Consider the following 72,089-nt stretch of genomic DNA (forward strand, 5'->3'; position numbering starts at 1 on the left):
CATAATTTAATATGTCATATGTTGGATTTCATGTGTATAGTGTAGTAGACCCTAGAAGCTTGTGAAATTTATCTTTCCAAAATATGTGAGTTTCAGGGTGCAGATTGATAAAATTGGAATTCATTAAATGAATCAAAATGGGGGTAGATTGAAGAGGAAAAGTAAGGTGGTAATATTAGTGGGTAATGAGGGGATTACGAGTTAGTAGGAGATAAGTTGTCATTAGCGAATGCATATATTGCATGAGGGTTCAACTGTAGAAATTGTCCCACCTGTTGCATCATTAGTGAGGTGGGGCTTTCATGTGGTTGTGTGTACATTAGGGCAAGGATTTGTAATTTGGACAGGGTATATCGGCAATACAACACTTAATCTTCATAAAAAACCACCATGATATCTTTAACATCAACAAGGTAATCTAAGAAGTTGGCCTGGCCAGCTGTACCGCGACAGGTTGCTAAGCAACCACAGACGTCATCTGAAGCGCTTAATTTAAGTAGGGTCCAGCGTCCAAATCCCACTTTACCTTCCCAGCAAATTAAACACTCCAGGTGGGAAACTGTGCTTCCAACGCACCACCGTGATCAATATCCTACGAGCATTACCATAGGTGGATGCATTGGCTACTGGCTACCCATAACGGAGCAGCGGAGGAGAACTCCCTGTTTTGCAACACACTATGTTTAAGCAATATAATCTGACAACCGGACAGTTTGGAAACGGTTGTTATTATCCAAAGGGCACGTTGTTATTATCCGCATGTACAGTACAAAGAAAACCTTGTTCTAAGCAGATAAACCCCTTACTCAGTCAACTTATCACAGATACATGGGCGCCACTTTCATTCCGGGAAACAGGAGAGAAGTAAGAAGATCGACAGATGATTGAAGAATATGAGGGGTATTTGCATCCCCTCGCTCACCCACATGTGAACTGGCTGGTCCATGTGTGTCCAAATGAGGAGGTGTGTGATGCGTGTGGTTTGAGAGATGCCGAAGGTGAACGTGCGTCGTGCGGGTGCTAGATTAGGGGCATGAGATATGAAAGGCAGTCAGCCCTGAAAAGGACGGTTGGAACTTTTGTTGATTGCTCTCTATATCCAAAGGAAACGAGGTAGAAGTAGAGTTAGTAAGACGAAAGTTTGTGTGAGTCAGTAGTTTTCACAACTATGCTTGAAGCTCTTGCTGGATAGACCGTTCTGCCTCGGGCTGGTTTCTGTTCACTCTAGTTTGCCCTACAGGCATCAGCGTTCTTTCCAAGCACCAGCTTTCTGTTCAGGCTTCAGCTTCCTCAGCCTTCCAGCTACTAGATGCGGAACGCTTCTGAACTCCAGCTCAGACCTTTATAGCTGCAAATGTCCTTCCACCAGGCCCGCTTGTCTCTTGATTCAATCACTCCTATTGGTCAGCCAAGTGATCTGCCAAAGTCCATTGGTCGCCTTTAAGGCAGTACAGCAGTTGGTGTGGGGAGAGGGGGGGGAATGGGGGGTGGTCCAGTGGCATATCGGCAAGCACTTGGTCCTGTGCTGATGCATTTCTTCTTGTGACACTGTTCTGTTGCTGATGGGGCATTCCCCTTGTGGTCAAGCATCCTTTAGTTGCTGCTTCAGTTCCGATGTTCAGCCCCACTCGGATTATCTGGGCCACTGTGCCTGTTCAGCCTTCAATGGTGAATGCAGGCTTTCATGCGTGGAGTGGTTTGATTTGTGGTGTGGTGTTGTACAAAGTGTGTTGTAAAGTGTGTTTGGATGTGTGGTTGAGATGGAGGGAGAAAGAACGAGAGAGAGCAAGAGAGATAGGCAGATAAAGAGATAGAAAACAATGACAATGGGGGGATGCAACTACCAACACAATGCGTTTTCCCTTCCCATACTGAATGTTGGATTCCCAGGTTAGCTACTGTACAGTGTACATAATATCCTACTAAATATCTATATTCAGGTTTTTATGTGTTTTGGTATGTGCTACCCCAGGGGTCTCCAAAATGCATAACAATATATATTGTTGCGGATTCGGGGGTCGGCTCTCCCCTTATCAAGGGGGGGGGGGGGTTAATCCCTTTGTCTTTTAAGCTGGCCGTCCTCCAATCCTGGAAGCTATGACGCTCCTTCTGGTCGGAATCAGCTTGGGTGATTGGTCAATGAAGTCCCAAATACCTACTTACTAACCCGACCGTAAAGCAGGGAAATAACTCCCGCTCGAACCATGGATAAGACGGAAATTGCCGAGCGGTTAGCAATCCGCGGCCCGAGCCATTATCAAAGACTAACCCGATCCTGAGCGGTTTCCAAATCGTGCCACAGGTACTCAATTGAAAGAAAGGACGGAGGCGATTGGATAATAGGAAACCAGAGTGTAGGAAGAACAAATAAGGGTTTATATATTATGTACAAAAACCCAAAGAGGAAACGAAAGGAAGATACAGGAGGAAGAAGAAACAAAAGGACACACGGCAGGCTTACCTATACAGTCTTAACTTATTACGACCCCAGGACAAACAGACAGACTCACACGGAATTGTAGTGGTAGGGGAGGAAGGTCCAGGCAGATGGTCAGGCGATGGGATCCGGCTCCGGTCCACTCCAGTCCAGGCTCCGGTTCCGCGGGCGAAACCCGGCAGGCAGCTTCGCGCGTATCGTCGGACGCGAGTGGACCTAACGTATCTCGGGGTTACATATATCGGGGGGACTGGGATGCGGCGTATGTAATACGTAGCTCGTGCCAGCTCTCTCTCTCTCTCTCTCTCCCGATCAATGGCTCGTATCACAGGCAGTTCGTGCAATCAGCATCTCAGCGCAGTCCTTTGAAACAAGCGCGCCTCCCGATCAATACGTTCATCAAGCGCCTTTCCCAACGAGTCCGTTACAATCGATCGTCCCCTGCGCAGTCCTTTGAAACAAACACGCCTCCCGATCAATAAGTTCATAAAGCGCCTTTCCCAACGAGTCTGAGAAAGGGCTTTTCGCGCGCGCTTATATAATGCGCTTGGAGATCAATGCGCGCACTTCGAAACCACACCCGCCAGTGAGCTCACCTCAGCCCTGGTTGGTCGGCGAGGGCTCACCGGCTCCACCCTTGACGGCGAGTTGACAGGGCCATGCCTCATTCCCGGCGCTCCGCCCCCTTCTTCCTCGAGCTTGACCGCGTGGTTAATGGCGTTTGTTTGAGCAAACTTCAGCTCAACGCAGCGAACGCTGCTGTCAAGCGAAGGCGCGTTATAGAATTGGGAGAGAGAGGTTGAAAGGAAGCGAATGGGGCCTATCTTATTTGATTAATGCAACGCAGATTCAACTATTGGGAACACGGCCTTATCTGACACATAATAAGGAAATAACTAAAGTTCCTATGGTGTCCTACGTGTTGCATATGAACTAACTATGGGTGCGACCATTAACCTTTTAAATGATGGAATATTATTTACAAGTATTTACAAAGTGAGGGTTCTAAAAACCGCAACAATATGTATATATATATATATATATATATATATATATATATATATATATATATATATATATATATATATATATATATATACATATATATATATATATATATGTATATTGTTGCGGTTTTGAGTTTTGGTAACAGTTTGTATAATAAAGGTTAAATTTCCCCCTCATAGTTAGTCACACAAGCAACATGTAGCCTCGGGATAGTGTAGTTATCTCTTAGCATTTGTGAGCTTAGTCCTTTTCCTATGTTAGTTCTGCGTTGAGTAGAGTAAGGAGAATAGGTCCTACTCCTACTTTCATTGACTATCCCGCCTCCCTAGCCTCATGCCTCTTTGTGCCGCCTTTGGTTCATTTTGGCGCGAATTAACACGAGGCAGGCCTAGGAGGGTCGGGGCGGGACCGAATGAGGGCGGCAGAGGAGCTGACGGTAAGCGCGAGCCGCCAATCAGGGCTCATAGGGTATGGCCGCAGCACTGCATCACAGGGCGTGGTCGGAAGGGTCGAGAAGGTTCGAGAAGGTTCGGGACGTATCAATATAAGCGGTTGCGCAAAGCCCCCAGGAGGACTGACGAGAGGAATCGCGCACGGTGAGCAGTTGAGTTCAAGGACTGATGAGGAGGACTCGCGAGCAGAGGAGAGTGCGGTGAGCAGAGGAGTTCAAGCAGCAATCGAGGTACGAGGACTGAGTTGGCAATGAGTGGAGGAAGATGCGCATGAACCAGGATACGCGCTCATATGAAAGTGACGCTCGGTTGAGCTTGAAGCCGAGCCGCGTATAGTGCATTGAGTTCCGCGAGTGATAACGTGCTGTGCAACCGCCAGCCACGCTGAGAGACACGTATTTTCCTTCCTACCTCATCGGCTGCCTTTTGTTCGGGAGACGCGCTACGAGGATCCTTCCACCGCCTGCTTGCCTTCTTCGAGGGACGTACTGGGACAGTGGAGAGCCGGACGGGGCCGTTCCTGGATGACCACGTTGGCGTGTTTGGCCTGCACATCATCCTGCCTGCAATTCCCTCTGTGAGTGTGACTGGCCCGAGTCTTGGAGTTAAGAATAAGACTGTTTAAGTGCTACTCTGTGTCTCTGCATCTACCGATCATTGTACATACGTGTGGGAATAATAATTAAACCTGTGTTCTTCCTTCCATTCGATCGTTCCTGTGTTTTCCTCATTGGCTAAGCTTGGTACGAGTAGAATCGCTCGGATCGGGTTCCACTACTAGAAAACTGCATGGACCACGTGGTACTCAATCTGCTCGGTGTACCCAAATCACACGTGGCTCGTGTGAGGCTTGCTTGCCCGCTTCCGTGGCGGCGCAGGGATTTAGGTATGAGCGAGACTTGGTCCCAAAACCATACCTTGCATTTGCCCGGAAGAGGCGTTTCAAGTCTCTCGGTTCCGCCAAGCCCAGAAAGAACAAGGGGCTTAATCCCCCCTTGGTAAGGGTAAGAAGGGCGGTGGAGAACCGTAACAATATATATATATTGTTGCGGATCTCCCGAAGCCCGTTCCCGTTACAAAGGGGGGATTAAACCCCTTTTTCCCCCTGGGTCTTCATGTCCACGAGACCGAATCCCCACTTCCGGAGCAAGCGTGAAAAAGGGTATCGGGTCAACGTCGCACGTACCTTTAACCCACGCTGCCACAAAAGCGGGGACCGAAACTCGCACAAGCCACACTTAATCGAGTACGTCCGAGCGGTATGCATATCACGTGACGCGTGCTGTTACTTTTATGGAACCCGATTCGAGCGGGTCTAGTCGTACCATGCGAGGCCAATCAATGGAAGGGACAGGAACGGTCAAATAAGAGGAATAACACAATTTATTATTATTTGCAATGATTCGCAGAAGGAAAGGGGACACAGAGCAGAAGCTTAATCAATCTTAACTTATCCCCAGACACAGGGCCCACTCACGCACACGGGGAGAAGAAGAGAAGAAGTCCGCGCGCCAAGTGCGCTTTGCCGTCGGCCGCTTCGGGGCAGCTCGCCCGGCGTGGCTCTCTGGTGGTCACGGCATGTATGCAGGAGAAGGCAGGCAGGAGGAGATCGCGTGTCTGTGGCCCGTCACGGGTCGTCTTCTCGAGTGCGCAATTAATACAGCGCAGAGCGCAGGGCACGGGGCACGGCGCAAGTTCGTGTACAATCTCGATAACCCGCAATTCAATGCACTCGTTCTGCGGCGTGTTCTCGTGCGTTCTCAAGCTCAACTCAACTCCACTCACTCTCACCCTGTGAGACTCCGACTCAACTGAACTGACGCGCAACTCATCTGAGGTGGGGGGCTCGGACCAGGGTTTTATGGCTCCGCCCCGGCCTTACTCGAATGTTCCAAACCCCACCTCTCTTCGTCGTGGTTAGCCACTCCCCTCGAGCCCTGATTGGTGGCTCGTTGCTTACCGGTCACTCCCTCCTGCAGCACCTCCCTTCGGCCTCGCCAGACTTGTTCAGGCCTGCCACGTGGCATGCTATCGCCAAAAGACCGCCCTACTCACGGGTCTGCTCAACGCAAAACTAACACAGGAAAGGACTATGCTTACATTCACTATGAAATAACTGAACTATCGCGAGGCTTCATGTTGTGGTGCGTCTACCTATGAGGGGGATTATCCTTTATTCCAAAACCACAACAATATATATATATATTGTCGTGTCCCTGGGGTTAAGACCCCTGGGTGACGGATGACTGAAACGAGCTTTACTCCAAGGCGTACTTCGAATTTGGCAGGAAGAGGCCCGAAGCCTTACCTGATCAGACAGCCGATACTGGGTTAATCCGAACCCACAGAACAAAGAAACGAAGCAAGACACACAAATTAAGATGCAACAAATAATGAATTTAATGAAAATAAATGAAAAGACAATAAAAACAGAAAGGCGAGGTAAAAACTACAATTCCTAATTGAGACGTCTCCATTCAGACTCGTATACAAACAAGAGGAATAATTAAATAAAAATAAATGATGTACCTGCCAGCCAGCACTTAACTCTGGTCTCAACGAGGGTGGATTGGCCTTCATCGCCTCCAAACCACCACGTGGGAAGCGCACCAACAAATGGCGCCAAAAACACCCAGGCGTGAACAAGCAGCCAACCGACCCTTCCTCGCTTCCACCACCAAACTGGATGCGGCTCTCTCCCCCGAAAAGCACCACAGTCAACAACACCCCTCCTCCGACATTGGAAAAATTCCAAAGCTCCGACATGTCTCCTCACCAGCGCACCCAAGACAACAGCTCCCACTCGAGCCAAGAGCCAGAACAAGAGAGAAAATGCAACCGCCTCCAACAAACGCCAGGACCAAAAGCAGAGAATGCGACCACCTTCAACGAATGCCAGCACCAAGAGAGAACAAGATGGCGAGATGCCTTCTTTTTGCTCCACTAGTTCTCGAATCTTCCACCGCTGACGTCACACTCTGTCCAATCACCGAGCTCTGCTCATCACTCCATGGCTTCTTAACTGGTCACAAAGCTCGGGGCGTGGCCTCCGCATCACGAGTCGTCGGGGGTGGAGTCTAATCTCTGTTCGGGAATGTTCGGATGACATCGGGGTTTACTTGTCGATTGGAAAATGTGCTGGTTTCTGTCAGGCTTGTCGGTGTGGTTGTGGCAACGTGCCGATTGCATGGCTGGCCGAGTGAATTTTATAAGAACATTCGCGAAAAATCACAGGGGTGCAATTACTCACTGTGGTTTATTAATCATACACCCTGGAACTAGTTAACACAAAATTACCCTCCTTATGGCGACATGCAAACACTCGTAACTTGAACATTTACCCTGCTTATGTACATCGAGATGGCTTCTTCTTCTTCTTTGCGGCATACTGAGCATTCCAAACCTACACTATTCGAACTTTCCTAAGGTATTACATGCCGACCACCACAAACATAACAGTATATATATATATATATATATATATATATATATATATATATATATATATATATATATATATATATATATATATATATATATATATACATATATATATACATATATATATATATATATATATATATATATATATATATATATATATATATATATATATATATATATATATATATATATATATATATATATATACAGACTTGGCATTTAATATGGAATATTTTTTTTTTCTTGACTTGGTTTACTTTCTTCACTCAGTATATCAATCTGGTGAGTTTCTTTTACACTTTGGTGATTTATTTGTTAAAAGAACCTTGTCACTGATTGTCTGTTGCAGCAAGACGTCAACAACAGGATTATATCACAGGTGGCGTGGCAAAATGTACGGACAGGTGCATTTGATGATTGGCTTCACAGTCGGGTATACAAGGGTTGTTGCGTTCTGTAATAGTGGAAAACAACTGTTGCACGTCTCCAGAAGTTATTGCAGCTTCCTCTGGTGATGGTCCGTCAACTTGACAATGCTGTTTGTCATGGAGTGGTGGCTTTACGAAATTACGGCATGAAACAGCGTGCTATTGCTCGGCAGTATGGCCTCACTCAAGGTCAGGTGTCAAAGATCCTGAAACGAAATGCTCAGAGGGGTGTCCCTACCCCAATTCCGAGGCCAGGACGTCCCCGCAGAACCACAAGGAGGGATGACCGCCAGCTGCACCGGTTAGTCCGCAATGGCCGTACCAAGTAAGCTAATCGGCTTAGAGCTGAGTGGCAGCAACTGACAAATGTGCCTGTATCCAGAAGGCTAGTCAACCAACGACTGGTTCAAGCAGGCTATCGTGCCAGGCGTCCCCTGAGAAAGCCACGCCTGACCAGACAACACCGCCAGCGCCGATTGCAGTGGGCCAGAGAGCACCGTCAATGGCAGCCAGGACACTGGAATCACGTGATCTTCAGTGACGAGTCTAGATTTCTGGTCTATCGTCAAGATGGCCGCGTCCGAGTGCGCAGACAAGTGCATGAAGCCTACAACAAAGATTGTATAGTGCCAAGAGTCCAAGCTGGAGGTGGTGGGGTGACTGTTTAGGCTGCTTTTCATGCAGGGGGCAAAACTGACCTGGTTGTTCTGAATGGAAACCTGAACCAGTTCAAGTACAGGGCCATTCTGGAAGAAACATTGCTTCCATTTGCTCGTGCAGCCTTTCGAGGAAACTTTGTCTTCCAAAATGACAATGCACGGCCTCATCATGCTCGCATGATCCAACACTTTCTTGCTGACCGTGGTGTAGAGCATATGGAGTGGCCTGCCATGTCCCCGGATATGAATCCGATAGAGAACTTGTGGGCAGAATTAACGCGTCAAATTGACCACTTGGACCAGCAGCCGACCTCTGTGCGTGAATTGCAGCAGGCTATTGTCACTGCATGGCAAGCGATTCCTGTCCAAACCTTGGCAAATCTCGTGAACAGCATGCCTCAACGTGTACGTGCTCTCCTGAATGCTCGTGGGGGTTACACAAAGTACTGAACTGTAATTTTACTGTCCGTAATCCCAGTCGTAATTTAACTTTTGTTTTTGTTAAAAAAAATTTGGCTAATGTGCAAAATAAAGAGATACTTCTGGAAAACGTACAGAAGTTTAACACAGTACTGTCCATGAATTGAGTTCGATATCAGTTTACATCACTTTCAAGGATCAATTTATTTGATTTGAAATGTCAAATGTGGTTTTTGTTTCTTTTTAGGTCACATTAACAAAATCTAGAATAATTTCAACATAATTCCAATGAACATTTGATTCTAAGACATCTTGAAAAGTAGGTTCACCCGCACAAAAAAAATATTCCATATTAAATGCCAAGTCTGTATATACAGTCACGTGAAAAAGTAAGTACACCCCATGTAGTTTTGAGTTTTTCAACATATGTCAACATACAGCTATTTGATCTTCATTTCAACAATATTGATCGATAAAGGTGATATAATATAACAAATATCATGAAACATTTACATTTTGTAGTCCATTGTATAATTTAAATAAACATAAATGCAAATTTCGCATGTGGAAAAAGTAAGTACACCCCTACATTTATCACTACTTCAAATACCTAAAATTAGAATCAGGTGCACCAGCTCAGGTGCAAATGATTAGAACATCGTTAGAGAGGATCTTGGAGGAACCTGTCTTATTTAAACCTCAGACATTTAGTTTGGTTTGCTCTTTGTTGTTGAAGTGTGCGGCGTCACCATGCCTAGATCAAAAGAGCTCTCTGAGGCCTTCAGAAAGAAGGTTATAGATGCCTACAAGTCTGGGAAGGGATTTGAAAAGATCTCCAAACAATTTGATATCAATCATTCGACTGTCCGGAAGATCATCTACAAGTGGAGAAGATTCCAAACAACTGCCAACTTGTTCAGGCCAGGCCGCCCCAGCAAGTTCAGCCCGAGAGCAGACCGCAGGGTGCTGAAAGAAGTCTCTAAGAACCCCAGAATGTCATCAAGGGACCTCCAGGTATCTCTTGCCACTGCTGATGTCAAAGTGCACGAGTCTACCGTCAAAGTGCAAAGTGCAAAAGACTTTTGCCTAATTCTTCATGGCATCCTTAAAAAGGGAAGAATCGTTTGCAACTTTAATAGTTTATCTTGTGGTTCACTCTTCTTCATTCACCCCAAAAAAAACAAGAGGTTGTCTTTTGTAAGATGGAGCATATTAGAAAAAAGGTGGGTTCCATTTTTTTGGGGGGAGCACCCTATATTTCTTCATAACTTTGAGTTAAAGAACATTCCCAGGAGTTGAGAAGCTTTTCCTCTTCCACAGGAAAGCATATTCAGAGCAGATTGGCACAAAGTTTACACCTTGGCAGAAGCAAAGATCTAAGGATTTATTTTTTGCTTCAGGCCTAATGAAAGCAACCTTCAGCATTACAATAAAACTTTTCTTTGAAATTAAAGCCCTTAATTTGCAGTTTCTCCATCACAACTTAGTTAATTTCCAAAGTGCCGTAATTTAACTTTAACCACATCATAGATCCATGGTAATGGAAATTATCCATTAGGTCATCTAGATTGGACATTGCTTGGCTAATTTATGTGAAAACAATCCCAAACGCGTTCTCCTGAGGGTTCTTTCAAACAAAATTCCTATGGGAACACAGGCTAAGAATTGAAGGAAGTGGTGCTGATGGGCCTGATTGGAGTTGCTTCACTCAAAAACAATTTGTGGAAATAAGGTTCCAAAACTCCTTTTGCCATTCATTCCCACTCCACGTACTGATCCAATAACACACCTTCCCGATACCTGGAACTTGATTGATGAGTGATGGCAAACGGCATATCTATCTGAGCTTCTATCACTGAATATCGTAGTTGGATTGGTGCTTTGCATCACAAAGTACTCCGTCCCTTGGATAGACGTTAAGATGGGTGTCCTGCCTGCGAGCATAGATTAGTATTGACTTTAAGGATCCCACGATGTCCTTCACGAAGAGTAGGCGAGTTATCGCTGGCAATTTAAACAAATTACAAAATGTGCAGTACTGTTCATAAGTGCTTCAAAAGCACTCATCCCACTCAAACATAGACACGTCATGAACGTGTTTAGCAAGGATTAATCTCTTTTGAGATGATGCAACTTGCCGTGAGCGGTGTACCTGGCGTCGTGGCTTAGTTGGTTAAAGCGCCTGTCTAGTAAACAGGAGATCCTGGGTTCGAATCCCAGCGGTGCCTTTTTTTTTTTCCACACTCGGTCTTGTCATGGTTGGAGCGTCCGCTCTGAGACTGTGAAGTCGGTGGTTCAAATCCCATCCGAGTCATACTAAAAACCTTTAAAATGGTACGTTCTGCTTGCTTGATGCTGAACATTTATAGATGGCAAACATATCGCAGGCTTGATAGGCCTAATAACCTTCTGTGTTGAACTTCCTTGGAAAGGAAGTATTGTTTTGGCTCACCTGGACTTCAGTCAGGTGAGCTTATCTGATCGAGCAGTGTCCGTAGGTAAGTGAGTCCATCAGTCAGTCAGTGAGTCCGTAAACACTTCAGTCATTATCTCTTCAACCCAAAACACGATTTTGATGAAACTTGGCCACAAACTGCATATCTGATGGCCAATGAAGGTGTATTGACCTGACCGTATCAAAATCTGTGCTTATTAACGGGTTAGGCCTAAACACTAAAAAATATTCCTGCCCAAACCTACAGGGGGCGTTACATCAGCAGCACAGCCATGCCCTCAGCCGAAAACATCACCGGTAATCTGAAAAACATTACATGTAATATGTAAAAACATGACCAGTAATCTGTAAAAACATGACATGTAATATGTAAAAACATGACCAGTAATCTGTAAAAACATGACATGTAATATGTAAAAACATGACCAGTAATCGGTAAAAACATGACATGTAATATGTAAAAACATGACATGTAACATGTAAAAACATGGCATGTAACCTGTAAAAACATGGCATGTAACCTGTAAAAACATGGCATGTAACCTGTAAAAACATGACCTGTAACCTGTAAAAACATGACCTGTAACATGTAAAAACATGACATGTAACATGTAAAAGCATGACCTGTAACGTAAAAATATGACCAGTAATCTGTAAAAACATGACCGGTAATCTGTAAAAACATTACATGTAACATGTAAAAACATGACCAGTAATCTGTAAAAACATGACATGTAATATGTAAAAACATGACCAGTAATCTGTAAAAACATGACATGTAATATGTAAAAACATGACCAGTAATCTGTAAAAACATGACATGTAATATGTAAAAACATGACCAGTAATCGGTAAAAACATGACATGTAATATGTAAAAACATGACATGTAACATGTAAAAACATGGCATGTAACCTGTAAAAACATGGCATGTAACCTGTAAAAACATGACCTGTAACATGTAAAAACATGGCATGTAACCTGTAAAAACATGACCTGTAACATGTAAAAACATGACATGTAACATGTAAAAGCATGACCTGTAACGTAAAAATATGACCAGTAATCTGTAAAAACATGACCGGTAATCTGTAAAAACATTACATGTAACATGTAAAAACATGACATGTAACATGTAAAAACATGGCATGTAACCTGTAAAAACATGGCATGTAACCTGTAAAAACATGACCTGTAACATGTAAAAACATGACATGTAAACTGTAAAAGCATGACCTGTAATATGTAAAAACACGACCAGTAATCTGTAAAAACGTGACATGGAGCATGTAAAAACATGACAGGTAGGTAACCTGTAAAAATATCACCTGTAACATGTAAAAGCATGACATGTAAACTGTAAAAGCATGACCTGTAATGTAAAAACATGACCGGTAATATGTAAAATCATGACTTGTAAACATGCATCGCTGGAATCAGCATCGAGAGGGCTTCCATTCAACCAATCACGTGACCAGAATCTGCATATGAACACTTTTCAATATTTTATGACATCATTGACTGTTGCTCCTGATCCAGATGAGCTTCAGGATCTCCGGCCCTATTTTTAAGCAGCAAAGCCACTTTACAATATTTAGCTATGTTCTTCTATCCACCCGTCAGTAAAAATGAAGAAAAACAATCCTTTTAATCCACTGTGTTAATTCGAAAGGGTTCTAAAGTGTAACTCTAGAGAGTTCCAAAGGGTAATGCCATAGGGTTCTAAATGGTATTTCTAATCCATACATATAAACGCGAGTTGTCTGTGTGTGTCCGTGTTTTATTCAGAGATGGCTGAACGGATCTTCATCAAACTTTCAGAGGTGCATCAGTGAGTGCCTGGGGGTGTTTTAGGCAAAAACAAAAAAATGAAAAAAAAATGAAAAAAAAAAGTTCGTGTTTTGGGAGTTTATATTTATATATATATATATATATATATATATCGCTCGATAGTGCTGAAGCCTTTTTAATTTAATGACAGTTATATACAAGTACACATTCGCATAAATAAATACAAAACAATTACCAGACATTTGAATACAAATAAATCAAACAATTCCCAGAAGTGTACGAATTTGGCAGTACGGCTTCTTCTTCTTCCTGATCGGCATCACACTTAACTCAGAAACGTACCAGATTCACTCAGAAACGTGAGCCACATTCACTCAGAAACGTGAGCCACTCCCCTTCCTCTCCTGCCTCCCCCCTCCCCTCCCCCTCCCCCTCCCTTTCCCCCCTACACTCCCCTCCCCTCCCTCTCCCCTTCCCTCCAAGATATAAATTCTCTGTAAAAGAGCTCCACTTCTGACTGCTCCCCTTCCCCCACCTCCCCTCCCCTTCCCCCCCTCTCCTCCCCTTCTTGTAAAACTGCCATGATCAAGACACTCTGCTCACCTTCACTCTTTCAATCCTCTTTTCTCCCACCTCTGGAACAAACTCCCTCACTCTCTTCAATCCCACTCCTTCCTCCAGGTCTTTAAAACAGCTGTTCACAACCATCTCTTATCTTCCCCCATCCAAAACCATAATTTTTTTTACCCCCGTTAATTCACCCCTGATCCACTTTTCTGAAATACCGACTTCTTTCCTGGAGGTCCTAGCTGTGTCCATGTGGTTTTTTTTTACCTCTCCCACCCCCCACCCCCCTTCCCACGCCTCCCCCCCCAAACCCTCTCCCTCCCACAGATCTCCCGATGTCCCTGCTCTCAAATGTTGTACTTGGGTGCTTCCCTCTCTCTCCCCATCTTGTCTCCCGCTCCCTTTATTATGTCTTATGTGGCCGTTTTTTTTTTTGTCATTAATGTTAGCTCTTACACGAGCCTCGATCTTGCATACAAAAAAAGAAATAGAAAAAAGAAAGGCTTTCATCCATTTCTAGGCTTCGCTTATTTCATATTAAGAATGCCAAACTGAACATCTTCCTTCGGACACTATAGAGCTTGCCAAGCCGCTGTTCCTTATCAATGATTCCCAAATGGAGTGCTTGCTTAAGTGCTTAAGCCGCTTAGCGAGCGCTCTTCAAGCTGCCTGGTAATGGAACACACCCCTGCAGTCGCTGTTCGTTGTTGACGACAGGCGACACTTTTGTATTTTTACACTATTCAGCCTTGACAAATTTGGTTAAATACGTACAAAAAACCTCACTTATTATACAAATGTCAGCTGACATTAGTAAATGTCGGCTCTTTCACGAGCCTCGATTCAGTATACAAAAAAAAAAAATCTCACGCATTTATTTGCGCGGTGTATTGGCCAGATCTCTGGCTTGATCATTCCCTAAAAAAAAAACCTCGCTTACGTACATGAAGCAAAAACAGGCCTACGGCTTATATGCATACATTATACATCATGCTTATATAGCTCGGATAATTAAAATTGTGATTATGAGACTTACAAAGACGTCTTACATTTACCGTACTGTACCAGAAAACCAACATGGTGGGCACAGGATTTTCGTCCTGACTATTGTGGGTGGAGTCAAGCCAGCTCAACAGCCAATGGGTTTGAAGGCTTCTTCGCATGCAGCTTCATTATATTTTTAATTTCTAAGATAATTTTTCATGTGTTTGTGTTTGTTTGTTTGTGCATTATTCTTTCCCTGGGTACTCTCAGCACATTTTCTTTCAACTTTCTTCTTCACTTCAACATCTGCCGTGAACAAGGCAAGTGGATACTCACCGAAACATCGGCTCTGCCGACTTGTAAGTCCAGATTTTTCAATTATAAACTTGTGTGGCAGGCACAAGGGACAATAATTCCGCGCACCAGTGGGTGGCGCGAGCGTCCAGGCGGGGAACGAAAGCGCATGCCCCGCCTTTCGACCGATCGGCCACGCCTGGGGACAAGGCGTGGCCTCGGGACATATATGCAGGCTCTAAGCTCGAGCCCGCCCAGTGCTGAAGTGCGAGCTCTTAATAAAGACTCTTTGTTTGTACCAACGCGTTGTGGCCTACCTCTCTGGCAATCGAGTCGTGTGTGCACAGCACCACACTGGTGACCCCGACGTGATGCCTCGGAGCTGAAATTGAGCTTCGGCCTGACAAACCAGATGTCGGCTTGCGCTTCCCAAAACTCGGGGAGTTTGACGGCGTTGGTAGCCATGGCGCGTTCGGGGGTCAGCAGCGGCTGAACCAATCGGATGAAAATTTAAAATTCTATGTAACCCTGACCTTTGACCTTTTGATCGAAAAAAAAAGAATCAGTTATAGCTTTTGATTTGTGAACCATTTCAGCGACGCAATGCGCAAATTCTTAAAATTTCAGGTCAATCGGATGAAAATTGACGATTTTATGCAATCTTGCCATTTTGATCTAAAAAACAAAAACACTCCGTTTATACATTTTGATTGGTGAACAAATTTAGTGACCCAGGGCAGCGTTTCAATGGTCGTTCGTGACCGCCAGCGTGCCAATGGCCCTGCTGGGTGCGGACTTCGGATGTGCGCATGGGCTGTTGGTCGACGTGAAGCGCAGACGTCTCGTCCAGGCCGAAACCTTCAGCTCGCTCACTTGTTCACTGAGCGGCTCGTTGAACGGCTCACTGAGCGGCTCACCGAGCGGCTTGCCAAGCGGCTTGCTGGAAGGTTCCGTCCCGGCGAGTTTAGTTTGCACGCTTCCGGCAGCGGACGACTTTACCCGCCTCCTAGCCAGTTTCCCGGCCCTCACACGGCCCACCTTCTCAGCGGTAGCCATTAAACACGGGGTGGAGCACCATATACACACGGTCGGGCCGCCGGTCTACGCCCGGGCACGCCGACTCGAACCCACGAAGCTCGCCGTGGCGAAAGCGGGGTTCGCCACGCTGGAGCGGCTGGGGATCGTACGGCGCTCCAACAGCGCTTGGGCTTCTCCTCTGCACATTGTGCCGAAGCCCGGCGGGGGATGGCGGCCGTGCGGGGACTACCGCCGGCTCAATGATGCCACCACCCCCGACCGCTACCCGGTCCCGCATATCCAGGACTTTTCCACCCGGTTGGCAAACACGACCGTGTTTTCCAAGGTGGACCTCATCCGGGGATACCATCAGGTCCCCGTACAACCGGGCGATGTCCCAAAGACGGCCCTCATCACCCCTTTCGGCCTCTTCGAGTTCCTGCGAATGCCTTTCGGGTTGAAGAATGCGGCCCAGGCGTTCCAACGGCTTATGGACAGCGTCTTGGGCGACTTACCTTTCCTCTTTGTCTACCTGGACGACATTCTAGTCGCGAGCGCATCCCGGGAGGAGCACCTGCTCCACCTCCGCACGCTTTTCGAACGCCTGGGCCAGCATGGCCTAATCATCAACCCCGCCAAGTGCCGTTTCGGCGTCGCCACTACCGACTTCTTGGGGCACCGCATCACCAGGCACGGGGCCGTCCCTTTACCGGCCAAGGTGGAGGCGGTCAGGGATTTCCCGTGACCCCGCACGATCAAGGGGCTCCAGGAGTTCCTGGGCATGGTAAATTTTTACCACCGCTTCGTGCCCCACGTCGCCCAGCTCCTCTGCCCCCTGCACGAGGCCCTCCGGGGCAAGCCAGGCAAAGGTGACATCGCCTGGTCGGAGCCGATGGCCGCGGCGTTTGCGGGCGCAAAGCTGGCCCTGGCCAATGCCACCATGCTGGCGCACCCGGCGCCCGATCGCCCTCACCACCGACGCGTCAGACTACGCGGTGGGCGCGGTGCACGAGCAGTGGGTGCGTGGTGCTTGGCAACCGCTGGCGTTTTTTAGCTGGCAGCTTCGCCCGCACGAACGCCGCTACAGCACCTTCGACTGCGAGCTGCTCGGGCTCCTCCTGGCGGTCCGACACTTCCGCCATCTGCTGGAGGGCCGCCCGTTCACGGCTTTCGTCGACCACAAGCCCTTTGTGTTTGCGATGGCCAAGGTCGCCGAGCCATGGTCGGCAGGGCAGCAGCGTCACCTCTCTGCCGTGTCCGAGTATACGACGGACATCCGTCACGTGGCGGGTAAAGACAACCCGGTGGCGGATTGCCTTTCCCGGTCCGTCGTGCACGCGGTCCACCACGGGATCGACTATGCCCGGATGGCGGAGGACCAGACCGCCGACCCCGGCGTCCAGGCCATGCGGACCGCCATCACGAGCCTCCGCGTCACCGAGGTGCCGTTAGACATCGCGGGCGCGGCCCTCCTGTGCGACGTCTCCCTCGGCCGGCCTCGCCCCATCGTGCCTGCTGGCTGGCAGCGCCCAGTGTTCGACGCCATCCACGGCCGGTCCCACCCGGGCACGAAGGCCTCCCAGAAGCTCGTCGTGGCGAAGTTCGTCTGGCATGGCCTCAGGAAGGATGTCCGCGACTGGGCCAGGACGTGCCTCGCGTGCCAGCGTGCAAAGGTCCACCGCCACACCCAGGCCCCGTTGGCCCCGTTTGCGGTGCCCGAGCATCGGTTCGACCACGTGCACGTCGACTTGGTGGGACCTCTGCCCCCCTCGCGGGGGTTCACCCACCTCCTCACCATGGTGGACCGCACCACACGGTGGCCGGAGGCCATCCCATTGGCGGCGACGTCTGCGGCTGATGTGGCGCAAGCCTTCATCGCCACTTGGGTTGCCCGGTTCGGTGCCCCCTCGGACATCTCGTCCGACCGCGGCCCCCAGTTCACCTCGGAGCTCTGGGCCGCGGTGGCGCAAGGGCTCGGCGTAAAACTACACCGCATCACGGCCTACCACCCCCAGGCCAATGGCCTGTGCGAGCGCTTTCATCACTCGATGAAGGCCGCGCTCCGGGCCAGCCTCCGTGATGGCAGCTGGGCCGACAGGCTCCCCTGGGTCCTGCTGGGCCTCAGGACGGCGCCAAAGGACGACCTGCGCACGTCCTCGGCGGAGCTGGTCTTCGGGCAACCACTGCGGGTATCGGGCGAATTTATCACCGACTCCACGGCTCCTTGGTCCGCGGCGCAACAGCGCTCCGCCTTTCAGGAGACCGCCCGGAGGTTCGCCCCGGTGCCGACGGCACACCATGGTTGCCCATCTTCCCACGTCGCCCCGGAGCTTCGCACGGCGGAGTACGTCTTCGTCCGGCACGACGCCCACCTGGCACCGCTATGACCCCCGTACGACGGGCCCTTCCACGTGCTGGAGACCGGGACAAATATTTCACCATCGACATCGGCGGTGCCCTGGATCGCATCTCCGTGGACCACCTCAAGCCGGCCCACCTCGATCTGGACCTCCCCCCGCCAGCAGCTCTGCCTCCGCATCAAGGCCGCCCCCCGGCGGTCGGACCCCCGGCACCCCCCGGCCCCACTACCCCCCAGCCCTGCACCCATCGCCAGGGGGCGTTTCAGCCGGGTCGTCCGGCTTCCCCGCAAACTCACCCTTCAGGTGCGCGGGAATTCTGGGGGGGCGCGTGTGGCGGGCACAAGGGACAATAATTCCGCGCACCAGTGGGTGGCGCGAGCGTCCAGGCGGGGAAAGAAAGCGCATGCCCCGCCTTTCGACCGATCGGCCACGCCCGGGGACAAGGCGTGGCCTCGGGACATATATGCGGGCTCTAAGCTCGAGCCCGCCCAGTGCTGAAGTGCGAGCTCTTAATAAAGACTCTTTGTTTGTACCAACGCGTTGTGGCCTACCTCTCTGGCAATCGAGTCGTGTGTGCACAGCACCATACTTGTACTGATTTAATTCGATTGGATGAATCCGAAGCACCTGCATCAATATAAATACACAAACACTTGATAATATTTATATAGACTAGGGCATGCCCGTACTATATATATATCTAAAATTATATCCCCCCCCCCCCTCTATTTACATGAAATGGTTTGGTCCATTCGCAAAGCCAAAGCGAACGGCTTGCGAGTACGGTGACAATCCCCCCCCCCCCCTCTATTTACATGAAATGGTTTGGTCCAAAGCGAACGGCTTGCGAGTACGGTGACAATCCCCCCCCCCCCTCTATTTACATGAAATGGTTTGGTCCAAAGCGAACGGCTTGCGAGTACGGTGACAATCCCCCCCCCCCCCCTCTATTTACATGAAATGGTTTGGTCCAAAGCGAACGGCTTGCGGAGTTTGGTAAAGAAATCGCCATAGCGTGCACAAATGCGCAGGAAAGCGAAAGAATCGCAAATTAGTTTTAATTAGTTTTAAAACATAGTTTAACGCCAACATAGCGGAAACATAGTTTGCCAACGTGAAATAAATGAATACGCTATCAAATGTGCCGTCCGAGGCAGAGTCTGTTCGCCACGTTCGGCACACGTGATAGCTCGCTGCTCTCTGATTGGTTAAATCGTTTTTTGGACATAGCTCGGTAACTACTTCTCCGATTAATATGAAACCTTGAAAAGGCACATCCTCGGGTCCCCAGCAATATACCTGGCAAGTTTCAAGTATATCGGACCCGTGGTTGTCGAGAAACAGCGGTCACAGACAAACACACAGACATACACACATACACACACACACACAGAGATTACTGGAATTATAGATAGACTAGGGCATGCCCGTACTATATCTATATCTAAAATTATATCCCCCCCCTCTATTTACATGAAATGGTTTGGTCCAAAGCGAACGGCTTGCGGAGTTTGGTAAAGAAATCGCCATAGCGTGCACAAACGCGCAGGAAAGCGAAAGAATCGCAAATTAGTTTTAATTAGTTTTAAAACATAGTTTAACGCCAACATAGTTTGCCAACGTGAAATAAATGAATACGCTCTCAAATGTGCCGTCCAAGGCAGAGTCTGTTCGCCACGTTCGGCACACGTGATAACTCGCTGCTCTCTGATTGGTTGAATCGTTTTTTGGACATAGCTCGGTAACTACTTGTCCGATTAATATGAAACCTTGAAAAGGCACATCCTCGGGTCCCCAGCAATATACCTGGCAAGTTTCAAGTATATCGGACCCGTGGTTGTCGAGAAACAGCGGTCACAGACAAACACACAGACATACACACATACACACACACACACACACACACACACAGAGATTACTGGAATTATAGATAGATGATGGGCATGCCCGTACTATATATAAGCTAGGACGTGCCCGTACGTGGGTGCCCGTTCCTTGCCAAAAAAAAAAAAAAAAAAAAATTTGTGTAGGGGTGTGTGTGTGTAAACATCCTAGGGCGTGCCCGTACGTGGGTGCAAAAAAACATGCGTGCAAACAACAACAAAAAAAAAAAACTTTGAAACCACGTGGCAGTAACGACCACAGAACCCCCCCCCCCTCTATTTACATGAATGGTTTGGTCCATTCGCAACGACCACAGAACCCCCCCCCCCCTCTATTTACATGCAATGGTTTGGTCCATTCGCAACGCCAAAGCGAACGGCGAACGGCTAAATCGCCATAGCTCGGTAAGTACTTGTCCGATTAATTTCAAACCTTGAAAAGGCACATCCTCGGGTCCCCAGCAATATACCTGGCAAGTTTAAAGTATATCGGACCCGTGGTTGTCGAGAAACAGCGGTCACAGACAAACATACAAACACACATACACACATACACACATACACACATAGATTAATGGAATTATAGATAGATGACGGGCAAGATGGCCGAGAGGTATGCTCACTCACCTCTAAGCTATCTTGCCTGGTTTGAATCGCAATACTGCTGCAGAGTGATTCATCAATGTATGCCGTCCCTCGGATGACCGTTAAACTTGGTGTCCCATCTACTGGCATTAGTTGGTGGATGCTTAAGATCCCAAAGTGTCATTTGCGAAGAGTCTGTGAGCTATTACCTGCACCCTGGCAAAAATTCCAAACTCCTTCCCTATCTCCTGCTGGGAAGGCAATGCAAACCACTCAGTATAACCCTTGGCAGTATATACAGTATATCTACAGTATATTATAACGTTGTAGTGTCCATCCTTCCCCGAAATACTCCCTGCCAAATGGGGTTTGCCCTGCCAAACCTTCTGTAGAACCTATTGGGGTCCAGGCGGGTGTCCTAAGGTGGGGAGGGGGTTTGGCAGAAACATTCACTGGTTTGATAATATCTCAATGCAGTTATGATTTTGAGTTTGCATCCATACGAAGTGTTATGTATCCGCCCTTGCTCACCGGAAGATTCGTCGACTGTATTGGTTATCACGTTAGAATGGTGTTTACTTTTGTTTACTTTATGAGTGTTTGTAACATTGTATTTTGTTATATTAATGACATTGTATTAATTACCCTCGCCAGAGGAGAGGGTATTGCATTTGAGTCCGTTTGTCTGTCTGTCTGTTTGTGTGCAGTACTACGTCTACATTGTTGCACATAGCATCGCCATACTTTACGCACATATTTGCCTTGCCCTGGAATAGACTGTGCCCAATTTTTAACTCTCTTGGCCCAAGGTCAAACTCAAGGTCACCCAAAACGTGAAAATCGTGACCGCAGTGAAAGCCGGGGCGAGGCGGAGTGATACAGTGGAAGGATTTGACAGTTTAAATGAAGCCGCGATGAGGCGGATTTTCATTGGGACCTTCATCCTGATTTCGTTACCTCTGCCACCAAAGGTGGATGGAGGTTATGTTTTCACCCCTGCCTGTTTGTACGTTTGTTACTTGCCGGAATAGATTCCGGAAAGTATGTTGGTTGGTTGTTTACTTGCCGGAATAGATTCCGCAAGAATGTTGGTTGGTTGGGTACTTGCCGGAATAGATTCCGGGAAAGTATGTTGATTGGTTGGTTTGTTACTTGTCGGAATTGATTCACCGGAATAGATTTTGGGTGGTGAAGGGGCTTGAAGCCAGATTTTAATCTTACAGCCGCCATGTTGGTGCTCGCCGTCACTGCGATGCGAAGCGAAAGACGCCTCATAGCTGTCACATTCACAATCGCTATGTCGTATGTACTCCCGATAAGTGTTTCCTTCATTGTAAAAACCACCAAGTCAACAGTTAAAAGGATTTTGAGCCGATAGGTATTACGGCCTTGGCAACATCGATGGAGACAGCGATCTGTTAGCTTATACACCGCCCAAATAGTTATGTGGAATTCTCTCATGTAGAGATTAAACTCACATCGTTTGAACTTTGGCAGAGGTCATTATTTACTTTTAAAGATGTTTATATATGAATCAAAAAGAAGATAATTGGTTTTGGGTCGTCTTTTCCGCATATCTCGTGGGATTGTGAGTTGGAGAGACGACCGTGATGGCGGGGAGTGGGTTGGCATTCTCTCAAGCAGGGATTCAACCCATGTCCTTATGTATTATTATGTTGATCCAAAATGGCCGATAAAAAAGTACATTCCGGCAAGTCCTCGGTCTCTGACTGATTTTTCATCTGTCTGTTTGTTTGTCCGCACGGAATAAATATGATTTTCGCTGCAAACGTTGGTCCGATCGACAGTAAATTTTCACCATCGGTGCAACTCCAACAGTGGAATTTTAAAATGATAATTATGACGTCATTGGTCACGTGGTTCAGCCGCCATCTTGGAAAAACCGAAATTTTGCACCTCCATATCGCCGAAATCGCTGAATAGAAAAAATTGAGAAATGGCTCATTGTAAATAACTCCATGCAGAATAAAATATGTTATTGATGATGTCATAGGTGCCTCCATTATGACGTCATAATTCGAACAAGTACAAAACTTCATCCGATCAAGATGAAATTTCTTGAGCATCACCTATGGATAACTTGGTGGAGGAAAAAAAAAATGATGACGTCATCGGTCACGTGGTTCGGCCGCCATATTTGCTTTAACACAGAAGCCTAAAAAACCACTGAAAATACATCCTGGCCAGGGTTTGCAATCTCTGATTGCTCTTTCTTGTTTGTGTTTGGTATTAGGTTGTTTGGAATGAAAAATAGAGTGATTGAATTTGAAGAAGAATGAGGAAATGATGCGAATGTTTCCACACATGACATTCATGGATTTTCCATTTGTAGTTTCGTCTTTGACACCGTATGGAAACATTCAGCTGCAGTAAGGTTTTTGCCCAAGTCCTTCACGAACCGGCTGTCCATGCCTTACGTAGTTATGTTCCACTGTCGGTGGCACAGGAATGTGGAATTCATTGGTTCATGGTTTGGCATTCGTCGTTTTTTGCCCGTCATTAAAAAAAACCGGCTGTCGATGCCTGACATTCGACACAAAGTCACAGGAATATGGAATTTATTGGTTCATGGTTTGGCATTCACCGTTTCTTTATTGTCTGTATGCAGTCGGCCTCCCGCACCTCTTTCTGTTTCCACCTCCTCCCTCCCTCACATAATACCCCTTAATGTCAAAGTGGAAATTTATTTTCAATTTTTTTTTACAAATTAACTAAAAAGCTGAAATGTCTTGCCAATAAGTATTCAACCCCTTTGCTATGACACTCCAAATTGAGCTCAGGTTCATCCAATTTTTTTGGATCATTCTTGAGATATCTCTACAACGTGATTAGAGTCCAACTGTGGCCAATTCAATTGATTGGACATTATTTCGAAAGAACATACCTTTCTATATAAGGTCCCACAGATGACAGTGCATGTCAGAGTAGAAACTGTACCAAGAAGTCCAAGGAACTGTCCGTAGAACTTTGAGATAGAATTGTGAGGAGGCATAGATCTGGGGAAGGGTATAAAACAATTTATAAAGTGTTGAAAGTTCCCAAGAGCACAGTGAGCTACATCATTAGAAAATGGAAAGAATATGGGATTACCCAGACTCTTCCAATATCTGGCCGTCCAACCAAACTGAGCAACCGGGCAAGAAGGACCTTGATCAGGGGGGGTAACAAAGAACCCAATGACCACTCTGGCAGAATTTAAGAGTTCCTTCGCTGAGATTAGAGAACCTGCCGGAGGAATGTCAACAGTCTCTACAGCACTTCACAAATCTAGGCTTTATGGAAGAGTGGTGAAACAGAAGCCACTCCTGAGAAAAAGGCGCTTGACAGCAAACCTGGAGCTTGCAAAAAGACACGTGAAAGACTATGAGAGCATAAGCAAAATATTCTGTGGTCTTATGAGACGATAATTGAACTCTTTGGCCTGAATGCAAAGTGCTACTTCTGTCGTAAACCGAGCACAGCTCATCACCCATCTAACACCATCCCTATCGTGAAGCATGGTGATGGCAAGATCATGCTGTGGGGATGCTTTTCAGCGGCAGGGACAGGGAGACTTGTAAGGATAGAGAGAACAATGAATGGACCCAAATACAGGCAAATCCTTGAGGAGAACCTCCTTCAGAGTGCAAAAGACCTTACTAATGTGGCGAAGATTTACGTTCCAATAGGACAGTGACCCCAATCATACAGCCAAAGCAACACTGGAATGGCTTCAGAACAGGAACCTTAAAGTCCTTGAGTGGCGCAGCCAAAGCACAGTCTTGAATCCCATTGAGAATCTGTGGAAAGACTTGAAGATTGCTGTTCCCTGACACTCCCCATCCAACTTGACAGAGCTTGAGTAAATCTACAAGGAAGAATGGGAGAACCTCCTCAAATCCAGATGTGCAAAGCTGGTACAGACATACTGGAGAAGACTCTAAGCTGTAAATCATTACCAAAATACAACTATGAAATGTTGACTCAGTGGGTTGAATACGTAGGTAAATTAAATATTTCTGTATTTCATTTTATAATTATTTTGTAAAAGAAATTCCATAAAAAAATTCCACTTTGACATTATGGGGTATTTGGTGTCCTTCAGTGACAAAGAATCTGTATTTAATCAATTTTTAATTAAGGCTGTAACACAACAAATTGTGAAAACAGTCAATGGGTGTGAATACTTTCCAAAGGCACTGTATGTATGTATATATATATATATATATATATATTCCAGGTTTGTAATACATTTATTACCCTAATATAATGTTATTTTATTAGATATAATTGTGATGCTCAATATTTATGGCCATTCAATTCTGATAATATTGACCGATAAAAGAAAAAAAAAATTTGCAACCCAATGACAGTTAGTTGTGTGTTCTCTGATTTATTTCATATCACAATTGTGTTCAGAGTGTGACAGCTGTGCGTTGAGGTGCATGCTGCGTTTATTTTCACGAATGGACAGCAGAAACGGAAGGACAAGAGAAAGTATTGGATCAGGGAATGTTATGTCACTGCTGACAGGCAATTTGCACGCTCCCTCATTTACGCGCGTGTCTGCAGCTAATTACTTTGTGATGCATTGTGGGTTTTCCACATACAATTAGCATTTTTATTTTCCGACAGAGCAACCACCAATTTGCCATATATTTATATATCTTTTCTAGGGGCGTTGCCATGGTAACCACACGTGTAATTAACAATCGGTGTCTAACAGAATGCTGTCATCTCTCACAAGCTTTAAAATACATTGAATGTTTTGGGATGAGCCAGTCTTGCAAAATAGAGGAAATTGTCTGCCTAAAATATGGAAAATTTTGCAGCAAAGGCGAGGATGAAAATTCATGCAAATTGTATGTTGAAGTGGTTGGAACTCCTTAATCCTCCTTCCACGCAACATCTCCCTGTTTTCCCCCAGAGAGCTCCAGATCCTTCAAATCCCACATTGTCTCCAAGCTCCGTTGCAAATCCATTTTTCCTTCACTCATTCATTCCTTCAACATGCTGATCAAATATGGATTTTATATTTTTGCGATTCATTTACATATTGCACGATTAGTGAATGATTCGTACGTATGAAATGATTTGAATAATTTATAAATGATGTGACATTTATACCTTGTACGAGTATATAGATTAAAATAGATTGTTTTTTTATGCTTGTCTATCCACCCGGTGTATGTATGTATGTATGTATGTATGTATGTATGTATGTATGTATGTATGTATGTCTGTATTTGTAATGAGATGCTTCTCGAACATTCCCTTTAAAATTCATTTTCTCTGAAACCATTGGGCCGATTGACACAAAATTTTCAACAGAGGAGCGCCTCCTCCTGCAGATTTTTATTACTGATAATTATGACGTCATAGGCCACGTGGTACGGGCGCCATCTTGGAAAAAACGGAAAAAATTGCACCTCCATATCTCCAAAAACCACCCCTTGAAAAAAACTGAAAGGTATCTCATTGTAAAGCAGTCCCCATGGGGAATAACATATGTTAATGAGGATGTCATAGGTGCCTTCATTATGACGACATAAATCAACAAGTGGAACGCATGATCCAATCAGTATGAAATTTATTGAGCGTGATCGAGGGATAAATTGGTTGAGAAAAAAAATAACGATGACGTCATCAGTCACGTGGTTTGGCAGTCATTTTTACGGCTTAGCTTGTAGGACAACGCCGTCCGGACCAGCGTTTGGCTGTCCGTCCGCTTTATGTATGTATGTCCCTAACAAAATCCACCAATCAGAGCTGAGGATCTGGTCACATGACAGGGGGACAGCAGATCCTCCACTCAGCAGATTCAAGCTCGGCTTCGCCGTTGTTAGACTATCGGTCAAATTCTGAGTATATTTTCAATTGGTGGTTGTTGTTTTCTTTCTCTTCTTGTTCTTTTTAAAAGAAACAAATTCTGAGTATATTTTCAATTGGTGGTTGTTGTTTTGTTCTTTCTCTTCTTGTTCTTTTTTAAAGAAACAAATTTTGAGTATATTTTCAATTGGTGGTTGTTGTTTTGTTCTTTCTCTTCTTGTTCTTTTTTAAAGAAACAAATTCTGAGTATATTTTCAATTGGTGGTTGTTGTTTTGTTCTTCCTCTTCTTGTTCTTGTTCTAAGAAACAAATTCTGAGTATATTTTCAATTGGTGGTTGTTGTTTTGTTCTTTCTCTTCTTGTTCTTTTTTAAAGAAACAAATTCTGAGTATATTTTCAAGTGGGGGTTGTTGTTTTGTTCTTTCTCTTCTTGTTGTTGTTCTCAGAAACAAATTCTGAGTATATTTTCAATTGGTGGTTGTGGTTTTGTTCTTTCTCTTCTTGTTCTTTTTTAAAGAAACAAATTCTGAGTGTATTTTCAATTGGTGGTTGTTGTTTTGTTCTTTCTCTTCTTGTTCTTTTTTAAAGAAACAAATTCTGAGTATATTTTCAAGTGGGGGTTGTTGTTTTGTTCTTCCTCTTCTTGTTCTTGTTCTAAGAAACAAATTCTGAGTATATTTTGAATTGGTGGTTGTTGTTTTGTTCTTTCTCTTCTTGTTCTTTTTTAAAGAAACAAATTCTGAGTATATTTTCAATTGGGGGTTGTTGTTTTGTTCTTCCTCTTCTTGTTCTTGTTCTAAGAAACAAATTCTGAGTATATTTTGAATTGGTGGTTGTTGTTTTGTTCTTCCTCTTCTTGTTCTTTTTCTAAGAAACAAATTCTGAGTATATTTTCAATTGGTGGTTGTTGTTTTGTTCTTTCTCTTCTTGTTGTTGTTCTCAGAAACAAATTTTGAGTATATTTTCAATTGGTGGTTGTTGTTTTATTCTTTCTCTTGTTCTTTTTTTAAGAAACAAATTCTGAGTATATTTTCAATTGGTGGTTGTTGTTTTGTTCTCTCTCTTCTTGTTCTTGTTTTAAGAAACAAATTCTGAGTATATTTTCAATTGGTGGTTGTTGTTTTGTTCTCTCTCTTCTTGTTCTTTTTAAAGAAACAAATTCTGAGTATATTTTCAAGTGGGGGTTGTTGTTTTGTTCTTTCTCTTCTTGTTTTTGTTCTAAGAAACAAATTCTGAGTATATTTTCAATTGGTGGTTGTTGTTTGGTAGTTTCTCTTCTTGTTGTTGTTCTCAGAAACAAATTCTGAGTATATTTTCAATTGGGGGTTGTTGTTTGGTACTTTCTCTTCTTGTTTGTGTTCTAAGAAACAAATTCTGAATATATTTTCAATTGGGGGTTGTTGTTTGGTACTTTCTCTTCTTGTTGTTGTTCTCAGAAACAAATTCTGAGTATATTTTCAAGTGGGGGTTGTTGTTTTCTTCTTTCTCTTCTTATTCTTGTTCTAAGAAACAAATTCTGAGTATATTTTCAATTGGGGGTTGTTGTTTTGTTCTTCCTCTTCTTGTTATTGTTCTAAGAAACAAATTCTGAGTATATTTTCAATTGGTGGTTGTTGTTTTGTTCTTTCTCTTCTTGTTCTTTTTAAAAGAAACAATTTTTTTTTTGTTTTTTTTTGTATACAAGCTCAAGGCTCGTGAAAGAGCTAACATTAATCACACAAAAAGTCAAACAGACACATAAAACATATAATAAGGGGAGCGGTAGACAAGATGGGGAGAGAGGGGGAAGGACACACACAACATTTGAGAGCAGGGACATCGAGAGAACTGTGGGAGAGGGAGGGCTTGGGGGGAGGTGGGAGAGGAATAAAACACATGGACACTGCAAGGACTTCCAGGAAAGAAGTTGGAATTTTTAAAAAGTGAATCTGGGGTGAATTAGCGAGGGTAGAAAAGATCAAGGTTTTTGGATGGGGGAAGATAAGAGATGGTGGTGAAGGGGGAGATTTGAAGGGGAGGGGTTGGGGGGGAGTTTTGAAGAGGAAGGGCGAGGGGGGAGTTTTGAAGGGGAGGGGGGAGAGGGGAGTTTAGAAAGTGGGTGATGAATGAAAGACGAACATTTATAACAAATTGGATTTATTGTGATTTTCAAGTTAGAGATCCGTTTAAGAACGATAGAGGAGGGGTGGAATGAAGGTGAGTTTAGAGCATGTATGGAGAAAGAATTGTAAGAGATTGAATATTTTTTTGAAGTGGCATGAGTTGAAGAGGAAATTGAAAGGAGCCTTTTAAATAGGAAGAAAAACAGAGTGTTGTAATATACCACTGAATAAAACACTGCAGGGGAAAGTTTAAACATATTTAAACAGAATCATGAAGAACAATCTAATATTCACAAAAATACCAACGGGGTGAGGGAGCCTAGAGGAACAACCACGAGTCACGTGAACAGGGCAAAAGGTGGAAGGCAAGGAGATAATGGGGGCAGGGCGAGACAGCGCACGTGGACAGAAGCACACGATGAGACAACAGCACACGTGAAGAAAAGGAAATAAATGTTGTTGTTGTTTTTTTGTTGTTTTTTTTTGGGGGGGGGGGGGGGGATTCTGAGTATATTTTCAAGTGGGGGTTGTTGTTTTGTTCTTTCTCCTCTTGTTCTTGTTCTCAGAAACAAATTCTGAGTATATTTTCAATTGGTGGTTGTTGTTTTGTTCTTTCTCTTCTTGTTCTTTTTTAAAGAAACAAATTCTGAGTATATTTTCAATTGGGGGTTGTTGTTTTGTTCTTTCTCTTCTTGTTCTTTTTTAAAGAAACAAATTCTGAGTATATTTTCAATTGGTGGTTGTTGTTTTGTTCTTTCTCTTCTTGTTGTTGTTCTCAGAAACAAATTCTGAGTATATTTTCAATTGGTGGTTGTTGTTTTCTTCTTTCTCTTCTTGTTTTTGTTCTAAGAAACAAATTCTGAGTATATTTTCAATTGGTGGTTGTTGTTTTGTTCTTTCTCTTCTTGTTTTTGTTCTAAGAAACAAATTCTGAGTGCATTTTCAATTGGGGGTTGTTGTTTGGTACTTTCTCTTCTTGTTCTTTTTTAAAGAAACAAATTCGGAGTACATTTTCAATTGGGGGTTGTTGTTTTGTTCTTTCTCTTCTTGTTCTTGTTTTAAAAAACAACTTCTGAGTGCAAGTGACTCATGTAAGAAAGGATGCAAGTTGTCAATTTAATGAACAGTTTTGCAGTAATAGATGCGAGTAATTAAATCCGTTGCAGTTGAGTGAGGTGTGCGGTTGTTTGTTACGGTGCGTGTGCCAGCGAGGTGCGTGCGCGGCATAAAAACCGAGTGCAATGCAGAGAAAAAACAATGGGAAGGGGGGGCCGCCAGCGTTATGGATTGTTATCAGTTAAATTGTTTATTTTTCTGTTTACAAGAAATGGCATTTAGAATGAAAAAAGCACATTCGCTTTTTTCACGGCTAACAAACAAGCTAATTATTTTGGAGGAGAACCGAAATGATAGGTGGAACTTTTGAAAACCGGCACTTATCCCCCACGGCTTACGCAGTGCCAGTCCTAATCAGCAAGAGATAGAACATAAGGAAAAGAAAGCTAAATTATACCGTGCATTGAATATCTTGCTGACACGGTCTCAAGGCTCTTTTGCAATTTTCCGGTGAATGATTCGATAGCATTTTATGATATAGTCTTTGCTGAAACCACTATAATCGTTCCAACTAATTAATGTGTCTTTTTCCCGAGGATGGGAAGGATTCTCCATGTTCACAAAAAAAAAAAACGCAAAAGTTAGAATTCACGAGAAAATGCTGATTGTCGGAATATTTTAATGACGTCCCGAGCTTTCTGCTTCCCCGGCGTTTAGTATTCCAAACACGCGGGAACATTAACGCCGTGTTTGGAACGAGATGCTTCTAGAACACGCTGGAAAGGTTCACAGGCAGCTGCAACTGGCAAAAAGTGATTTCAATAATTCCCTCTTTCCTGCAATTTGGTGCAGATTGGAAGCATGCTCCAGCCTGTGTTTGGACAGCTGGGGAACACGTTTTCCCTCCTATGAAACACTCTCATCAAAGCCAATGAATCCCTTCGGAAAATTCACTTTCAGTTGACCAACTGCTCCTGATCAAGAACTTCTGCCATTGCATCGGTCAACTTTCTTACAGTTTCTGCTGTCGATAAGAGGAAAATCGGCCTGCACCAGGGTGGGGCAATCAAATTGTTGTGGATTTTGTGAATTCGGTCATGCATGTTGTAAGCTCTTGATGCCTGGTGTTGGCTTAGCGGTTAGGGTGCTGGCTTGGGATCCTAGGATCCTGGGTTCAAATCCTGGCCGATCGCTGAATTATCTACCAGGGGGAGTTGCCTCAGCCTGTCATACCTCCCATGGTCGGCAAATTGAGTACCAGTTCACTGGTAATTCCCTGTGTGTCACAAGAGGCGACTAACAGGGTTGGCGGCAGGAAGAGCATCCGGCCATAAAACATCGCTTCAAAAAGGGGACCACGGTGCCCGAAGAAGGCCAACCCCTGCTCTGCGGGGAAAAATGGCCTCTAAAGGGGGTTTATTCCGTAGTGGGTTTGAAGTCTAGATGCGTGCGTAATGTTGCGGAACCCGCAGCACCGCAACATTATTCTGAAACAAACCATCGACGATTTACATTAAGATCGTTATATGAACTTTCAGTGACTTTTTGGCCAATACAGATTCAAATAACCTTCGAGGCACGGGAGACAAATGGCAGTGGAATGCCTGTGCTACAAGCAAGAGGCTTTGGCTAATAAAGTCATCCGTCATGCCAAAGCATCACACTGCGCTGTCCCAGACATCACTGCCATTAAAAATAGGCTCACTTAACTCTTCCTAAATCCTCTGTGCTTGTACACTGAGTACACAATAAACTGGGATCCTGTTAGTCTCTTGGACTCCTCGGATTTCATGAACAAATACAGAGAAATGCCAATTGCTCCCAGCATGCTTGGTTGGTTTTATTTTTATTTCAATGGCTCATTGTCTAAAGATCATGCCCTCGAGATGTGCTTTGAATCTTTTTTTCCTCATTTTTGTGAATACATATTCCGAGGCCGAGGAAGAGCAGACCGGTCTAGTGCCAAAGCACATGACCGCTGCTCGTGATATTCTCATCATTAGGTCATGGGGACCGGGGACACAATTCTGGAGGAAAAGCACAAAATTGAGAGCAACAACTGAATACATAAAGACAAAAAGACTCCCCAGGTGCTGACCTTCCTTTCACCTGGGATCATAGGTTCTGCAATCACCATTTTGGTGCCGTACAAGGAAAACAAAAGGAAATTCTTCTGTTAGCCTTAATACTTTAATAGAAAAAAAGAGGAAATCATTGCAAAGGGAATTTGAGCCAAATGGTCTGAGCACTTGTCACAGAGCCGGTGCCAGAAGGTCCAATTTGAAACTTCTTGCCCAGAGTTAATTTGTCCATTTCACCAAAATGGATTCTTTCCTGCAGGTTCTGTCTTCGTATATTGTGGAATATATGCAGAAGCTCCTCGGCGAGGCTCAAACATTTCATAAAAATCACATTTAAACTGTTAAATACCTTTTCTGCAAACAATTCCCAAAAATTTAGATCGCAATAAAAAAATCGTTTTGCTTCTTTTATGCAAGTTGTTTTTTGGCCCGACATTCTACGTAATTGGCACCGAGACACGTGCCCTTCTCGTTTGTTTATTTATTCATGAATATAGGTAAAAGTTACCCGACGTAAATTTTAATTTGCCAGCAACTCTATTATAGTGGTTGCCTTTGGAGGCGATGACATCAGCAGTGCCCGAAATTGAAAATCGACTTGACCAGCAAATCTGAGAATGCGGCATTACATTAAAGGGGCAAATTGTTATAAACAGTTGTGCAAAAAACATCTGAGACTAACAAGTTTTTATTTGTAAATCCATTTTCACTTCGACTGTCCTTTTTGATAATTCCACTGTGACCACATGTCTTTGCTCGTGATCATTATTGCATATGTCTGTATGAGAGAAAAACTCATTCATAAGAGATTATGTTTCATTCAGAATTGTCAAATGTATTTATCGATAAGGTTGTTTTTTTTGAAACCCATAATGTCATTTGAAAACACTGTTAATATAATTCCCAAGAGGTTCTGAGAGAGCACACAGTCTGAAGTCGAAACGGACAGGGTTGAGTGGTGGGACTTGCGGAGTGGGAGGGAGGAGGTTTTGGGGGTTATGGGGGGCAGGGGAGGTCTTCGATAATTTTTTCCATGTTTTCAACTCACCTGGAACGAAGTTCAGGAGAGCTTATGCGATGGCGCATCGTCAGTCAGTCCGTCCGTAAACACTTGAAACTTCTTCTCCAAAACCGCTGAAGGGATTGTGACCAGATTTAGCACAAATTATACTTGTTGTGTTGTGACTAAAGGTTGTTCACGGAATTTAAAAAAATCTGGGTTTAAGGGGGTCTACCGGGGGTCAAAGTGTATCCAGGTTTGACCCGCAAAATAGCAATTTGCTTTATTCTCTGAAACTACACACAATATTTCGATGAAATTTTTCCACAACCTTCAACACCCGTGATGTACCAAAGTTTCTTCATGGAATTTTAAAAATCAGCCCCTTTAGGGGTATACGGGGGGTCAAAGTGGATCCAGGTTTGACCCCCAAAATAGGTATTTGCTTTATTCTCTGAAACTACACACACAATTTTGATGACCTCACCACAACCTTTTTCATCCGTGATGTACCAATGTTTGTTCAAGGTTTTGGAAAAATTGTGGTCTGAGGGGGTTGGAGAGGGGTTGCCCCCAAAAATATATATATATTTTGTTTGTTTAAAGTCTTATGATTATGTTAGTATGATTATTCTACCTGCTGCCCTGTCTTCTAGCAACCATTGAAATTGGTTTAAAATACCTTTAGTCAGTGCAGTATACTGTTTATTCTACCAGGTGAGCACCAGGGGTATTGCCCCTATGTTTTATTACTACAGCTCGAAATAGCTGCTACAATATTCACTGTAGTATTTGTGTACAAGATCTACTTACTCAAGGAAGAGTCATAGAAAAAAGGAGGATAAAAAGGAAAACCACCGACAATTTTCCATGCCTTTTTCAATTGTCCTAATTTGTGTGCCAGTGGTTATTCGGAAGCGTTTACCATTTCAGAGACCAACGTGTGCCAGCAATTCCTTTAAACCGTCATTTCCGTTAAAGTGCATGTGCTGGGTTAAATGTGATGCATATTCTTAAAATTCCGGAATATACTTTAGTTTATGAATCACACATACTTTTATATACCTCAAACATGTGTGTATGGGAAGCATGGTTCAAGGAACAAAATAGGGATGAAACGTGGGTACGGGGTGTATACAGTGCAAGGCCAGGTAACCAGGCATATCCAAGACTATGTTGATAGATCAGTGGTGCATTCTAATGTTTTCCACATCCTCAGGGACTATCGAAAGCCTCCATGTCATTGCATGTGGTCTGGGCCTGGGCCCAAGCTGTTCCTCACATGCCTGCCCTTTTGGGAAACCCTATCCCAGTGAATGCCTCTCTAAAAGGAGCATTCACCATTGGTATGTTGGCAATGTGAATCTCCATGCAGCTGCAACCCGTGACACGAGATTTACATCAGTGCCAGAGCACTTTCCAACTCCACCAAATTTGCTGTATAAGCAGCTGGCTTGTCACGGTGGAATCTGGAGCAAGAATCGATTTTGGTGAGAAATCTCCACGTTTTTCTCAGCAGGTGCTGATCTGTCCTCCGGATTATCCTGCAGAAGCCCCTCGGACATGGTTACATTAACATCAAAACCACTCCCTGGATATACAAAGGTCCCTTGGACAAATGGGGAGATGTTTTAGTTAGCCATGCAAAACTCCCATGTTTTAGTCGTTTCTCAACATGAAAAAAATATTTCAATATAACTGATGATTTATTTCATCTGAATCTTCTGACGAACACCATGCAGTAAAAATAATTATTAGATGATTACCTACGTTTCTCTGTGGCGAGTTAGCTCTGCAGATAAAGTTTCCACTTAATTTTAATATTTTTAAATTGCTTATAAATGAGGTTCCACCACTGGGAAAGAATTGTTATCTGAGAAAAACGAGAAGCCACAAGGAAATACATCGGGGCAATACCCCTGGCGACCACCTGGTAGAATAAACAGTATACTGCACTGACTAAAGGTATTTTAAACCAATTTCAATGGTTGCTAGAAGACAGGGCAGCATGTAGAATCATACTAACATAATCATAAGACTTTAAACAAACAAACAAAAAAATACCTATTTTGGGGGGCAACCTCCCCTCACCACCCCGTGTACCTCCTCAGACCCCAATTTTTCCAATGCCTTGAACAAATATTGGTACATCACGGATGATGAAGGTTGTGGTGAAGTTTTATCAAAATTGTGTGTAGGTTCTGAGAAAAAAGCAAATACCTATTTTGGGGGAAAGCCCCCCCAAAGACCACCTTAGACCCCGATTTTTTAAATGCCAGGAACAAACTTTGGTACAATACAGGTGATTAAGGGTGTGGTCAAGTGTCATCAGAATTGTGTGTAGGTTCTGAGAAAAAAAGCAAATACCTATTTTGGGGGGCAAGCCCCCCCCCCCCAATAGACCGCCTTAGACCCCAGTTATTTAAATGCCAGGAACAAACTTTGGTACAACACCGGTGATTAAGGTTGTGGTCAAGTTTAATCAGAATTGTGTGTAGGTTCTGAGAAAAAAAGCAAATACCTATTTTGGGGGGCAAGCCCCCCCCCAATAGACCGCCTTAGACCCCAGTTATTTAAATGCCAGGAACAAACTTTGGTACAACACCGGTGATTAAGGTTGTGGTCAAGTTTCAGCAGAATTGCATGTGTCGTTTCATAGAAGAAAGCAAACACCTATTTTGGGGGGGTCAAACCTGGACTATTTTGACCCCCCGTCGACCTCTAAAGGGAAAGATTTTTTTTAATGCCGTGAACAAACTTCGGTACATCACAGGTGATGAAGGTTGTGGTAACGTTTCATCAAAACATTGTGTGTAGTTTCAATGAAAAAAGCAAATTCCTATTTTGGGGGTGGGGGGGGGGGGGGGGGGGGAGAGAGGGGAGAGGGGTCAAACCTGGATCCACTTTGACCCCTGGTAGAACCCTTTATACCCCGATTTTTTTAATGCCATAAACAAACTTTAGTCACAACACAACAAATATAATTTGTGCCAAATTTGGTCGCAATCCATTCAGCGGTTTCAGAAAAGAAGTTTCAAGTCTTTACGGATGGACGGACTGACGATGCGCCATCGCATAAGCACCACTGAACTTCTTTCCAGGTGAACTAACAAGAAAGAGTAGTCAGAGATTGCAGACCCTCGCCAGTACGTGTTTGTGTGGTGTTTATTAGCTGCTGTGTTTGTGTGGTTTGTTGACGACTTAGATTTCTGTTCAATCCAATATGGCTACTAAACCACGTGACTGATGATGTCATCAATTTAATTCTCTCATACAATTTTTGTGCAGATCACGCTCAATAAATTTCAAAACTGATCAGATCAAGCGTTCCACTTGTCTAGTTATGACGTCATAATGAAGGTACCGATGACATCATCATGAATATATGTTGTTCCCCATTATGAGTACTTGACAATGAGCCATGTTTCAGTTTTTTGCACAGAGCAGATTTGGAGATATAGTGGTGTAAAGTTTTTCGGTTTTTCCAAAATGGTGGCCATAGCACGTGACCTATGACGTAATAATTATCATCATACTAAAATACACCATTTGTGTCTGTCCGTCTGTCTGATGAATTTTTGACCCCAATACATTCTGTCCTTATTTATCCAATCTCAACCAAACTTGACAGGATGACCAAGGGTTAGATAATGAAGGTTGTAGCGCATTAATTTGCCCCTCTCTCCGAGGGGATTTTCTCTCCCGAGCAGGTTTTCCCCGCCATTGCCGTCAATGGGGTTGCATGTTGAGGTGTATATCAATGTTAAATTAGCTTTATCATGGCGTTTTTCCAAAGAAGAATATTTATCGTGGCGTTTTTCCAAAGACGCTTTTAATAACAAAATTAATGATAATCGCATATTATTAATGTTATGACAAAACAATATTAATACTAATAATGTCCCACTTCCCCAAGGCATTTTTCCTGCAGTGATAATGTGTTTAAATAGCTTATCTTACTATAATTCACCAAATATCCGTCTGTCCGTTCGAAGATACCGCAAAAACGGCTGAACTGATCGCAACGATATTTTGGGTGGGTATTCCTGGGACCTCTTGGAGTAAAATAAGCTAAATTGTTTTCACAATTTTTTCCCCCAATTTTCCAAGTTTTCCAATTTTCCAGTTTTTCCAAACACGATGGAATAATATTTACCGATATGAACAGTGATATGGCTTTTGTTGAAATTCTACCTACCAGGAGAGAGTAGATCGACTCCTGACAAACTCTTCCGATATAAACTTGTGGCGCCAAAGTAACATGGCAGAGTGGCTGTTACAGGGCTAAGAGGTAAAGGAAGGGGGTGGGGGGGGGGGGCGAAGAAGTTGTAAGTCGGGCGACTTGTGTTTTGAACTGCGGGCACCACAGCCTGAAGCGCCCCCACCATCTCGCTTGTACGGTACCTCCCCACTGCCTAGTAGAAATGCAAGCACGTGTATGACATCTATGCCATGGTCCTGCAGGGGGGTGAAATAGGTGCTGGTAATGGTTTTGTGTTTTGATGACTTTTGGAATTTGTATGAGTGGTTATGGGTTTGTGTAGAATGAATGTGGGCAAAATCCACCGAGCCATGTCACTCACCTGTAACACCAGGACAGGGCCCACGGAAATGTGGGGTGCATTTTAATGGCCCCGCAGGTAACGTTGAGTCTTGTGGCATCCACCGGGGGACGCGGTGTTTAGACTGGGGTTGTAGAAATGTTTTTAGGGATTTTGGATTTTTTTTTAAAGTTATGCATAGGGTTAAGTTTTGTGGTTAAAATAGGTTTTTGTGTGTTTTGTTTCCTTCCTCTGCAGGAGTTAGGCATGGACTTCATCATTGTACATATTTGAAATGCATGGTTGTTTAAGGGGATAGCATGTTAAGGAGCATAGGTAGGTCACTTCACACAGCCCTCCTGATTTACTTCATAGGTTAATTAAGTGTGAGTCGGTAAGTGTACGTGTAGTGTCGTGTCGGATAAGTTGGATTGGGAGGGTAGCACCTGCAGTGAACCTTGCAGGAGTTACGGTTTCAGTAGGGGGGTTGTGTTATGAATTTTGGGGTAGTGATATGTAGATTCAGGTAGATCTGTATAGGTAGGTGCTTCGATGATCGTGGGTAGAAATAACCACTTCGATGTACATAAGTCAGGGATCTGGTGTAGTCCGGATGTTGGATAAGTTGGATATTTGTCCCCGTTACGAGGTAGGGATTATGGTTAAAATTCCCTTGTATGTCATCCCCCCTGTAGCTATCCCGTTGTCCTTTATGGCACCACACATAGACACGAGTTAGGAAGTGCCCATTAACCGCACTCAAATAATGGAAACCTACCCGGAAGCCAGTTTGAGCGCTGCCGCGAACCACACCTTGGGGAAACACCACATCAAAGCAAGCAGGCCAAAAGCCATGCCCTGGGGAACAGGGATTGGCCGGAGCAGAGCAAGAAGCAGCTCGCTATTGGGTGGGAGTTGACCAATGGGAAGAACGGAGTAAGGAAGGACTTGTGTTTGGCCAGGGGCAGAGCAAGAAGCTTCCCGTGGATTGGTGGAAGGCTGAAAGGGAAGCAGAGGACCGATTGGCAAAGACCACGGAGGACGTCAGAGGCGAGCACCAGGCGGGGAACTGATTGAAGGAGAAGCGCTGATGACGTCAGGACCCGATGTTAAAAGAGTGGAAGGACCGACATTTTCTCTCTCTTCTTCTTGCCCTCCACACTTGCTCGCTTGCCCTCATCTATTGCCTTCGCTTTTGCCTTCCTCTCTCTTGTTCCTTTGTCCTTTTCCCTCGCGCTCTTGTGCTTGGACCGACCGTGTAGAGGACTCCACCGGGTAACCAGGAGAGACAACGGGAATTGCGGTTCTCTGAGCAAACAACGCATGGACGCGTGGCTTGCCGCTGTGGTGTACGGAGGCCTAGCAGCGCGGGAACGGGCGGTTCCCGCAAACACACTGGACGAGTTGACGAACCCTGACGAGACCCCGAGCTGGTTGAGCTAAGTGCACACACACATAATCTATTTTATCCAGTTTATATTCCCCTGTGTCTTTGTTTCTAAGTCTGGTGAGGGAGTGCTCCATTTAGGTTTTAGTTTCATTGTCGTGTTTTCCTTGTTATCGGGTTCCATTTCAATAAATCCGTTTGTTATTTTTCTTGTACATTCTAAACCGGGTTTTCGTGTGAGTTATTTTTGCAGGTTTGAAGACTACTCGGCGGGATCACACCAGGTAAGGCTTTCCAGCTTCTTCTTCTCCTTTCTTCATCTCACGCATATACAGTATAGTACAATCCGCTATTGGAACTGAATGCCTCCATTAACGCTCAATTGCTATCCGTGATTTTCTGGTCTTCACCGAGGGGAATCACGCGATAATATATTACACACAGCCACTGAGCTTGGGGGAAGGTGCTGTCACTTCCTGGGGTACTCTGGATACCAGTGATGTCACAACAATGGCGCCACTTTTCTCACCGCTCTCAGTGGGGGGCATTTCCTCAGGAATAATTTCCTTCTCCCCATGGATGCCAACCGATGGGGATTGTTGTGCTTTGTCCTTTTAAATACTGAGCGTCAAGCAAGGAGGCAGCACGTACCATTTCTAAAGTCTTTGGTATGACTCAGCCGGGGTTGGAACCGCCGACCTCCAAGACTCGGAGCAGATGCTCCAACTATTACAACACCGAGTCTGGTTAATGTCATATATATGATGATTTGTCTGGTAACATCACAATCTGAAGTAAAAAGGACGAGACAATGGACACAGGCAGACATTTGCACTGTGGTAAAAACAAGGAATGAACTAGAACAGCACTGGCTAGAGCACAAACCTCCGCTAGCCTGAACAGTTCACGTTTTCTATCCCACTGATAGGCCAAATTCGGATCTTCACCAAAATCTAATCAATTCGTCCTTGTCACACACCCAATCTTTCCACCAGGTTTCGTCCAAATCTGTCCATAATTTTTTGAGATATCCTACTTTCAGAAAAAACAGGGGTGAAAACATAACCTCTGTTCCCCTTTTGTGCCCGATGGAATAAATACACAAGGGTAACCAGCTTTGACTTTGGGATGGTGAGCATGTGCAAGTTTCTTGAGGTCAGTCAACAACTCGAGCAGAGGGCTATGAATACCAAAGGAAGACAACTTTAAAATGAAGGCAGGATTCCAGTTAGCATCAAATGCTTGCGAGATACCCAGAAAGATAGCCCTCACTGCTTGGTTGTGGTTCAGGGCAGTGCCGTGTATATTGAGAGTCTGGCCAACTGAAATACTGGCGCCATGTTGCATACCTAACTTCGCGCGCTGGCACTGCGAGATGTATGTCAGCTGTGGCAATCCTGTAGTTCTGTGATGAGGGAATCGATGTTATTACTGTTTGGTCGCAGATTTAATGAGGAACAACTAATTCAAGTTAAAGTGACGTGTTGTTTGTTATTGGAATAATAAAATCTGCAAGCGGCGTCATTTATTCACACGAATTGTTTGCCTGTCGCGGCACACGATTTCTTGTCAGCTGATACAGCATACTGATAAATTTTATTTCTCTTGGCATGAAATTGTAATTTGATAAAATGGAGCTTGTATACTAGTTTTCATCTATTATCTGGAAACGTAACATACAATATTCCCATAATGCTACGAAAGTACAATGTCTATTATTTTATTCATTAGCTGGGGTTCACAAATGTTGTTATACATTCGTTTTCAAAGTTGTTATACTTTCGTTTTACGTTTTCAAAGAACACTTTACTCAGGAAACTGACACAAACAGTGACAAATATTGTGTCATAAACAAGTATTTCCTGATATATAAGCATATATAAACAGTGCATGTTACAGGGTATATGTAAGAATATGAATGAATGAATGAATGATCGTTTTAAGGCCATTTTCCCCGCTAGAGCAGGGGTTAGTCTTGCGGGCCCCATGACAATCATGGTTCCCTATTTGAGGCAATGTTTTTATGGCCGGATGCCCTTCCTGGCGCCAGCCCTTAGTCGCCTCTTACGATGCGCAGGGATATGGTGTACCTATTCTAAACTGGGTACACACCGGGATCATTCATCCCAGCAAGCTGGTACTCAATTTGCCGACCTCGGAAGGATGACAAGCTGAGTCAACCCCCCTGGTGTTAATTCAGCGATCGACCGGGATTATGAACCCAGGATCCTGGGATCCCAAGCCGGCACCCTAACCGCTCAGCCAACACCAGGCTACAGAGTATATGTATATGTATAATAAGGGGTATATGTATAATACCTGATTTTCAGTTATTATATATAATCCCTTATATATATATATATATATATATATATATATATATATAATGGTATCTGTAATCTGGTTCTCCAACCTAATGAGCGGACAATATGACGTCATCGCCATGCACGTCCGCCTTGCCTGCAAAGTTCCAGAGGAACCATCTAGCAGTGCGTCATTACGGATTATAAATACAGATACTGTCACAAGTGCATGCAAAACTCACAGTTACCTCACAGTTGACTCACAGTTGACTCACAGTCACAGTTACTCACAGTATCTGTATTTATAATCCGTAATGACGCACTGCTAGATGGTTCCTCTGGAACTTTGCAGGCAAGGCGGACGTGCATGGCGATGACGTCATGTTGTCCGCTCATTAGGTTGGAGAACCAGATTACAGATACCATTATTAGTAACTCCCAACCGCAACCAGGTCGACTCCATATGATGAGTGGATACCAGAGATAACGTTACCGCGTGGCAGGCGGTGCTTATCGCTCCCAGCAAGGTGCAGCAGCAGCTGTATGGGACACCTTGCTGGCGGTTCTCCACTGATGATATGAAGGTCGCATAGTGACTGAGATATATATATATATATATATATATATATATATATATATATATATATATATACCCTATACACTGCATATGGACATGAAAAATGTTACAGGGAATATGTATAATATATATATATGGTTGACTAAATAAATGTTAAGCTCACCAGAGACCTAATACACACGTGTCATGTCACTTTTGATTTGAAACCAATATATATCAAGCGATTTCACTTACCGAACATAAATATGAGTAAGGTGATGGATTCCATCCAACTCGGCGTATTTTAACTGCCCAAATAGCACTTCGTTCCTTGTCTCGAGGAAATCTGCGCATTACACAACCTTGTCCTGGTCTAACAGAACATCCCCAAGTGGCACAACACACCATATTGGTTGATTTTATTGAAATATTACTCAAATGAAATATGCAACGATACGAAGCAATGGCACGGAATGGGTGCAGCGGGAAAGCTGCTCGGCTGAGGTGGTATGCAAAATGGCGCCTGTAAACCACGTGACGTGGGTTCGACCAATCACGGCGGTAGTTGAGCAGATCAAAGGCTGGCCAGACTCTGTTAATATACGGCACTGGTTCAGGGCATCCACCTACTCTTCTATGGTTACGAGTGGAATATCCAAGATGGAGAGGTTAGGTTGTTGCCAATTTATGGTTGTGGATATTTATTTTTGAAATATAGCAGTTTGTGTTCGACAATTTCGTCCCGACATGATGGTAGCACACTTACCCTTCGAGATGTCAAGTCCGAGTTTGATTCCTGACCTGACTATTGTTACGTGGTCCCCTCGGTGACTACCTGGTCTCGGTGAACCCCGGACCGTGAGAGGACCTTCGCCAGCAAGTAGTATTATATATATGCGCTTTCGCAACGCAATCCCTATGAATTCCACCCAAGAGAAACTGGTGTGCAATGATATATTTCCAGGGTAAGGATATCATACGATTTCAATGATACAATCACGGATATTCCCCGAGCAATCAACAACAAACAACCATCAACAATTCCCAATCCACAATCAATTCCCTATATGATTAAGATGGCCATCTTATATATGTGTGTCCACTTCTGTACTCACGACCCCCTTTTGGTCTCTGCCCCTCACAATGTCTCTGGGCCCCTCCCGACCGAGATGCTGGTCGGCATCGCCGCACTCGGGCGGTTGAACGAACCCCGGGTGGACGTGTTTCCACCGGGCAGGTATCGTACCAGGCACCGCGGCTGCAGCCCCTCGTGGCCACGCGAAGCGGGCACGGCAAAGCAAGCCAAAAGCCCCACGCCGCTTGCAAGGCGTGTTAGGCCCCAACGTGCGACCCGTACGCGTCTGTTTAGACGGTGCCGCGAACGGTGCCAGACGCGGGGTCGATGCACGGCCCCACGTCAACTTGACGTCTCCACCGGGTAGGTACACGTCCCGGTAACTCCTCTCGCCAGACGGGCTTCGGAACGCCGCCTTTCCACGCAGCGCAAGGTCGATCCCACCTTTCGTCGGAGCGGGGCGAGGAAGAATAATACTCGTCGCTTTTCTTCCTCGTGTCATTTTTTCTTCCGTTTCCGGTCACTTCCGTTTCCAGACACTTTTTCAGAAGGGCTCCTGACCCTCCAACCACAACAACCCTTAATCTACTCCACATGGATAAGCAAAGACCTGAATGGTAATTCACATACATTCACATAAATATGTAACACTCCCCCCCCTTCAAGAAAGAAAGTTTGAACCCAGCGAAAACTTTCTTTGCCGGCCAATTTGGAGAAACCAACCAGATAACTCAACCCCCCCCAGATTAACTCAATCTGGACAAAACACCAGCAACGACATTGTCCCTGCCCTTTACATGTTCACTTTCCCGTTGGACTCCTGCCAAGCCAAACTCCATCTCATGACCCTCTGACTTTAACCGTCAGTTTCTTGTGAATGAAGGTTAAGGGGTTGATCAAAGATCCAAAGTTAAGCAACTCGATAGCACTTTTTCCGGGAGGCCAAGCCGAGTATTCACTACATGGATGCCTTTAGGAACGTGGAGTTCACGGTTAGTCCGTGCAGGAAAGTTCTCTACATGGGCGCCTTGAGGAACGTGGAGTTCACGGTTAGTCCGTGCATGAAAGTTCACTACATGGACGCCTTTAGGAACGGCGTTCACGGTTAATCCGTGTAGGAATCTTGGCTCGGCGGCTCCGCCGCATTCAGTGCTTCGACTTCTCTAATAATTATGGTGGGACCGCTTGTCCCTGTAGTCCCATGAATAGCGGTCTCCTTCTCGGCCACTACTTTGACAATCCTTCCTTCGGGAGCTGCCGTAACTCAGGGAGCCTCCATAATAATATTGATTGCGGCCACCACCAAAACTACCGCCCAGTTGTCCTCTCCTGTAGACCTCTCGACGCCTACGAAATGCCTTCCCTACTGTTATGGTCCGACCCTCCAAATCCTTGCCATTCCAATTCTTCTCTGCCTCTCTGGCGTCTTTTGTGCTGGCAAACGTGACAAAGCCGAACCCTCTTGACTGTTGCGTTTCCCAGTCTCTTACCAACCGCACTTCCACCAGCGGCCCATATCTGTTGAAGACAGAGGTCAGAACTTCTTCCTCTGTTTTGAAGTTCAGTCCCCCTACAAATAACTTGGCACTTTTGTCGCCATCCCGAGCTGGTGTGGTGTTATTTTCCCTGCTGGGCTCTTTACCAACCCTCAGGTTACCATAAACTTGACCCCCGGCCAAATCATTCCCGATAACCACAGATACACCCTCTACAGGAAGCGTGGCTTGTAAACCGACGGTGACCGGTCCTGACACCAAATCGGACTCCAAATGGATGACATGAAGGGGAGCACTAACACCGCCCCCGATCCCCTGTAAACGAACACTATCCCCCGTTGCCGTCTCCTCGGACCATGGCAAAATGCCTTCAAGCATTAAAGATTGATGTGCCCCTGTGTCCCTCAATATCCTAACCGGTTTCCGGTTAGTCGAGGCTCCATCCCGTGACACAAACCCCTCTGAAATAAATGGTTGGTAACCCTTTTGATGGCGATTTCTCACAATGGCCATTGCATTTGGAGTCGTAATAGTCGGACTCCGCTCTGGGTCTTCCCTTTTCATGCGGTAACAACTGGACATCAAGTGTCCAGGTTTCTTGCAAAAAGCGCAAGTAGGCCCGGAGGAAAAACTCGTGGTCTGCCTCGGGCCCCCCGAACTATAAGTTTGTCTTGGGCCCGCATCCCTCTGATTTCGAACAGGTGGGGTATCATAGTTGTCCCCATAATCATCTCGAGGCCGCCGCCATGTATGGTCGTTCTCCGCACCTGCTGTTCCCCACCTCCCCTGCGGAGATCTAGGCGAGGAGTTAGGTTCGTGGACCCCTATTCGGTGGGTTAAGGCATAATCATCTGCCATGGTGGCTGCGTCCCACAACTTTGGTACTTTCTTTTCCTGCAGGTACACTTTGATGTCCTCGTGGACACACTGCTGGAATTCCTCCACCAGGATCAAGTCACGCAATGTTTCGAAGTCTTTCCCGACTCCTTTTGACTCACACCACCGATCAAACATGTTTTCTTTCACTCTGGCAAACTCCACATGGGTCTCACTCTCCCTCATCCTGGCATTCCTGATTTTTTGCCTGTAAGCTTCCGGAACCAACTCATAGGCCTTGAGGATGTGCTTCTTCAGTACCTCATAATCTGCACATTGGTCCATTGGTAGCGCCGATTAAATCTCTTGAGCTTTCCCCACCAGCACACTTTGCACTAGTATGGTCCAGGCCTCCTCCGGCCAGTTTAATTGTCGAGCCACTTTCTGAAAGTGTGGAAAAAATTTCGCGACCTCCTTTTCACTGAACGGTGGAACCAGCCTCACATGTCTGCCCACATCCCAGGTTTTCTGGTTAGGTGTCGACCCCGTCAGCAAGGGTGGTGCCTCTCCCCGTTCTCTCATTAACTCCAGCTCCTTGAATTTAATTTCTTGCTGAAGCTCCATGTCACGTTCCTTTAATTCCCTTTCTGCTTTTCTCTCCTCTGCTTCGAGGTCCCTTGCAGCTCTCCTCTCCTCTGCTTTTCTCCCTTCTAACCTTTCCTGGAGTTCTCGTTCCACTCTCCTTTCCTCTGCTTGTTTCTCTTCTCTCCTCTCTTCTGCTTTCCTTTCTGCTTCTGCTCTTTCTTTTTCTGCTTTCCTTTCTTCTTCTGCTCTTTCCTTTTCTGCTTTCCTTTCTTCTTCTGCTCTTTCCTTTTCTGCTTTCCTTTCTTCTTCTGCTCTTTCCTTTTCTGCTTTCCTTTCTTCTTCTGCTAACCTTTCCTGGAGTTCTCGTTCCACTCTCCTTTCCTCTGCTTGTTTCTCTTCTCTCCTCTCTTCTGCTTTCCTTTCTTCTTCTGCTCTTTCCTTTTCTGCTTTCCTTTCTTCTTCTTTAATCCGTTCCTGGCTCCGTAATTGCAACTCCAGTTTCCGGAGCTCAACGTCTTCTGGTTCTTCGGGTAGCCACTCCCAGGCTAACTCGTCCCATGTTCCTAATCCCACCATAGATTGTATCACCGTGGCCTGCAACTCTGCCTTCCTCAAATTAGTTCGGACCTCCAAGTTAAAATGTTTGGCCAATTTCAAGAGGTCCGACTTTAGTAACGCTCGGAACTGTGCCTCACTCGGTGTTACCGCAAAGTTCTGTGCCACAAACGCCATGGTGACTATCGTTAACACCTGTTAACCTTCACCCAAGACTTTACCCCAATTTCCCCCAAAATTTTCCAATTAATACTTAATTAATAAATTTTAATTAATAAAAATATTATTTTATTATTTTATACAAATACACTTTTAGATCCCGGACGTAGACCCAATTGCGAATCCGCAAATCGTAATTTGGACGAGCCCCCAATTCTGTTACGTGGTCCCCTCGGTGACTACCTGGTCTCGGTGAACCCCGGACCGTGAGAGGACTTTCGCCAGCAAGTAGTATTATATATATGCGCTTTCGCAACGCAATCCCTATGAATTCCACCCAAGAGAAACTGGTGTGCAATGATATATTTCCAGGGTAAGGATATCATACGATTTCAATGATACAATCACGGATATTCCCCGAGCAATCAACAACAAACAACCATCAACAATTCCCAATCCACAATCAATTCCCTATATGATTAAGATGGCCATCTTATATATGTGTGTCCACTTCTGTACTCACGACCCCCTTTTGGTCTCTGCCCCTCACAATGTCTCTGGGCCCCTCCCGACCGAGATGCTGGTCGGCGTCGCCGCACTCGGGCGGTTGAACGAACCCCGGGTGGACGTGTTTCCACCGGGCAGGTATCGTACCAGGCACCGCGGCTGCAGCCCCTCGTGGCCACGCGAAGCGGGCACGGCAAAGCAAGCCAAAAGCCCCACGCCGCTTGCAAGGCGTGTTAGGCCCCAACGTGCGACCCGTACGCGTCTGTTTAGATGGTGCCGCGAACGGTGCCAGACGCGGGGTCAATGCACGGCCCCACGTCAACTTGACGTCTCCACCGGGTAGGTACACGTCCCGGTAACTCCTCTCGCCAGACGGGCTTCGGAACGCCGCCTTTCCACGCAGCGCAAGGTCGATCCCACCTTTCGTCGGAGCGGGGCGAGGAAGAATAATGCTCGTCGCTTTTCTTCCTCGTGTCTTTTTTTCTTCCGTTTCCGGTCACTTCCGTTTCCGGACACTTTTTCAGAAGGGCTCCTGACCCTCCAACCACAACAACCCTTAATCTACTCCACATGGATAAGCAAAGACCTGAATGGTAATTCACATACATTCACATAAATATGTAACACTATACACTGTCGGACGAGCGTTTCGCAGGGAGGAAGGCACAGCACTGAGTGCACCATCCATCGGAAGGGCATTAGGCTGGGCCTCTCATCTGCTAACATTACCTGGTGGATGTTAAAGGTCCCCTATGCAGTTATTTGACGAAAATTAAGCGAGTTATCGCTGCCACCTTGAAAAGATTCCAATGGCAAACCAGCAGCGTATTTATTCCTTGCCACGAGACTTAACCGGCCTTCCAGTACATCAAATAGAGATAGAGAGAGAACATTATTCATGATTTAAGATGAAAACTGAGCTGGTTTGTTAAGGTTAAGTTTTCAACTAACTTATTCACATTGTCAGGTGTGCATTGCATTTGCTGCAATGCTGTCGATATTAATCACCAGAATTCCCTGACAAAATCTCAAGGCACCAGTCTTGTTGCTCTATTAGCGCAAAATTATTTGGGCTTCCAGTTGCTTCCATCGAGTCGCTCTTAGATCTTTTCAAATCACTGCTTTCCACCTTTTCAAGGTCACGCACGCTCATTGATTAACCCTCCGCTTGTCTTCTTCCTCAAAGCTGAGCTGTTTGCTCAGCTCCCCTCATTTGCCCTCATTTTGTCCTGCCTGTAAAACCACCTCGAATTATGTCACATGTTTTCATGAAAGCTTGAACCCCAAATTGCTTTGTCATTTATATTATTGGATTTCGACACAAATGACTGCCTGTCTCGCATTTTGTTGTCCAACAGCATGTTTGTTTGCTTCTTCTCGTGGACTCTGAGATGGCTTGTGGCATCCAGCCTTTATATGTTTGTTTTCGTGTTTCCATTAGGCTTTGACTCTCCTTTACATTTAAACTCGGGTGTTAATAAAGAAATGAGAAATCATTCATGGAGCGACACTTGGCAAAAGAGAACAAGGTAGAGTTGCACTCATAGAGCATCCTTTTGACCTCAAAAATAATTGGTGGTTGAAATCAGTGACCTGATATTTAAATAGTCTTTAAATTTTAAATGAATGGGATGAAAATTGACAATTTTAGAAATTTGTAGAGTTTGTTGATCTTTTGACCTTTTCACCTCAAAAATAAATAGGATTCTGTCGGACCACCAACTCTACAAGTTGGTGAAGTTTTGTGACTATCAGTTTGAAATTGTGACCTGTAGGCAAGTATAAGTGAGCGGACAGAGAAACACACAAACACACACACAAACCAGAGTGATCAACATACTTGTCCAAAAAAAAAATTTGCAAAGTAATAAAAACAAGCGTTCCGCCTAGGTCCCCCGTCGGTGAAGTGATGTGAGTTGACAAAGTGGAAGACGCAAGGCGGCCATCTTGGATTTTGACGTGGCGACCCAATTTTCAATAGCGTTCTCCCTTATGCTCCCGGTGTGTACCCCGGTTTAGAATAGGTACACCGTATCCCTGCGTGTCGTAACAGGCGACTAAAAGGGTTGGCGTCAGGAAGGGCATCCGGCCATAAAAACATTGCCTCAAAAAGAGAACCATGACAATTACAACTAGATATGGGCAGGGTACAGCCCGAAGTACCCCGTGGGGGACCCCACTCCCTCTCGTCAAAACTCAAGGTGGGGAACTCGATCGAAGCAAGGGTGGTAATCCACTCCATTTATGACGACGAAAAGTCTGATGCCCGACGTGGAGATCGGTTTCTGAGGTTTGGGACATGGAATGTAGGGACAATGACAGGGAGATCAGGAGAAGTGGTGGAAGTATTGGTCAGAAGAAGAGTGGACATATGTTGTGTGCAGGAGACAAGATGGAAGGGAAGTGGTGTGAGAATGGTGAAGGGTAGGCAGGGACAGAAATACAGGTTTGTGTGGCAAGGGTGCCCAGAAGGCGAAATGAGAAATGGAGAAGGTGAAAGGATTTTAGAGTTTGCTGATGGAGCTGATTTGTTGATTTGTAATACTCAGTTCCAGAAAGGGGATAATAAGCCTGTTACATACACGTCAGGTGGGTCGACGACAACCGTTGACTACCTGATGGTGCATAGGCGAGATAGGGGGCACCTCCGGGACACAAAGGTGATCCCGGGGGAGGAGGCTGTTTCACAGCACCACTTGGTTGTCTGCGACATAAGGTTGGAAGGTGCGAGGCGAGCGAGGCGGGTGAAGTACCAACCGAGAATGAAGGTGTGGAGGTTGAAAGAGGTGACAGTAAGGGGGGCATTAAAAGAGAGGCTGAGTATGGTAGAGGATGATGTGGTTGAGCTTGAAAGTGGTTGGATGTCAATGAAAGATAGTCTGTTGGGAGCCGTTGGTGAGGTATGTGGATGGACAAAAGGACCAGCGAGGCACTCGGAAACATGGTGGTGAGATGATGAAGTTGGAAAGAAGATTGACGAGAAGAGGAAGAAGTTCAAGGAGTGGCAGAAGGCGAAGGGTACGGGGGCAGAAAAGGAAGAGCATGAAAGTTATAAGGCAGCCAAGAAGGCTGCAAAGAAAGAGGTAGCAAAGGCGCAGGAGGCATGTAGGAAAATGTTTGGAGAACGCTTGGATTTGGAAGAGGGTCAGTGAGCGGTATTCAGGATTGCAAAGCAGACAGCGAAAGAGAGGTGTGATGTGATGGGGGTGAGTTGCTTGAAGGATGAAGTGGGACAAATCGTTGTGGACCCAGATGGAATTAAAGGAAGATGGAAATACTGTTGAATGCAGAGAATGAATGGGATGGCAACATAGAGAGTAACCCCGTTTTAGGACCGGCAGAGAAGATAACCGAGAAGGAAGTTGAGGAAGCGATTAAAGCAATGAAGAGAAGAAAAGCGGGAGGGCCGACGGGAGTTGTGGCAGATATGTTGAAGGCAGCGGGAAATTGGGGTGTGAAGAGAATAACAGAGATCTGCAATCTGGTGGTGAAAGAAGGCCGCATTCCAGTGGATTGGGATCTGAGTACCCTTGTCCCTCTATACAAGGGGAAAGGTGACCCTCTGGACTGTGGCTTGTATCGAGCGATAAAGTTTTGGAGCATGGAATGAAGGTATTGGAAAGGGTGTTGGAGAGGAGGATAAGGAAGAAAGTGAAGATTGACGAAATGCAGTTTGGATTTATGCCAGGAAGAGGAACGACAGACGCGCTTTTTATTGTGAGGCAGTTGCAGGAGAAGTACATGGAGAAGAGGAAGAAGTTGTTTCTTGGGTTTGTTGATCTGGAGAAAGCATTCGATAGGGTTCCACGTGAAGTAGTGACATGGGCATTGAGGAAGTTAGGAGTGGAGGAATGGTTGATCAGAGTAGTGATGGCAATGTACAAAAGAGCATGCACAGCTGTAAGGACGAAGGACGGGAACAGTGGTGAGTTTGAGGTGAAGGTGGGAGCGCATCAGGGGTCGGTACTAAGTCCACTACTATTTGTAGCTGTGATGGAGTTGCTGGCTCGGAACGTAAAGGAGGGTTTACCGTGGGAGTTGTTGTATGCAGATGATCTGGTGTTGATTGCAGAAAGTATGGATGGACTGAAGGAGAAGATGAACAAGTGGAAGAAATGTATGGAGATGAAAGGTCTGAAGGTGAATATCGGAAAAACAAAGGTGATGGCAAGTGGTAAAGCATGTGGTGAGGTGGAAAGAACTGGGAAGTGGCCATGTGCTGTGTGCAGGAAGGGTGTCGGAGTGAACTCCATTCAATGTACAATGTGTGCTGAGTGGGTTCATCAAAAATGTAGTGGTTTGAGAGGGTCATTAACCAGTGTGGCAGCTACATTCAAGTGTAAGGTGTGCACAGAGGGAGCTGCAGATGGAGGAAATGTTGAGTTGGATCTTGGAGACGGCATGAAGCTGGAAGGTGTGAAAACATTTTGTTACCTAGGAGACATGCTGAATGGAGAAGGTGGAGCAGACTCGGCAACGGTTGCTCGAGTGAGATGTGCATGGAAGAAGTTTCGGGAACTGAGTGGCATGCTGTCGAGGAGGGGAGTGTCGTTGAAGCTGAAGGTAAAGGTGTATGCTGCATGTGTGAGAAGTGTTATGATTTATGGGAGCGAGACATGGGTAATGAACGTAGAGCAGCAACGAAGGCTGGAAAGGGTGGAAATGCGAATGGTTCAGTGGATGTGTGGAGTATCGTTGAGAGAGAGGAAGCCAAATGATGAATTGCGAAAGATAATGGGAATAGAGCCTGTGATGGATGCTGTGAAGAGAAACAGTTTGAGATGGTTTGGTCATGTGTTGAGGAAGGATGAAAGTGACTGGTTGAGAAGAGTGATGGAAATGAATGTGGAAGGAAGTAGAGGACGGGGAAGACCGAGAAAGACTTGGCTAAAGATGGTCGAAGAAGAAATGCGGGCAAAGGGGTTAACAAGGGGAGATGCAGAAAATAGGGCAAAATGGAGAAGATTGTCATGGGGACCGCAAGGCTAACCCCCGCTCTTGCATGGAAAATGGCCTTTTAAATGCCTGTTGTTGTTGTTGTTCTCCCTTATGCGTAGATACACCCACACACCAGATTAGAAGTTAGCAGTTCGTTTATTTTTCAAGATATTCCGCTCACAAGGTTCAGACATACATGGCGGCGGCCATCTTGGATTTTGACGTGGGTTGCACCCACACACCAAATTAGAATTCGGTCCTTCGCTTGCGCACGCACGCACGGACGGACGCACACACGGACGGAGGGGAAAACCATAGTCCCCCTTTCGCTCCGCGGTGCGACGGGGGACAAAAAGAAAAATTGAGTATGTGTTACCTTGTGTGTGTGTGTGTGTGTGTACAGGTGAGTATCACATACTGGATGGTATACGTGTTGCCTTTCTTCTGGACATTGGGCCATGTACTTGACTCTAAGGGCCCCGGAAGCTGGGGTTGAAATTCACTGCCACGAGAGCCGAGTATGATCACTTTCACTGAGTAAACTTTGTGCAAAGGATTGTTTTTGCCATGACGCAGTCTCCTTAAAAAAAGAACAATCGTTGAGAAAGCAAAATGAAGAACCCGGGTGGAAAGTTGTTCAAACGTAAGAAACGCAAGCGATGCACTCACTCGATCCTCTTCGGCGCTGAACAGGTCATGAGATTCCAACTTGACGATGCTGTGTCATGTACAAACTTTCTGCTAATGGAAGGAGGGCGGTGAGTTTGCTTTCAAAGACATTTGGAGCAATGATAATGTGGTTGTGTCATCCATCTGTCGCTTGTGATTGAAAAGTTTGGGCACCAACAACTGCATCATCTATCAGGCCCATTTTGTGCAGAATAGATTCACAGAACATGACAGCATTTCTTAGACTGATGGCGTTCCTCTGAAGACAGGAGACAATGGAATCGTGTCTTTATTACCTCGGCCACCGAAGGTTGACATAAGTTATGGTTTCACTCTTGTCTTTCTGTCTGTTTATGAGAAAGATATCTTTTTAAAAATTTGGACAGATTCAGACAAAATTTGGTGACAGGTTGGGCATGTGACAAGGACGAATTGATTCGATTTTGGTGAAGATCCGGATACGATAATTTTTGAATGATTCTTCACCATTGAGAGATGGCGGCAAAACAATATATACAAGCGTTACGCCTCGGTGCCCCGTCGGTGAAGTGATGTGAGTTGACAAAGTGGAAGACACAAGGCGGCCAACTTGGATTTTGACGTGGCGACCCAATTTTCAATAGCGTTCTTCCTTATGCCTAGATACACCCACACACCAGATTAGAAGTTGGTACTTCGCTTATTTTTCAAGAAATTCCGCTCACAAGGTTCAGACATACATGGGGTGGCCATCTTGGATTTTGACGTGGCGAACCAATTTTAAATAGCGTTCTTCCTTTTGCCGAGATACACCCACACACCAGATTAGAAGTTGGTACTTCGCTTATTTTTCAAGAAATTCCGCTCACAAGGTTCAGACATACATGGCATCAGACATACATGGCGGTGGCCATCTTGGATTTTGACGTGCGTTGCACCCACACACCAAATTAGAATTCGGTCCTTCACTTACGCACGCACGCACGGACGCACGCACAGACGGACGCACGGACGGACGCACACACGGACGGAGGGGAAAACCATAGCCCCCTTTCGCTCCGCGGTGCGACGGGGGACAAAAATGATAGCTCAAAAAGTTATGGACGACTTATGACAAAACTACAGTAGTTTGATGAGTTGGTTCGGTGACAAGAACAAGCCGAATAGATTTTGGTTTAGGTCCGAATCCAGATCCGGCCTATCAGTGGGATACAAAACATAAACTGTTGAGCCTGGTGGAGGAATGCGCTCTACCGAGTGCCATTCTAGTTTCGACTATAAACTCCATCTGTAAACCTCATAAATGGCAATCCTGGACTCACAGTGAAAACATAACATGGTGAGTTTTGTGGACTCCACAGTGTGAAATATTGAAGCCGCCATTCAGACCAGAGGTGGTTTGTCCTCTTCCACCATTCCTTGTTTTTTTTAATTGACAAAGCAATATTGACGGTTCCCTATCCCGAAACCGAACACCAACCGAAAATCTTTGCAAGAAAATATATCAGTTGTTATTTGTAAAGCACTCCTAAAATAATGTCAAAGTTTTCACTATTTTACAAAATGCACCATAATGATGTTTACATATACATATTCTGACTGGCAGGTATTTCCTGCCGTTTTGTCCTTTAGGAGAAGTTTGGAGAAGTGTTTTTAAAGGTCAAGCCGAGATCAGGCACAAAGCTGCTTGCATACTTTGCTTATTATCCAATCATGCCACCTGACATATGGAGCTTCTTATGAACTCTCGCCACTTTCGTTGGTCTTGGGCCAACGTTCCCATTTCATTCCAGGTGACCTTCATTCCTTTCATTTCCTTCTCGACGGTACGTCCCCAGGTCTCTTTTGATTGTCCAACCCTTTTCTGATCCCATCAGGTACCCAGAATATTGCTGTTTTCCGAATATCTTGGTCTTCCATTCACACAACTTATTCATACTACCTATTTCTAACCCTAATAATAACTCTAAGCCTAATTCTAACCCTAACAAGCATAACCCTAACCTTAAAAACCCTAACCTTAACAACCCTAACCCTAATCCTAACAACCCTAACCCTAACCCTCACTTTAACCGTAACCCAAACTCTAACCGTAACTCTGACATTAACCCTAACTCTAACACGTACATGAACACGAACATTAACATGAACCCTAACCCTAACCCTCACTCTAACCGTAACCCTAACTCTAACCGTAACTCTAACATTAACTCTAACATTAACTCTAACTCTAACATTAACCCTAACTCTAACCGTAACTCTAACATTAACCCTAACTCTAACCGTAACCCTAACTCTAACCGTAACTCTAACATTAACCCTAACTCTAACACGAACATTAACACGAACCCTAACCCTAACCCTCACTCTAACCCTAACTCTAACCGTAACCCTAACCCTAACCGTAACTCTAACATTAACCCTAACTCTAACACGAACATTAACACGCACCCTAACCCTAACCCTAACCCTAACCCTAACCCTAACTCTAACCGTAACCCTAACCCTAACCGTAACTCTAACATTAACCCTAACTCTAACACGAACATTAACACGCACCCTAACCCGAACAAATCCATCTGCACCTCCTCATTTTGGGCTCTTCTTCTTTGCTAGTTCTCTGCTATGCGCAAAGCCACCAGTGAAAGAAAATCTTAGCATTTGCTGTCCAAGCAGAGTCTGCACTCAAGAATTGAAAACAACGATCACACACACACACACACACACACACACACACACACACACACACACACACACACACACACACACACACACACACACACTCCATGCAATGGAGCCACAACGAGCTGGAAATAAAGGTTCCATTCTTCCAACTGTTTTCTTTCCATTCGGAATCCTGACGCTTCTATTAACATTGGCATCCTAATTTTGATTGACTGGCATCTGCTTTGCATCAAGTGATTGAAAAATTGAACATACCAAAATAAACCTTGTCGTACGTAAAGAAGGAATGCTTTTCAACTATCTTTCGACAACGCCACGTGACTTCTTCCAGCAATGATGGTTGCCACCGCTTCATGTCGGCTCAAGGTGGTCGCCTCTACCTACGTTCTTTAACCTGGACATCGCTTTGACGTAATTAACCTGTTCGTTAACCCATCATCGAGTTATGATATGCTCTGCAGCTGCTCAATGAAGGCAGATGTGATATCAAAAGCACCGGAAATGTGATGCAATTAGACAGGCTTCTTTTTATGTGTATAATTGCGTTGGCAAGAAATATTAGCATTGAAATTGCTTGTCCGTTACATGTCGCACGTAATTTTCGCATGACAGCGCCATACGTTCGACATGAAGTGTTTTGGTAAAGATCTATTTCAGATATGTTTGTTATCCATCATGGGAAAGGTCAGAATTATGTTCTCAGCAAGGACAAAAAAAGATTTTTTTTCCGTGAATTAAAGCATTTCTTTCACCACAGGCAGGTTGGTGGTCTTTCTGTCTTCTCCCGACTCCTCTCCGGTCTTGCTCCCCCAGCTCTGTCTGTGCTCTGTCCCCCAAATATTCCTGCAGGACGCACAAGATCTGCCAGCAACCCTCTGATGGTTAAACTGCCAAAATCAAGACTCTCTGCTCACCTTCACTCCTTCATTCCTCTTTTCTCCCGCCTCTGGAACGAACTCCCTCACTCTCTTCAATCCCACTCCTCCCTCCAGGTCTTTAAAACAGCTGTTCACCACCATCTCTTATCTTCCCCCAACCAAAACCTTGATCTTTTCTACCCCCGCTAATTCACCCCAGATCCACTTTTCTGAAATACTGACTTCTTTCCTGGAAGTCCTAGCTGTGTTCCTGTTTTTTTTTTTTTTACCTCTCCCACCCCACCCCCCTTCCCATGCCCCTCCCCCCAAGCCCTCTCCCTCCCACAGATCTCCCGATGTCCCTGCTCTCAAATGTTGTACTTGTGTGCTTCCTCCTCTCTCCCCATCTTGTCTCCCGCTCCCTTTATTTCGTCTTATTTGTCCGTTTGTTTTTTTTGTCATTGATGTTAGCTCTTACACGAGCCTCGATCTTGTATACAAAAAAAAAAAAAAGAAGATTTTGCACAGGTATCATCCTCTACGACTTCGACAGTGTACCATATAGTAGAGAGAGGGTCGATACTGCTATTGCAGTCTCTTGGCAAAGTTCATACAAGGTGTTTTGCCACTGTCTTCCCAGTAGTCACTCAGATATAGAATTTATAATTTGTTCAGGATGCTGGTGATAGCTCACCTACTTTTTCCTAATGACACTGTGGCATCATTAACATCCACAAACTAATGCTGACTGATTGGATTCCAAGTTTAACATCCATCCGAGGGATGGAACACACACCAGGATGAGAGTTTGCAGCTGGCAAAGTGATTCAAACCCAGCCAAGACACATCTAAGGCGAGTGTGCATACCTCCAAGGTCGAAGTTATCCTGCCAGCCCATATAAGTAAATATATTAATGTTTTTATTTTTTTAAACAACATAATGTTATTCCATATAATTTTCACTGATTAGTTGTATTGACATTGTTTAAGTACATATAATGAGGGGCAGAAGCTATCTTGCCAACCTAAACGTAACTTCGAGGAGTATAAAGCAGTAACACTTTCAACGAGGGAGCCTTTTTGTCCCCCGTCGCACCGCGGAGCGAAAGGAGGACTGAAGGAGCTGGGGCTCCCACGTCGATCGGAAGAATGGACGCGACAAAAAGCTGGAATTCATCCGAGTTGCTTAAATCAAACCAAACACTCAGGCACTCTCAAAAGCCCGTTTATCGGGCAGCAATATACATACATATTATCCCGGAGCGTTTGCCCAGGAAAAGCGAGAGGGGGCGTGGCCCAGCGTCCTGGCTGCGGCCTGGCAAGTTGAGGGCGAGCCTGCCCGGGCGTCCTGGACGAGCCCGGCATGGTGATCGCTCCGCGTCCTTGATAGGTGCAAGGCGATTGTGAAAACCCAGCGGTAGCCGCTACACACATCCCCCCAGAATCGACTTGCACTGGCAGGGTCAATTTGAGGGGGGTCCTGATGACCCGGCCGAAGCGACCCCTGGTGGGTCGTGGGAGGGGGTCCGGTGTGGTGGTGGGCGGTCGAGTGGGGGGCACCGTGGACGTGAGGCGGCCTCGCCGCGGCGGAAGGGCCACCCGTGGTGGGTGGTCGACGTCCACGTGCGCCGGCTTGAGGCGGTCCACCGCAATCCGGTCCGACCTGCCGCCGATGTCGATGACGAACGACTTGTCGTCCCGTCGCAGCACCCGGAAGGGCCCGTCGTACGGCGGCGGGAGTGGCCCCCGATGTGCGTCGTGACGCACAAAAACATACTCCGCTGTGCGAAGTGCTGGGGGGACGTAGGACTGGGGGTCACCGTGGTGGGATGTTGGCACGGGGGCAAACCGTCGGGCGGCCTCCTGGAGGTCCGAGCGCTGGTGAGCTGCGGACCAGGGACTGGTAGCGTCGGGCACGAATTCGCCCGGGACGCGTAGCGCCTGGCCATAGACAAGCTCGGCGGTGGATGCCTGGAGGTCCTCCTTGGGGGCCGTGCGGAGGCCCAAAAGGACCCACGGCAGCCGGTCGGCCCAACCGCCGTCTTGAAGGCCGGCCATGAGCGCGGCCTTCATGGAGCGGTGGAATCGCTCGCACAACCTGTTTGCTTGGGGGTGGTAGGCCGTAGTACGGTGGAGCTTGACCCCCAGGTTGCGGGCGACCGTGCCCCACAGCTCGGAGGTGAACTGTGGTCCGCGGTCTGACGAGATGTCCGCCGGTGCGCCGAAGCGGGCGACCCAGGTGGCGATGAAAGCCTGTGCCACGTCGGCGGTGGTGGTGGAGACGAGGGGAACGGCCTCCGGCCACCTGGTGGTCCTGTCCACCATGGTGAGCAGGTGTGTGAACCCCCGTGACGGGGGGAGGGGGCCCACCAGATCCACGTTGACGTGGTCGAAACGTCGTTCGGGCACGGTGAAAGGTGCCAGCGGGGCCTGGGTGTGTCAGTGGACCTTGGCCCGTTGGCAGGCCGTGCAGGTGCTGGTCCAATCGCGGACGTCCCGACGAAGGCCGTGCCAGACGAATCGCGCCGACACCAGCTTCTGGGAAGCTTTCCGGCCCGGGTGGGAAAGGCCGTGGAGGGAGGCGAAGATGCGGCGTTGCCAGGTGACGGGCACGATGGGGCGAGGCTGGCCTTGGGAGACGTCGCAGAGCAGGACAGTGTCCGCGAAGGGGATGTCGGCCAGGCGGAGGCCCGTGTCCGCCGCCCGGAGGGCTTGCACCATGGTGTCGGTGGTTTGGTCCGCCGCCATAAGCGCAAAGTCCACGCCCAGGTGGACCGCGTTCGCGCTGGCCCGGGAAAGACAGTCGGCCACGGCGTTGTTTTTGCCGGCGACGTGCCGGATGTCCGTGGTAAACTCCGACACGGCGGAGAGGTGGCGCTGTTGGCGGGCCGACCATGGCTCCGTGACCTTGGCCATGGCGTAAACCAACGGCTTGTGGTCGACGAACGCCGTGAAAGGTCGGCCCTCCAGGAGGTGGCGGAAATGGCGGACGGCCAGGTGTAGGCCGAGGAGCTCCCGGTCAAACGTGCTGTATTTGAGCTCGTTCGACCGGAGCTGCCGGCTGAAAAAAGCGAGTGGCTGCCAAACCCCGTTCACCCATTGCTCATGTACGGTGCCCACCGCGTAGTCGGAGGCATCCATGGTGAGGGCGATGGGAGCGTTGAGCACCGGGTGAGCGAGCAGTGTTGCGTCGGCGAGGGCCCGCTTTCAGCTTTGGAAGGCCGCATCCATTGCTGCGGACCAGGCGATGTCGTGCTTGGCCGGCTTGCCCCGGAGGGCTTCGTAGAGGGGCCGCATGAGTTGAGCAGCGCGGGGCACGAAGCGGTGATAAAAATTCACCATTCCCAGGAATTCCTGCAGGGCCTTTATGGTGCGGGGACGCGGGAACGTGGTGATGGCCTCGACCTTGGTTGGCAGCGGCACGGCCCCGTTCTTGGTGATGTGGTGGCCCAAAAAATCAACGGCCGTCGTGCCAAAGTGGCATTTGGCCGGGTTGACGATGAGGCCGTGCTCGCTGAGGCGCCCGAACAGTGTTCGGAGGTGGAGGAGGTGCTCGGCCCGGGACGTGCTGGCGACGAGGATGTCGTCCAGGTAAACGAAAAGGAACGGCAGGTCACGCAGCACGCCGTCCATCAAGCGCTGGAACGCCCGAGCCGCGTTCTTGAGACCAAACGGCATCCGCAAGAATTCGAATAAGCCGAACGGCGTGATGACTGCCGTTTTAGGGACGTCGGCCGCCCTGACAGGTACCTGGTGATATCCCCGTATGAGATCAATTTTCGAAAAAATGACCCGTCCCGCCAGACGGGCGGAGAAGTCTTGGATATGTGGGATCGGGTACCTGTCGGGGGTGGTAGCGTCATTGAGACGGCGGTAGTCGCCACACGGGCGCCATCCACCCCCCGGCTTTGGCACGATGTGCAGTGGCGAGGCCCACGCGCTATCGGAGCGCCGCACGATGCCGAGGTGCTCCAACGCGTCGAATTCGGCCTTCGCCACGGCGAGCTTGGCTGGGTCGAGGCGGCGGGCCCTGGCGTAGACCGGCGGGCCCGTGGTTGGTATGTGGTGCTCGATCCCATGCCGTACTGCGACGGCCGAAAACGACGGCCGCGTGAGGGCCGGGAACTCCGTGAGCAGGCGAGCAAACTCGTTCGCCGCCGGGACGGCGCATGCCAGCTCGGTCGGCGCGGAGCTGCTCAATGTGCATACCAGGGAGCTGAAGGTTTCGGCGTTGATTAAACGACGCCGTTGGACGTCCACCAGCAGTCCGTGTGCGCAGAGGAAGTCGGCGCCGAGCAGAGCCATGGGCACGTTTGAGGTTACAAACGTCCAAGCAAAGCGTTGGCCGCCGAAGCAGAGGGTGACGTTGCACGGGCCGAAGGTGCGGATGGTCGATCCGTTGGCCGCAACCAAGGAGGGGCCGCAAACCGCGGATTGCCTGTCCTGGTCAGAGGCGGGTATGACGCTCAGTTGGCGCCGGTGTCGCACAGGAAGCGCCGTCCGGACGCTTTATCCGTGATGAACAGTAAGTTGCCCGTGTGGCCGGCGCTCATGGCTGGTAATGAACGCCGGCCCGGCCGTTTCCCGGCCTGCCGAAGGTGCACGGGGGTCAGCATGTCCGGGCCTTCTGTCCGAACCTGGCATGATAGTAACACCACGCTTGGTCAGGTGGAGGCCCCGGTCGTCGTGCTGGAGGTGGTCGGCTCGGTGTAGCGGCCGCCAATTGCGTCTGCAGTTCGGTCGTCGACCGTGCCGGGTGCTCGGGCGCCATGGGTGTTGCGTCGGACGGCGGTGGGTCCCATGTCGCCGCTGCGATGCGCTGTCCTGCGGCGGAGATCTTGTCGGCTTCTCTGGCAAGGGCCCGGGGATCTGTGATCGTCGTGCTTGCCAGGGCGAGGCGTACCGGGTTAGGCAGCTGACGGAGGAACAGCTCCCGGAACAGGACTGCCGGAGAGTGCTCGCCGAGCAGTGAAAGCATGTAGTCCATTCGCTCGGAAGGGCGCGTGTCGCCGAGCTCGGGCAGGTCGAGCAGGCGCCGTGCGCGTTCTGCCGATGGGAGGGCGAAAGCGTCGAGGAGAAGCTTCTTAATCGCGCCGTATTTGTCAGCGGATGGCGGGCTCTCGAGGAGGCTCAGGGCGCGGGCCGCGGTGGCCGAACCGAGCGCTGCTACCACATGGTGGAAGCGGGTGTCGTCGGCCGTGATGCCTCGCAGGGCGAACAGGGAATCCACCTGTGCGAACCAAACCGCCGCGTGAGCCTCCCAGAAGGTAGGCACTTTAAGGGCGACTGCCGTGTCCATGTCGGTAGGTCACCAATGAAGGAGCTGGGGCTCCCACGTCGATCGGAAGAATGGACGCGACAAAAAGCCGGAATTCATCCGAGTTGCTTTAATCAAACCAAACACTCAGGCACTCTCAAAAGCCCGTTTATCGGGCAGCAATATATATACATATTATCCCGGAGCGTTTGCCCAGGAAAAGCGAGAGGGGGCATGGCCCAGCGTCCTGGCTGCGGCCTGGCAAGTTGAGGGCGAGCCTGCCCGGGCGTCCTGGACGAGCCCGGCATGGTGATCGCTCCGCGTCCTTGATAGGTGCAAGGCGATTGTGAAAACCCAGCGGTAGCCGCTACAGGACTATGGTTTTCCCCTCCGTCCGTGTGTGCGTCCATCCGTCCGTGCGTGTGTGTGTGCGTGCGGACGAGCGTGCGTGCATGCGTGCGTGCATGCGTACGTGCGTGCGTAAGCAAAGGACCGAATTCTAATTTGGTGTGTGGGTGCAACCCACGTCAAAATCCAAGATGGCCGCCGCCATGTATGTCTGACACCATGTATGTCTGAACCTTGTGAGCGGAATATCTTGAAAAATAAACGAACTACTCACTTCTAATCTGGTGCGCGACTGTATCTAGGCATAAGGAAGAACGCTATTGAAAATTGGGTCGCCACGTCAAAATCCAAGATGGCCGCCACCATATATGTCTGAACCTTGTGAGCGGAATATCTTGAACAATAAGCGAAGTACCAACTTCTAATCTGGTGTGTGGGTGTGTCTCCAACCCACTCGCAAATATTATCGACTCTTCCATGTTTTCTGCATCTTCCACTTTGTTAACTCACATCACTTCACCGACGGGGGACCTAGGCGTAACACTTGTCACCTTTATATTTCCCTTTGTCTGTATTCGGGTCTGTATGGGGACGTCCCATTTAAGATATTAGTCTTATCGCGCATTTCTTGTTTGCTGGCATTTATTTTCATTAAACCTGTTTATTTGTTGCAAATTGAATTCCGTGTCGGGTTTGAGTCATTATCGCAGGTTCAAAGACGTCAGGTGGAAGCCGTCCAGGAAAGTTTGTCATTCTCCTTTCCCTCGCGTGTAAAGAATATCATCATCATTGGATTGAACGCCTTGGAGTTAAAGCTCGTTTGGTCATCCGTGTCGCCCTGCGGTGTTCACTACAGGGCAGACACACGACTATATAAATATATATATATGTATGTATGTATGTATGTATGTATATCTATATATATAAAACACAGTTTGTGTGTGTGTGTGTGTGTGTGTGTGTAATGTTACCGATAGACTCCTAAACGGAGAGGCTCACGTGCTTGATATTTGGCATAGGCATGGCCATTGAGCCTGGGAAGAACATGGCCTACCTAAAAAAAATTATTTCATAATATTTTTTAACCAAATTTTTACCTCAGCACATTTCAGCGAGGAACATTATACATGGAATCTCAGCATGTGCCAGAGCAGCTCGCTGATTCGCTCAGAGCGATCACGTGATGTTCCATCCCCGCCGCCAGACCATTGAACGGAAAATATATCGAATCAATGACCATTGCCATTCACACCACATAGGTGGAGATGCAGCTACCGAGCGCCATCTTGGTTGGCACTCGATGCTGGGCGATGGTGATTTCCGTCACACGTTTGCACGTAATTCAGAGCAAAAAGCGATTGCGTTTTTTCACCTTTTGTGTGATCGTGTTTTGTGTCGATTTTGTGCGATATGAATTAAACGTCTTTGAAACAGCTGTGAAACGTCTTTCCACAACCCTTCCGTAACCGATTGGAGCAGTTTATTGCCACTCAAAATGGCATTTTAACAGTTGTCTGGCTTTTAAAATCTGGGACACGTTCAAAACAAATGAGATCCGCGAAGCGAGTTGGTCGAGTCGTGCTAACCAAGATGGCGACACGGCGGCTACACTTTTCACGGAGTATGAGCGTTCTATATATTTTCAATTCAGTGCGCCAGACTCGCTCATGTACTTGATTTGTGGCATAGACATGCCATTGGGCCTTCACGGTGTAATTTGTGTGAGGCTTTTGTCCGAGTGAGCTTGAGTCGAGAGGGCGAATGTACGGGTTGAGAATGTACGGGTCTCCCTTCCCCCGCCCTTCCCCCGCGATTGTTGTGCTGCTCTCCTACCATGAGAACTGCAACGTCATTGTGGACTGTCCCTCCCCTTTCCTCCCTCCCTTCCCCCCCTCCCTCCCCTCCCCTCCCCCCTCCATCCTCCCCTTCCCCTCCCCCCTCTTCCTCCCCCTCCCCTCCCCTCCTCCCCCTCCCCTCCCCCTCCCCCTCCCAACCCCCTCCCCTCCTCTCCCTCCCCCCTCCTCCTCCCCCTCCCCTCTCCCCTTGCCCTCCCTTCCCCCCTCCCCCTCCCTCCTCCCACTCCCCTCCCTCCTCCCACTCCCCTCCCCCATCCTCTCCCCTTCCCCCCCCTCTCCGCCCCTCCCCCCTGTTCCCCTCCCCAGCACATATATATATATATATATATATATATATATATATATATATATACATATATATATATATATATATATATATATATACATATATATATATATATATATATATATATATATATATATATATACCCAATTTTCAATAGCGTTCTTCCTTATGCCTAGATTCACCGACACACCAGATTAGAAGTTGGTACTTCGCTTATTTTTCAAGATATTCCGCTCACAAGGTTCAGACATACATGGCGTCAGACATACATGGCGGTGGCCATCTTGGATTTTGACGTGGGTTGCACCCACACACCAAGTTACAATTCGGTCCTTCGCTTACGCACGCATGCCCGCATGCACGCACGGACGGAGGGGAAAACCATAGTCCCCTTTTGCTCCGCGGTGCGACGGGGGACAAAAATATTGGATTTATAAAAGAAAATGCCAGTCAGAAAATAATGCATGATAAACTATGATTTCTAAGTGGAGCGCTCCCAAACAGACCCAAATACAGACAAAGGATAAAGTAACTGGAAAATAAATATGTGTGGTTTGTGGCACTTCGCTCCAAGCTGCTCTGGAATCTCGTCAGGAATCGTCAAAGATCGTCGCGGCCTTGGCGGGAACTGCATGCTTTGCTGCGCAGCTCATGGGTGGGAAAACTAGGCCTCTGTGCGCAGTTCGCTCTTTCAGCCATGCTTATCCTCGCGATCTTGTTCGGGAAACCAGTTCTTGGTCTGCAGTTCTTCCTCCCCATGATCACTATCAAGATGTCGGAACACGACCGTTCGTGATGAATCTTCCTTGCACAAGAGCCAATAAGTGACCGTTCGCTATGGGGTCCAGAACGAGAAGCAGAAAATGTCAGCACACGACTGTTCACCACCAGATCCAGAACCCGAAAGACGAGAAGAGAAAAATGTCCGCCGTTCCAACTATTTTATACTTGAGGCTCTGATGTCATCCCACGACGTCTCCGTGTCCGCTCCTATCAGCGAGTCCCATCTTACCAGTCCTTGTGCCAATGAAATCCTGGACCAATCACTGCTCTTCTCGGCATGGCCTCACAAACTTGCAGGTTCTGTGTGCTCACCAAGTCGGTGTTATCAGCGATAGTGCTCATTGTCTTGTTTCCGGTTGGTTTTTATTTAGAGTTATTAATTATGGTGTCGATTGCTTGGCTTGGCTATGGTGTGTAGTGCGGTGTCATAAGGAGCACAGGAAAAGATTAGAGGCAATTACATACAGGGGATTAATTTACCCATAATCCCTCGCTAATTAACAAACCCCACCGCTCTCATGGGGACGAAGATACAAGCTCTTCCACGACATATGGTCTCCACAAATTTCCTACTTATTACATGGGGTTTCTTCTTCTTCACGACAGTCGGAGCACATTAATCTATACACTCTACCTGGCTCTAAGGTAATCATTGTCTACCCCCTACAAGCTGTATGGAAGATTTGGTGAGCAGTGATTCTGGATTCTGGAAGTTTCTGGAAGCAGTGATTCAGGATGTGCATCAATACCTAGAAACCTCTGAGTTGGGGTAGAAATAAAGTATGTTGTATATCCGGGATAAGGATTGTTACCTGAAATGGCACAGAAAGCATATTTTTACCTGCGACATGCTGCAGGTTGGGGTTCTTGTTGGGGGTCAATTTTTGAAATGTGCACCAATTGGTTCGGGCAGCTGCCGGGAACACACCCACGTGTCGTTTGCCTCCACCAACCACAGTGCCAAGACGAAATGATATGGCTGCCATCTTCCTTCCGGGCCATTGCACGTTAGGCCTATAATCGGCCTCTGCTGATTTTAATACACTGTCTTGCTTTGTTGTGTCAGATTTCCATTGGCTTTGTTTGGGTCGAGTACGGTATTATATTATTAGTAAGGTTTAATCAAACCTGTAAGCGCCTCCCTAAGAAAAGTGTTAGATAATTTTTGAATGGCGCCATTTCCACGCTTCCCAATCGGCCCGTTGCCAGATCTTTAAAGCCAATTCCGTCGTGCTTAATGGCAAAGTCCCACACCTCAAATTACCACGTACAGGTTTTTATGAACAAAAGGTTTATTACTACTGTTACGGATTTGTCACTTCTGTTTGGGGTTTTCCTCCACTTGAAAGATTTCTGATTCTATGTACTATTATTGTCGTCCAAAGGTTTATTGTTTATGAATAGTTATTAAAAGTTAAAAAGGTTAACTTAAAATGATACAGGAAACCAAACCGGAAGACGAGGAGGTGAAGAGGAAGAGGCGGCGGGAGCAAAGTTGGAGAAGACGCATGAAGTCAAGGCTCCATAGCGAGGCTGGTCTACCGAAAGTCGCGAGGGAATTTTGAGTTCCTTGAAGGGACATCCGGCGATAGGAATTATCACTGGAGTGGAAAATCTGTGTAGTCAGATTTGGACGCTGAGATTTTGACGAATCCTCGCCTAGTCGCATCGGCTCAAGTAAGAGCCGTCGGCCATTTTGAACCCCACGCTTCAGACACCTACAAAGGTTTTGCCTCGCGTCATCTTCACCCCAAAATCCTACCGTTTGTCGGGGATGTGTGTGTGCGACCGCTTCGTCTCCAATTACGTTGCGGTTCGTTGAGTGAGCGGTGAAGGTGCCCCTTTGAAGGGCGCCGTTGTACAGTTTCGGCGGGGCGATCACCATTGTCAACTGTACGCGAATCGAATATCGACTGGAGAGCGAGATTCGGGCTTCGACTGGATATCGTTCTAGCGACCGCTGGAGCGAGTCACATTCGCCTTGGGAAAAGTTATAGAGACATTGAGGAGTGTCCGTTTCACTCGCTGGGAGCGCAGTGAGTTATCTGACTTTATTGATGGTATATAGAGTGCACTCTTAATTGCCATTTGTTGTACCGTTATTCCTGTGTGATTTTCAATATATTATTTGTTCATTTATAATCATTGGTGTGGTTTCACTATTGATTTCTAACACAGAGTAACATATTTTTCTGCCGTGGCTCCTCTCGGGGTTCGGAGGTGTACCGAGACCAGGAGATCGTAGAGGAACACGTAACAGAAATTGGGGGCTCGTCCAATTGACTCGTGGGCTCGAAATTGGGTCTTCGTCCGGGATAGAATTCCCTAGCATTCCCAAATTTTCCAATTTTGGAATATTTTCCAACATTCCCAAATTTTTCAAAAAAAAGCATTTTTTTTTTTTTTTTGGGGAAATTTCTTGTCTGAAGGTTAACAGATGCTAACGGATAGTCACCATGGAGCTTGATGCAGAGAAGTTTGCAGCGACCCCTAGTGAGGCACAGTTCTGAGTGTTACTAAAATCGGAACTCTTGAGATTGGCCAAACATTTTAGCTTGGAGGTCCGAGCTAAAATGAAGAAAACAGAGATCCAGACAGTGGTGGTAGAATCTATGGTGGAACTAGGAACATGGAGAGAGGGAGCCTTGGATTGGTTACCAGAAGAACAAGAAAATGCGTAGCTCCAAAAAATGGAGATACAATTATTGCAGAGCCAGGAAAGGTTAAAAGCACAGGAAAGAGAACTCCAGGAAAGGTTAAAAGCACAGGAAAGAGAGCTCGAGGAAAGAAGAACTGTACAGGAAAGAGAACTCCAAGAAAGGTTAAAAGCACAGGAAAGAGAACGCCAGGAAAGGTTAGAAGAGGAAAAAGCAGAGGAAAGGAGAGCGGCAAGGGAACTCGAAGCAGAGGAGAGAAAAGCCGAAAGGGAGTTAAAGGACCGTGAAATGGGGCTTCAGCAGGAAGTTAAAGTCAAGGAGCTGGAGTTAATGAGAGAACGGGGAGAGGTGCCATCCATGCCGACTGGTTCGACACCTAGTCAGGACACCTGGGATGTTGGCAGACATGTTAGGCTGGTTCCACTCTTCAATGAAAAGGAGGTAGCCAAGTTTTTTTTACACTTTGAGAAAGTGGCTCGAATGATAAAATGGCCGGAGGAGTCCTGGACCATGTTAGTGCAAAGTGTTCTGGTGGGTAAAGCTCAGGATAGTTATTCGGCTTTACCGATTGAGCAATGTGCAGATTATAAGATAGTGAAGAAAACCATTTTCAAAGCCTATGAATTGGTCCCTGAAGCTTACCGGCAAAAATTCCGGAACGCCAGGAAGAGGGAGAGTGAGACCCATGTGGAGTTTGCCAGAATGAAGGAAACCATGTTTGATCGGTGGTGTGATTCGAAAGGGGTTGGGAAAGACTTCAAACTATTGCAACAATTGATCCTGGTGGAGGAATTCCAACAGTGTGCCCACGAGGACATTAAAGTACATCTGGAGGAAAGGAAAGTACAAAAGTTGCATGAGGCAGCAACCATGGCAGATGACTATGCCTTAACACACAGGATGGGGTTCCACAAACCTAACTTCTCGCCTAGACTTAGCCAGGGGAGCTATGGTACATCAGGGGCGGAGAACGAAAATTCAAGGGTGCGGCCTCGAGATGATTATGAGGACCACTCTGATACCACGACTTCTAGAAATCCGAAGACAACAGTTCCAAGGCAGACGTATCCTGCGGGGGGCTCGCGGCAGACCACAAGGTTCTCCTCCGGGCCTACTTGTGCTTTTTGCCATAAACCGGGACACTTGATGTCCCACTGTTATGCTCTGGGAAAGGAAAATCAGGAGCGGAGTTCGACTAGTACAACTCCGATTGCAATGGCAAATGTGAGGAATCACCCTCAAAAGGGTTACCAACCATTTATTTCAGAGGGGTTTTTGTCCTTGGATAGAGACTCGACTAACCAGAAACCAGTTAGGGTCTTGAGGGACACAGGAGCACATCAGTCTTTGATGCTTGAAGGCATTTTGCCAGTGTCAGAGGAGACGGCAACTGGTGATAGTGTTCGTTTACAGGGGATTGATGGCTGTGTTAGAGCTCCACTTCATGTCATCCATTTGGAGTCTGATATGGTGTCAGGACCGGTCACCGTAGGTTTACAAGCCACTCTTCCTGTAGAGGGAGTATCTTTTGTTATCGGGAATGATTTGGCTGGTGGTCAAGTTTCTGGTAACCCGATGTGTGTTGAAAAGCCTAGGAGGAAGTACCCTGAAACTAAGTGTTAGCACACGCAAGTCAGGGATGGAGGCAACATTGGCAAGCTCTTTGTTGGGGGACTGAACTTCAAAACCAAGGAAGATGTTCTGGAGTCTGCCTTCAGCAAATATGGACCGCTTTTGGAAGTGCTGCTGATAAAAGACAGGGAGACACAAAAGTCAAGAGGGTTTGGCTTTGTCACGTTTGAAAACTCAAAGGATGCCAGAGATGCAGAAAAGGATCTGAATAGCAAGGAGTTGGAGGGTCGGACCATAACAGTAGGGAAGGCATTTCATAGGTGTCGTGGGGGCTACAGAAGAGGACAACGGAGTAGTAGTTTTGGTGGTGGCCACAATCGATATTATTATGGAGGCTCCCAGAGTTACGGCAGCTCCCGAAGGAAGGATTATCAGAGTAGTGGCCGAGAAGGAGACCGCTATTCATGTGACTACAGTGACAAGCGGTCCCACCGTAATTATTATGAAAGTTCGGAAAAGTTGAAGCACTGAATGCTGCGGAGCCGCTGAGCCAAGATTCCTACACGGATTAACCGTGAACGCCACGTTCCTCAAGGCGTCCATGTAGTGAACATTCCTGCACGGACTAACCGTGAACTCCACGTTCCTAAATGTGTCCATGTAGTGAATACTTCCAGGCCTCACCACCCAACCACCATGGAACCTGGCTTTCAGCTCGGCCTCCCGGGGAAAAGTGCTGTAGACTTGTTTGACTTTGGAGTTTTATCACAGCCCCTTAACCTTCATTCAAAAAGAAACTAAGGAAAAAATCAGAGGGTGCTGAGATGGAGTTTGGCTTTTCAGGAGTTCAACTTGGAAATTGAACATGTAAAGGGCAGGGACAATGTCGTTCCTGATGCTTTGTCCAGAGTGAATTAACTTTGGAAATCTCTGTGGGTTGTGTGAAATATTGTTGCTTTTTTTGAGATGTTGATAATTGTTGCTCACAGGAATTGAGGATTTGGGTTGTGAGTTTCCTTTTGTTTGTTTAAAGAGTTTGACTGCAAAGAAAGTTTTCGCTGTGTTCAAACTTTCTTTCTCGAGGGGGGGGAAGTGTTACGGATTCGTCACTTCCGTTTGGGGTTTTCCTCCTCTTGAAAGATTTCTGATTCTATGTACTATTATTGTCTTCCAAAGGTTTATTGTTTATGAACAGTTATTAAAAGTTCAAAAGGTTAACTTAAAATGATACAGGAAACCGAACCGGAGGACGAGGAGGTGAAGAGGAAGAGGCGGCACGAGCAAAGTTGGAGAAGACGCGTGAAGTCAAGGCTCCATAGCGAGGCTGGTCTACCAAAAGTCGCGAGGGAATTTCGAGTTCATTGAAGGGACATCCGGCGATAGGAATTATCGCTGGAGTGGAAAATCTGCGTAGTCAGATTTGGGCACTGAGATTTCGACGAATCCTCGCCTAGTCGCATCGGCTCAAGTAATAGCTGTCGGCCATTTTGAACCCCGCGCTTCGAACACCTACAAAGGTTTTGCCTCATGTCATCTTCACCCCAACATCCTACCGTTTGTCGGGGATGTGTGTGTGCGACCGCTTCGTCTCCAAATACGTTGCGGTTTGCTGAGTGAGCGGTGAAGGTGCCCCTCTGAAGGGCACCGTTGTACAGTTTCGGCGGGGCGATCACCATTGTCAACTGTACGCGATTCGAATATCGACTGGAGAGCGAGATTCGGGCTTCAACTGGATATTGTTCTAGCGACCGCTGGAGCGAGTCACATTCGCCTTGGGAAAAGTTATAGAGACATTGAGGAGTGTCCTTTTCACTCGCTGGGAGCGCCGTGAGTTATCTGACTTTATTGATGGTATATAGAGTGCACTCTTAATTGCCATTTGTTGTACCGTTATTCCTGTGTGATTTTCAATATATTATTTGTTCATTTATAATCATTGGTGTGGTTTCACTATTGATTTCTAACACAGAATAACATATTTTTCTGCCGTGGCTCCTCTCGGGGTTCGGAGGTGTACCGAGACCAGGATATCGTAGAGGAACAAGTAACACTACAGAGAGAGCGGGAGGGCAGAAACTTGCTAACTGAATACACCTCTGACATTTTTTCGGCCCGAGCCTAGATCTACTCTAATCTATATACTCCATGGAGGATAATAGCATGACCCTTCCTGGTGCTCTCCTGTTCGGAGTGTGTGCACTAGTTGCCTGAAACCAGGCCCAGCTATCCGTCAGACTCGTAATTGATATTAAACAAACCAAAAAGACCCTCGGAGATTAATTGTATAATACCCTCAACAGCAGGACGAGGGAGTTGAGTGGACAGAGAGGGCAAAAATATATATTTAGTGTCACAGGTTGTGACCACAGTGCGGTCATTCTTGTTTTTTATACATGGTCTCGGATCATGGAAGAGCTCTCGGATCATGGAATGGAACAGCAGGAAAAAGGGGAAAGTAGATGAAGACAGACAACCAAGGGATGCAGGTAACGATGAGGGATAGGTGAGAACACAAGGGATTAACAAGATGGATACACAAGTAAAATTTTGGGATCGGCGGGGATTGGTTTAACTTTGATGGGTGTAGAAAAGATCATGGTTTTGGATGGGGGGTGACTTGAGATGGTGATGATGAGCTGTTTTGAAGACCGAATGGAAGGACGAGATCAAAGAGAGTGTGGAAGGTGGTTCCACAGGCGGGGAAAAAGAGTAATAAATGACTGGAGATTAGCAGTGTTTCTGGATTTAGGCAGTTTCACTCGGAGGGGATCTCTGGTAGAGCGCGAGCCTCTTGCAGATACTTGGGTGGGACAAAGTACAGATAGGGCAGAGGGTGCAAGACCAGAAATGAGGCGGAAGAAGGCAGATAAACCACCGACCTGTTGGCTCTGGTGAAGTAATGGGCCCATAGAGTTAGTTTCATCGCAAGAGATTTCAATGATCTTGAAAGCCTTGGTTTCCACAACATCAAGCTGAGCAAGATGTGAGGCAGGGGATTCAGCCCACAAAGAAGAAGTCAAAATACTTGGAAAAGCAGCTGAAAGAAAGGGCTGTGCATTTGCACAACGAAGCACTTGGAGAACTTTCTCAGCTCGCTGAATGAGCATCAGCTGACCATAGTGCAAACTTCCGACCACGTGGGTTGGCGTAAGGCCCGAATGGACTTGCGTGTGATTCACAAACCCCTGACGGATCGCTGCCAGTGAATGGAATGGCCAGTGAATGGACATCTGAATTTTGTGCTTCTGAAAACCGATGGGAAAGACATATCTGGGGCATGTGAATGTACAGGGGGTTTAAAATGATGATATTTACTATCAATTATGTTGGTATAGGAGGGTAGTATGGGTTAGGGGGAGCTATAAGGGCT

At 46.5% G+C, this 72,089-nt stretch overlaps 1 non-coding gene across 1 annotated transcript; it reads left to right on the top strand.

Moving 5' to 3' along the window:
- The first annotated feature begins 11,002 nt into the window (after positions 1-11,002).
- Positions 11,003-11,076, top strand: TRNAT-AGU (transfer RNA threonine (anticodon AGU)). The gene has a single exon. It is a non-coding gene; the product is annotated as a tRNA-Thr (tRNA).
- The last annotated feature ends 61,013 nt before the right edge of the window (positions 11,077-72,089 follow it).

This window comes from Myxine glutinosa, chromosome 2, assembly GCF_964187855.1.
Source record: "Myxine glutinosa chromosome 2, kmMyxGlut1.1, whole genome shotgun sequence".
Taxonomy (NCBI): Eukaryota; Metazoa; Chordata; class Myxini; order Myxiniformes; family Myxinidae; genus Myxine; species Myxine glutinosa.